The 72089-nt window shown below is 34.7% G+C and overlaps 1 long non-coding RNA gene across 3 annotated transcripts; it reads left to right on the plus strand.

Moving 5' to 3' along the window:
• Positions 1–15642: 15642 nt before the first annotated feature.
• On the plus strand, positions 15643–47528 carry LOC116184572 (uncharacterized). 3 transcript variants are annotated; one of them, XR_004149327.2, is made up of 5 exons: positions 16377–16432; positions 21273–21357; positions 21941–21999; positions 28460–28600; positions 47315–47528. It is a non-coding gene; the product is annotated as an uncharacterized LOC116184572 (long non-coding RNA). The 3 variants fall into 3 exon arrangements; XR_013341687.1 differs by lacking the exons at positions 16377–16432; positions 47315–47528 and adding an exon at positions 15643–15656 and having other exon boundaries at positions 28460–28853; XR_013341686.1 differs by lacking the exon at positions 47315–47528 and having other exon boundaries at positions 28460–28853.
• The last annotated feature ends 24561 nt before the right edge of the window (positions 47529–72089 follow it).

Consider the following 72089-nt stretch of genomic DNA (forward strand, 5'->3'; position numbering starts at 1 on the left):
TAGGATTAAATTCTTCTCTGTGTGGGTGGTGAGGCAGTGAAATAAGCTACCCAGAGAAGCTGTGGCTGCCCTGGCTGGAAGTGTTCAAGATCAGTCAGGATAGGGTTTTGAGCAACCTGATGTGGTGGAGTGTGTTATGCCCATAGCAGTAGGGTTGGATTAGATGACCTTTAAACATCCCTTACAACCCAAAATTCTCTGATTCTTTGGTTCTAAAAGAACTCTTTAAAACCAAGAAGAAATACCAAAGTAAAAAGTGTTCCCTTTTCAGTGAATACTTGTATTTTATTGGTTTGGGGGCTTCAGAGAAACCCAAGAACTAGAATAACATAAGACAATCCTTAGGAAAATCCCTAGATATTTTTGAATTTTTACAGGGTTATAGGGTCTTTGGAAGAGATTGGAAGATAGTGGCTTCTCCTCTTGTGAGAACCACTGTAAACAGAGAAGTTATTCAAGTCATTTTTTTGGCTCTACCTTAATAAAACTGAAAGGAGAATAGATATTTGTTTGAGATTTGTGTGTTGTAGTGTGTACTATGTAATTACGTTTAATTATTATTATTATATTTACCCTGGTATTATTATTATTTTTATTAGTAATAATCCTGGGGGTTGTTTGTATGATAAAAAGACAAAGATCACACGTAAAAAGCAATACATTGTATCTTTCCAGTGGCATCCTGAAGGATATGAAGGGGACAAGGTTTTATTTAACAGTGTGATGGAAGATGTCCCAGTAATCAGGATGTGAGGTGGTTTATGAGGATGAATAGAATACACACTATATTGGAGATTTTTCCTTAGGCAGGAAAAATCAGTACACTTAGCTAAAGTTTAGGATTGAAGCCTTAGGAAGAGGCCAAATGAAAAAATGATGCCAGAGTTATCAGTATGAATAGCAGGACTGGGATGATTTCAACAGTCACTGAGAAGAGAATGATAAATCCAAGGTCTGAATTCAGACACATATAATATTTGTGGACTGTTTTGTTTTATTTTGAATTAATAAATTGAGATTGAGACATGGATTGTGATTATAAACTTCAAGTATTTGAGAAGAAAGATAATTCCATTAATTCATACTTTGCAATAAAACATAAACAATAGCCATGAAAACCTGACTTTATTATTTTTTTTTTTAATTCCAATGATTTAGCAGGTTTGACTATGTATTGGTAAATGATGGCACACCGATGTGGACAGATTTTCTTCGGAGTTTTTTTGGACCATGATAATATTATGGCTGAGAACTGGATATCCAGAAGGATGCAAACCTAGTCTTATGCCCCTTGAAAATTTTTGGATTTTTTTTGTATTTGACAGTATCCTGAGCCAAAGATTGCATCTCTTTGTTTGCATAATGCACTTGGTTACTTTCACTTGTGCTAAAACTGGTTTTCTAAATGCCTACTAGTTCTCAGGATGAAATTAATAATTCTCAAAACATCTCAGTACACACTTAATGACTGCAGAGATTTTTGTTGTATGATCCCCCATCTTGTTACTTTTAGGTTCTTTCTTCCTGATATATTCCTAACCTACTATGGCTTTCCTTGTAGAAAATTTTCCCTGCATTGGATCTTTTCTTTCTCCACAGTCCTGACTTGCTTTTTGATGATCTTCTGAGTCACAGTGACTAGATTTGAAGTAATATTCAAGATACGAGTTTTTTCAGGACTTCATGAATATTTTACTGTTATGTGACCCATTTTCTACTCAACTCTCAGTCTAGTCTTAATTTTTAACACTTTTAACACCTTATAGCATTTTTAGAGAGCTTTTTCCCAAGAAGCACTAATGTAGAGCCAAGGAATAGAGATGTTTATGAGGATTAGTTTTTTCTGCATGTGGTGAGTCACAAAAATAATAGGGCCAAAGAGAATCTGTCATTGATGGCATTAAAGATATTTATTGTGTGAAAAGGAATATGGATGAAGAGGAAAAGGTAATTAAAGACTAGCAGAGCTCTTACCAAGGTGCAAGTATGATTGGGACTATCAAGGCTGGATCCAGATAAGATTAATTCCATTATACAATGAATGTAAAAACCTCATTAAATTTCCTTAGCACAGAAACAGAAAAGAGAGGTCATTGACTATGAGAAGTAAAAGGAATGGGATTTTGTTATTTGCTTAAATGCAGAAACAAAACCAATTAAATTGTTTTACTCTCCTTATAAAAATATAATACTGTGAAATAGTACTGGTTTTCCATTGAACACAGATCCATTAAAACTCGTAATTTATGAGTCCTGGTGAGGGTCTAGTCCTCACACTAGCAGAAATCTTTACCAATCACAGCCTTCCTTTTCAGTGGTCATTTGAAACAAAAAATAATCCTGTCAATACATCAGCAGTGCCAGAACCAAAACCTTCAAAGGAGTCACATCCAAAGTGTCTGGAATCCAATAACAAGGGAGTGAGACTAAAAGAACCAGCAAGCCAAAAAAGCCAACCACTAAAACTTCTGCTATATTTGGACTGGATTTAAAACTTGCTTTATGCTGAAACATTCTGAAACTGTTCTTACTTCAACACTTTTTACCCTTGCAGCCAGTAATCTCATCCTTAAAAATAATTCTGAAAGACATATTGCTAGTAGAGAAGAATATCTGGTTGTCATTGTAATTTTTGTGAGAGCTTCAGGTTTAGCAATGAAAAATAATATATTTGTCTAAAGAGATAGGTTCATCATTATATTTCTATTATACTATATAGTGGGATTTCACCCTTTTGCTTCCTTCTCTCCAGAACTGTAGCTATATCAGAAATGCCAGAATACATTTAGTTAATTAACAAATTTATAGACTACTTTTTCCTCATTTCAGTTAGTGAAAACATTAGTTGCCTAATTAAGTAGAGCTAAGACACTGAATTTTTTCTAATATGACATGGATGCCCTGAAGAAAATCAGTATTTATTGCAGTAATTATCATTTTCTGCTTGGCTGTTTTAAAACAGATCTCAAACACTATAGTTCTAAAGTTAAGCAGTTTGTGTTAAGCAATAGCATCTGTATGTACAGCTACTGTGGATGTTGGATATGTAACATCCACATATGAAGACTTGCAGGTAAGGTATTTTACAGTATCACACTTAAACTACGTGGTTATAGTATTAGTATTAGTATTTTTGAAATTGTATGCCTTTTTAAAATAAAATGGATTATACTATTACTTGTCGTCTTTTAACAGATGTATTTAACTCTTTATGAAATATTTGATGGGAAAGCTCACTGGGGAGTTTCTGGGACTTGAAATTAAGTTCACTTGTAAGGTAGAGAAGGAATTTTCATAATTGCAGAAAAGGTAATTTAATACATTCTTAGCTTATGACAACATGCTTGCCACCACAAATCAGACTAAAGGCTCTATTTGTGAATTAATAATGTACCATATACCCTCAATTTTTATGTAGTGTAAGTTTAATGGAAATACTGTGCCATGTGTCTTTTGTGTAATGTTTTAACATTGCACTCAGTCCTTTCTGGCTTAAACATGTAACAATACCTTTTTTAAACTGTGGGAAATAAGAAATGACAAAAGTAAAGAGGTGTGAAGGATGAGTAAATTAGAGAGAAAAATTAAATGAATTTGTAAAACTTTTTTTTTTCTGAAAATGCTGATTTGCAAGTCTACTTTATGATTTTAAATTTCCAACGTTAATTTAGCCCTGGAAACTAAGAGAAGTTTGTCTGATGTTGGGCAACTGCAGAATCTGCACAGGCTGAAATAGATGGGGGAAGAAAGGAATATTTTTTTCCTTAGATATCTCAATCCCCTTCATATCTCATTTTTCTCATCTTCCTCCTTTATTCTAATATTATCAATCCTTGTTTTCATGGAATTTTTCATTAAGAATGGGTTGGGTATAGATATATCTACTGCATTAAGCCTGTTACTAAGTAAATGCATAAATTAGATTAGAATTTGGGATGGGATAAATAAACAAACCAAAAGACACGTTTGTCTAACTCCTGGTCATAATTCAGTTTTGGTCCCTTTTTAATATTTTATTCTAATTTTGAGTCTTTTTTTCTCCCACCAGAGAGTTTGCTTTCATACTTGTTAAACTAGTAATCTAGGATAATACCATTGTTTTAATCCGAAATATGTATAGAATGAAAAAAATTTCATGGCAGGAACACTGTGGGACTTTGTGAAACCACAGGTGAGGATCACATTATTTTATAGGCAGCAAGTCCACTCCACACGTGGTTTTATCCTCCCTATTTTCATATCAGCTGTTTTATCCTCTATGTTGTTTTTGTGCTCCTTCCAGACTGGACTCCTTCTGCCCCAGAGGGGTCCTCTAACTTACTATTTGCATCTGTACATAAATATTTCATATAGCCCACAGTGCTTTATGCATATTTTAACTGAACAATACCATTTTGTAAATTGTCTGTCAATATGATGTATGCCTGGTTACTGCCATGAAAAATGTGTTCAGTATTGTAATAATATTGAAATATCATTTGTCCCTCCAAATTCGGTCCATTTTCCTGTCAGTACTAAGGAAAGTAAAAATGGTCTGAAATTCTGAACTGGTTTCTGAGGACTAACTCTTTCAGTTTTCAGGAGTGTGCATAAAAACGCATAGCTCTTCTGTGTAGTCTTACTGCCAACCAGAATGGGTGGCTCTCATTAGCTCCGGCTTGGGAGGATAAAAGGTAAATGTCCAAAATGAACTTATATCTGTTTGCTGTGATGACAGGTTTAAAAGCTCAGACTGTGTCAAATATTTTCAAGCAATGCTTCAAAAACCAGCATGCACTCTGACACAAAAGAAATATCAATTCTTTCATAGCTATTTAGCAATTCATATGTCCATAGAACTGTTGCCTTTAAACTTCACTTTTTTTTTGTACAATTCTATGTTAAGGTCTTGAAAATCATGTTAAACAGGTTTATGTCACTGAAAATAAATGGCCTGCCAGTTTGAGGGGCATCAAGTATTGCTTAACATTTTTGTCATGCATTGGTAAACAGTTTTTTGTATGATCACTGACAGTGACCATACAATGCATGACCATTTCTGAAATAAGTAGTGGGTATGGCAGGACCTGAGGGCCTAAACTGTATCTTTCAGGAAGGAAACAAAAGACAAGGTCCTCAGTCGGGTTACACTGTGCATCCCAGCTTCTGGAGCCATACTGGTACAATAGTGTGCTTTTCCACTATATCATTCTGAGAATTACTTAAAGGGATGTTTTGACAAATAGGTGTTAGGATGTTATGGAAAACCCTACTCCTACTTAAAAAGATCTTCTAGAAGACATCTCTGATTGATTGGTAATAACTACTCTTTAAAATCTTCCTTTCACATGGTTAAAGAAAATAACTCCCTCTGCTACAAATTCCTCACAAAATGAACAAACCACAAAATCATTGTTCTGGTTTTTCATATAGATTGTTCTTCCCTCAGTCATGTGGATATGATCATGATTTTTTTTTTTTTGGAGCTATTAATGTGCTATCTTTAATTTTTATAAGCAGACCCTTGCAAAAAAACCCTCCTTATTCCTTTCAGAGTGGATTCACTCAATTTAAGGGAATTTCACTTAGTGCTGTGACTACACCAGTCTGTTGTTAGGGGCTTTTTATTGTAGTTATAAATCTCAAAAAAACCTTGTCAATTAGCTGGAAAACATTAACTTTCTCCTGACAAAATGCTAGATTCTTCTTATATTTCTGTTTTTAGAACATATATGATGGCAAAACAATTTTATATGCTTTACTTTTACTATACAACACATACTTGTGTTCTTCCGGTACTAAATTTGTGGTAAAGTCACTGGGTTGTTATGTGGGTGTTCATAGTGCATTTTTATGTGGATTGATTAATTTTACATTCTTTATACCATAAATCAAGGTAATAAGGAAAATTTTCAAATGTGCCACTTGAAATATATCTTTCACATTTCCTTTGTTCTATTTATAACCTTGTTTTTCTGTACATAAAGTGTTCTTATATATTGTAGAATAGCTGATATATAGTAATGGGTGCAGAGCTGTAAAAGTCTCTCTTGGCACTCTTAACATGGTCAGATTATTACTGTGTTCACCGATTCAGCTAGATGTGTTCAAGGATCTTCTCTGGTCTGAAAGGTCAGCTGCTTTTAGTTGTGCACTGGCAGAATACTAATACTGTCCTTATTCAAATTACCTGCTACAGTTCTTATTGAATTGATGGCCTTGTGCTCTAATTTAATACTGCCGTCGTTCTGAGGCAGGTCGCAGCTGCACTCTGAGCAGAATTAGGTGGTGCTGAGGCAAAGTTCAAGCAGAAACCATAGTTTTGGGCTGCATTTTCCCACTAAATTAGCAGTCAGATGCAGTATATAATTAATTAGTACAAACCAGGGAAAGCTTGTCATTTAATAAGCCTTTTTTATTTTCACATTACACAAACAGTGGGAATTGATCCATTAAGTGCCTAGCTATTAATGCTGTTAAATGTATGTCTGGTTGTTAAATTGAGATGTCTAGTTACATACATTCAGTATTTAAGAGGTTCTCACAGATCGTTCAGTGTTTGCTGAGATTTTAAGTCATGTTCCACAAATCAATAATGGCTTCATAAATGAATTTGAACATTGCTGGTTCAGATAAATAGATCTGAGATGCATAGTAAAGAAATGATGTCTTGCATTGTGGTAGTCAAGACAGCATGGTATTCATTTTGTTGCCCTAAATATCATATATTCTGCTTATATCATGCTGCTTATTCTCTACATTGCAGCCTTCTTTTTCCCTATAATCCTTGTTCATAATTGCCTAAGGCATTGTATAACTTAATCTCTTCAGAGTCCTATGTGGTATTAAACATGCAGAATAATACATTTCAACAACCACTTGAAGATGTCTGAGGGACCACAGAGGATTCTTGTCCTTAAGAAAAAAGTAAAAGGGCAGTATTTGAATCACTCTTATTTTTTTGACAACTGTATTTCTCTACTGGAAATAGCTGTGCTCATCTTAGTTTTATAATATTCTAGAATTTAAAGGTTTTAACATTCTATATATACTATAACCAATGTGTTTCTAGAAAAAATGTATATTGGCAATGAGTCATAAGACTAACTGCCAAATATAATAAGAAATCTTGTCTGTTTTGCTCCTGTATATTTATTTCATGTGGGAAGTGGGGAAGCATGGTATTTTGTATAGGGTTCCTGTAACCAGAACACAGTGATCTCACTTATTCAAAATAAATGTCTTAAAATGAACCTAAACTAAAGGCTCAAAAGCAGGGAATAATCTTCAACTTTTCTGCCTGATGAAGGCAACAAACCACAGTAGAGATAAATACTGTACTCTTTTCACTGTCTCTCTGCATCTTGGTTGATTCTGCAGTTTCTCCAACAGATCCTTCAGTCTCTTTTGTCTGGGTCTTTCATTATTATTTCAAATCTTCCCTTGTTATTGTAGCCCCTTTAACATGAAATCTCCAGTTCTATCAAGAAGAAGACTCCTAGGTAAAACTCAATGAGTGTTTTCTCATGAAAAGGGCACAATTCTGTTGTGAATGCAAGATCCATTTTACATGTGGTTTATAACACAGCTGCAAGAATTCAAAGTTCAACATGAGACTTGACAGAATCACCACCACATCTGCCCTTGTGTGTATCAACAGCCACTGAGGTCTATGGAGAGAGAGGAGAGCACAACATTGGATAAAAGAGCTGAAGGAGTGTGCCTAAAGTAAATTAAATCAGTTTAAATTTTGTATGCATTTATAAATGTTTTTTCAATACCCCAAAATTGAAATAAATTTGGGGCTTATACACACATTTTCTAAAAATCATTTTATTATAAATTCATTAATGTTAAATATACTTGTTTGCACAAATGAACTTACTGAAATTAGTGATGATGGCTTTTGGGAAGAGTTAGCTATAATTACCTAGTTATTGTAAACAATTTCTCATGCACTAAGTGCTAAGATGCTGACATCTTTTACTCACTTTTAAGGTGCTACACACACCATAATCAGATGTTTTCTGGATTGTGGGTTGACAGTGTGATCACAAGTGAGGAAGACTAGTGTATATCTGACAACCGATAAATGAACCCAGTACCCTCCAGACTGCTCATCATACCTCAGGATGTTAGACAAGCAGCTGCTTGTACACCCACCACTCTTGGATACCTCCTTGATAGGATAAATTAGGCCTGGTATATGAGATTAGATCACATCATCAGAAAATTTCAAGGCTTCCAAGCAAAGTAAAAACTGAGTAGGAATAACATTCTTCATGCCTGTGTATAATAAAAGGCTGAAACAAGATAAATCGAAGGAGCTGACAATGCTGTTGATGCTTTATTGTTTCCATTTGGCTACAAAACAAAAGAGACAGCAATACATTGATATGCAGGGTGAAGGCCTATATGCTGAGATAGATATTTTTTTTAAACAAAAAAAAGCCATATACATATTTCATACGTCCTGGTTTTTAAGCTTTTTGCAATGTTTATGATAAAATGTACTGCAGATTTGCATGTTCTAAAACATCCTTAACAGCTATGGAAATTGTGTAGCTTGACAACTCCTCATCTTTAACTAAGGCAAACAAACAGGACCAAGCTGACTGAAATTTAAAATCTTCCCTGATTCTGCGAACGTGATGGCAGCTTGTTTGCATTGGCATCCAAAAGCTACAGTATTGTCAGAAATTGTAGCAAAGCTAGGGTAACTTTGACTGGACTGACCTCAAATATGATGTGAACAACTGTGTAGGGAGAGGGATAGGAAGTTGTGGAAGGAGGCTGTCTACATGCTCATTTTATCTTCAGTCAGCATTATGAGCAAGCACAATATTTAGATGCCTGAGAAGATGATAAATCATCAGTTATGAAAGGAGTTAAGAACTTCTCTATTTTATACTGTCTGTTTGTTCTAGCTCTACATGAGGGTCTCACCATGGTGGACACTGTGCAATGGCAGAAAAAATAATGCACATGTAAAAATTAAAGGTTTCTTTATCCAAGTGAGACAAATCACACTGTCTTTGATTGACTCACAGAGAGTTCTGCTTCGTCTTGTCATCTAGTTTAAGTATGTGTTATTTGGTAATAACACTCAAGAAATGAAGTTGTGAGGCCTCACTCATAGGACATGTATGTATATTACAGGTAAAAAATGGTATTTAAAACTATGCATTTTGTACCAAAAAACCTGTGTGCATATGTCTCATTCTGAGGGGCAGTTGGGGGCTTTTTTGCAGAATGTGGTCAGGCAAGCCCAGGCTCCAGCAGAAATAAGAGATTTATCACAGCAGCTAGAAAATGTATTGTTTCAGTCTGGGGATGAATCATTGTTTTTGTACTTATTGATAGTTGCTGGAGACCTTATTTGGAGTATTTATGCTATGTAGCACCCAGAACAGTGTAACCCAGCTGGTATGCTGCAATGGCATGATTCTTTTAAGACAGAATGCTTACATTTACTTTCCTTGAGCAAAAACTACTGCCTCTGTAATTTGATCTCCCCACTACATCCCAGACTCAAGTTTCTGTTTAATGAGAGCATTTGCACTTATTCAGCTTTTATCATAAAGAATGACATATTTGTATAACATTTCAGTTCAAAAACTTCAGATATTAAAACCAGACCAAGGCTGCATGGTAAAAGAGATGCATGGGATGTATTTTCCCCCCTCTACTTCACAGGTGAGGAAAATTTGCAAGGCCGTTGAATATTCCTGATGTCAGGATTCAGGATGCTGCACTCTCCAGTAGGCCCTGTTATCTATAACAGAGAGGAGACAGCCACAGATACCATGCTTCGGGGGATGCTTTGTCAAGGCCAACAGGATGGAAGAAGGACAGCAACTGAAATTATAGGGAACTGAGCAAAGACTGGAGATATACAGTGTAGATAGTCCTGGGTACATCCTTGAGAGACATGATATTAAAACTATGAGTAAAGGAAGGGATTTGGCTTACAGGTCCATAAGTTCCTGTTTCAGACATTGTGGACAGTGAACATAGTGTAGAGAATTATAGCACTTTAAAAATGGTATAAGAGTTTTGAGACTAGATGGGAATTTTCATTAGACCTGAAAATAATGCAAAATTCTTTTCTACAGTCTCCTTCATGGTGATCTGCACTTCCCAAATAAATAAATGCTTGCAGAAATTATTGAAAAAAGGAAACTAAGAAAGTAAGCAATGTATACACTTTACTCTCATTTTTTTTGGTTAGGTTTGCTAATCTGTCTTGGTTTCAGTTCTCCTGACTGAACGAGCTATACCATGATATCACCTGAGTAATCTCTGAGAGCTTGCTTATCCCTTTCAGACTACTGTGGTGTCCATTGCAACTCACAGTGACATGCAAGCCACATTTACTCTACTGCTGTGCAGCTGGGAGCATAAACTGTCTTGTCTTTCCAAAGACACTAATGGGTTCAGCTAGGATGCCAGACTTGCATGTATGCTGGCATTAGCTGTTGAATCTTCTAGGTCACTAGAAGTCAACCTTAAGCAGTTAGAGACTTCAAATTGAAAATTTTAAGATATTAGAGATGCACATATGTGTTCTCAACAGGTTGCATCTGAGTGCATGAAATCCATTGCACACTTCAGTGAAAACACAACAACAATTCTAGAAGAAAAGGTTGCATGTCAAGGTTTGGTGATAACCTCTCTTAGAACAGATTTTTAGTTTCTTGCAAATCAGTGTTTCAGTCTTGCAGTGAAGCCTGTCTCATAAGAATTCTGATTCTTAACAGATTTCTTTTACTGTCTTGTACTTTACAGCTGCAGAGAAACACTAGTTGTTGGAAGAGAATTCAAATCACTTTGGTTTGGGCTGTTCTTGGTTTTGTTTTTGGATTTTTTTGGGTTTTGTTTTTTATTATGGATGTATTTAGTACCATTTCTTAAACAGAATCATCTATAATAATGTGTTTCTTTTAATAAAAATAAATAAGATTTACTTTTCCATTCTTTTGACTGTCTTTTTCAGGTGGCATAGTAATATGAAATCAGTACTTGTATTTTCTAATAATTACATTATTAAATAATTATTTTAACATTTTGTAATATTTGGAAAAAAATGTATTTGTAATATTTTAATTTACTTGTGCTCTGATAATGTTACATGACTAAACTTCAAGTGCCTGCCAAACCCCAAATTCATGCACAGATGAAGACTAAACAAAATGAAAATAGTTATGAAAATGGAAGCAAATAGAACAGAAGAGCATAAATCAAAACTAGCAATGGAATTGTAATAAACACCTTATCCATGATTGATTCATGTGTTCATTCATATCATATATAACTTGCACATGAATGGAGAACCAAAATCATTCTGTACCACTCAGTATAAAAGGCAGCTAAATCTGCTCGTATACATCTCACTGATGTTGCACTCTGTCACAAAGCAAGTATTTTGCATAATTAGCCTGGAAACTCAGCTACATTTTTCAAGAGCCAGCTAGTTCACTGTCCTCACTGCAATAGGAGGACGCCAACTGAAATAGGTGCTCCTGGCTGCTTAGCAGTCTTCATAATTAAGCTTTTTATTTAATTGCCTAAATATGGATTCAGAAGTCTAATTTTAGGCATGACTTTTTTTCTTATTTTTTATTTAATTCTTAGTCTCCTACTAGGTATTATAGGTATCTTGGTCTGAATGGCCATTCTCTTCTTTCTAAAACTTATTCTTTTTAAAAACTTAATTTACTAATGCCTGCTGTACTAGAATTCCAATGCAGTGCCCAAAAGGTAAAGGTTTTGCAGTCCTGTTGTTGGATTAAAGCTTAAATATTTGAGTCATTAGATCATACAGTAATGCTAAATTTTCTAGCAACAGTTTTTGGCCCATTTTTTCCAATTTTTTCATATTTCCCAGCCTGCTTATTTCACTAGTGATGCAAAAAGTCTGGTTCTTTATTATGATTTTGGGATATTGCAGATATATATATAGCTATTCCCATTCAGATCAAAACTCTATATTATGTATAATCTGGGCATGTATGTAGTCATGATAAATTTATTTAGGAATAAGACAGAACTTTGTACACTTCTGCATATAAAATTGCTCAGTGTTAACTTGTAAAGTTTTAGTGGCAAAAAATATCTAATACTAATTTGTGCAGAAAAAATATATTAGTAAAGTTCCTTCTTTAAGATGGAGACTCCCACTCAACAAGGTCAGTAAGAATATTTGTTTTTCCACAGATGCTTCTGTTGTCTGATAGACTGGGCACCCACTGGGCCTGCAGGCAAGATTCTGAACTTAACGGTGCAGTGGTCTGATTTAGTGTGACAAAGTCTTTGTTATCACAAACTGAGACAATCCAATGCATTCTTATTTTAAATAAATTTTTAAGAGCTTCTTGTTTGTGCAACAGAAAAGACAAACTTTCCTTGCTTACACAAAGAATCTTATTTTGTAATTTTTGTTATTTTTAAGTAGGCAGACTTATTTTTCCATTCCAGATATCTTTGGAATTGTTTTTTTTTTATATCTCTGAAGTACACTGCCATTGAAACTTCTGTACAAAATTTTAACTAGAAGGGTGGCAGGGGTTTATATTTCAGATTGTGACTGAAACCTTGTTGGGAGAGGAAAAACTCAACAGATGTCAGATATTATAAATCTGTTGACTAGAACTGTGAACAATTTAGAGCTTTTCAAATCTATAAAATAAAGCACAGGGTCTTGTGGGGAGAGGGACTGTTTTGGTCTTTAAGTATATTATTTCAGTATCATTCTTAGACCTCTATGATATTTTTGACATTTCCTATTCAGTACAGTCAAAGAGTGGAAAGAAATTTACGGACTAAACTTTTGATATTATCAGTAACAATTTATTCCACCAAAGAGAGAAAAGTGGTTGCCATGTAAGGTATTTTTTTTTTTTTTGTAAAAACTAGCCTATTTCAATAAATATAGCATATGGACATTTTATCTTTTTTTTTTTTTTTTTGCACTGATTAATCTTTTTGTAAGAAAACATGGGGACCTACAGATGTAAGAATGAAGGATTTTACCCCTTTATTTCACATTAAAATGTCTTTCTTCTATATCTGCCACAGTGTTATTGAAAACATGACACCATTATTTAAAACAAGTCTGAAAAAATTTCTAAATATCTGTAATTGGGGGGAGAGAAGGACATTTAAAATTCACATAAAGGATTTTTGCATACTTAGAATCTAAAATAAGGAGTAATTAACTGTTCCAAATATCCTCCCACTTATAATAATAGGATGTCTTCAGTCAAATTTGCAGAATTTATTTTATTTTGCTAATTGATTGGTATATTCATCATTCAATGATACATTAGATAGATTTGGATTCTAAACTACTTCTGTCTGATAAGCCTTCCAATTAATTCTTCTCACACTATTTTCCTAGTGACATCTGAACTTCTTTCATTATATAAAACACATCTTGAATAAGACATTGCTGAATAGTAAGCAGGGATCCTAACATGTTCAAAATTAGAACCCCTGACAAAGTCAAATGCTTTCTCATTTAGACAATGACCTCACTTAATGTCACTTTCAGTGTATCATATTGAGGGGGAGTTTATTGTCTTCCCTTTTTTGCCTATCTACCCTTAAGTTAGAAATTTTAGAGGAAGAAAAATACAAGGAATTTTGCATACTATTGTTTATGAGGTCACACATGCTAAAGCCCAATTAGAATATCTGTGATTATTATATTTTTATTCTACATTGTCTTAAAATTTTCTCCTTTTTCATCTTATTAATCAGTCTTCTTAGAAGAGTAATTTTTTATTTGTGCAGGTAGACATTTAACATACATTAAAATGTATGTTCAATGAGGTACAGTATTAGATTTGCTTGCAATTTGCATTTTTCTTAATGCATCAGCCAGATTCCTTTTGCATAGATAGCATTTCATAAACCAGAGAACACTGATAATAGGTGCTTTAACTGACTTGCTAATACAAGGAGCATATAATTTTAAATGGACCTTACATCTTTATCGGATGTTAGAGATGAAGACATTACTTCAAAATGTAGGTAATTATAGCCTCTTTTTTTATCAGTGCTATTTTCTGAGGTATTATCATAAGATAGCACTTTAGTATTAAGCAGGACCTTAGAGTGGCAATAAATCAGTCCAACTGAGTCATCATTGTCCAAGGCATCTGAACTACTGAAATGTTGTGGATCCTACAGAGAGTGTGAAATCACTTGACCCTTAGCATTAACCTTTACTGAATGAATAGACACTGCTTTCCACATCGTGGAACAAAAGCAGAATAGTATTGATTAAACACCGCATTCACTTGATATTAAATACTGGCTGAACTCACTTTTTGCTTTCCAGCTCCAGTGGGAAAAACCCAGAGAGTTGCTGTGTCTCAGGAGAATGCATGTTTGTAATTCAGAGCAATGTTTTTTCCTGCAAAGTTTTCTTTTTTTCCCCTCTTTGGATCAATAACTGGCAGCCATGATCAGCCATGAGTATGTATTGTCAATTCTGACCTGTGTACTTTATCACTTGGGGTGAGAGGTCACAGTGCTGTGACTAATAATGCAATCGTCCCAGGCATGAATACTTTCCTGGCTGTAATGCAAGTGCATATATTGCATATATTTATACATATATATATATATATATATATATATATATATGTGTATATATTTATATATATATATATATATATCTGTATATATATATATATATATATATATGTGTGTGTGTGTGTGTGGGTATATGCACATACATATCTATGTGCATATATATATATATGTATGTATGTGTGTGTGTGTGTGTATATCTCAACAGTCTCTATCAGAAATCTTGTTTACCAAACCTCTCAGCTATTTGCTTTGAATGTCTGATTAATCTGCTGTGTGGCCTCCTATTTACAAAAGCTCTTAGAGATTTACTAAATGGTTTTGCTCTTGGCAGGAATGTGAGTTCCCAGGAACTTGGAAGTATCAAAGTGGGAATCTTGGGAATTAACTTGCTACGGAAGTTATGGAAGAAAGCTATTGCTTTATTTGATAAGTGAGGAAACAGAAAAAATGAAATCAGGAGAGGGATAAATAGAGGAATTCTTTCAGTAAATTCTCCTGTGTTTCATTAGGACAGATTCTGCCCTCACATGCATAGCTGTAAGCCCAGAGTAGCTCAGAAATGTTCTTCTGTAGTGCATAAGTCCTTCCCTAACATGGCTCATTCACTGTATAAAATGTTGACAGTGAAGAAAACATGAAATACAGTATAATGAATAGAAGCAGCTGCAGCAGCATCACTGTCTATCTACAACTAAGTGACCATTCTGGTTAGAAACTCCATTCCAAAAAGATGCCTGAATTTAATTCATTTTCGAAACCAAACAAGTTCTGAATTTAGTTCCATAATTACATATTTGTAAAACAAGATTTATGAAATCCTGCTTTTTCCTGTTTTGGGAAAGCTCAACACAAATAAGGGTTTACAGAACTAGTTTAAGATTCTGACTTTTTGAGCTTCAAAAGATTTTATCGTATTAAAAGCCAGCGGAATTGCATCACTTCACACAATTGTTTTCATCTTGATGTGTTTGTGTTCTGCCTTGTTCTGCCTGCAGATTCCCAACTGTGTAAATTGTGACTGTAATCCACGTACCTTTTTCCCTGGATATCAGCATTCTCCATGGAGTATGCTTTAGGTATGTAAAATTCCATGCATATGAATAAGATTTTTTAAAAATTATATTGAAAGACTGAAGAAAATAGTCCATAGTATCATGTAAATAACTAAATTTTCATCTACAAAATCCCCTCAAAACAAAACAAAACAAAACAAAACAAAAAGCTCAAAAAGGAAAATCCACAGTATGTTTTAGCCCATACAAAAATGTAAAATTTCTCATAAAATAGAGACATTGAAATATAGTAATAATAATACTAGTAGAAATAAGAGTAACAGCAACAACAGCAATAGAATTTGTGAGAAGCTTTAGAAGCAGAAAAGATAGAAAATTTTTGGAGAAGTGTACCCATCAGTTCTAACTCAGCAGTGTGCTACTTAGGACTTTATAGAGATCTTGTATATGTAGATTCATTGTCGACTGTGGAACTGTTGTTTGCCACCAGCAGGAACGACTTCAGCTTATCTGTGGAATTACAGCACAAACTTTTCATTTTGATTTGGGTCTCTGTTATTTTTTGTCTTTCAGGTTTTTTTCTTGTTGGCCCAAATCACATTTGGAAACCAAAAAAGGCCTGAATCCAACTTATTCCTTGTTGTAAGACCATTTTAGGTTCATGCAAATGGTGAAAAAAAATAAATACATCCAAAGCTATTTAGTGGCCTTCAACTAGTTTAACCTACATGTGAACCCAGACTATACAAAGCTCTTCTTTATGTACCCAAAGGGAGTTTCACAGTGTGGACCTGCCTTTTATTTTTAAGCTTGTGTGTGAAGGCTATTCCTCATCTGAGGTAATCTCCAGCTATGCAGCAAATATTTTGCATGTAACTATATGAATATGCTGTCAGCCAAACTTTCTAACTTTCTAAAACAGCTTCTTTTTTTATTTTTTTTTCCACTTGCCGTATTAATCATACATAAAGAACTAATAAACAGAAGTGCTATGTTTATTTAATATATCTCTAGGCACACATAACAAGAGTATACTCCCATAACATAAATGCAGAGGATGCTCTTTTTCATGTACTACAGGAGCTCATACCATGTGGCTGATAATGATGAAAAAGATAAAAGGATAAAGCCTCTTTAATCCTTGCTTCACTGTAAAGCCATTAATGTTTGTACATACATGCAAATTTCTACAGAGTAACAAGTATTAAAGACTGCATAAAGTAATCTGAAATCTTACTACAGTCAGTAGAAATACAGCTAAAGATTGTGTTCATGCCAGTCAGAGCTCTACTTTTTATATACAAATTAATATAAATCTACAAATACAGCAGTAAAATAATTTCTTAATTCACCAGATGCAAAAATAACCCTTTAAAAGTACTGAATCAGTCATTTTTCTGGAAAATAAAACTATCTTTGATTTTCAGACATTATTTTTGTCATCAGGAGGGGTGATGATTGTGGTATACCCTCAGATGTTAAACTGATAATCAGGAATGCTGTCTATTCACAAAGAAGCAATGTTAAATTTTGAGGCTATTAGCCAACCCCAGTGAATGGATGCAAACAGAGGGAGTAGTTTTCTTACAAATACATCCATGTAGGCATCTACCTTTTCAAATGCTTTGTGCTGTAAATGAATTTGTTCATTATTAGTAGTCAGACACTACTGTTGTGACCTAGCTGTCCTTAGGCAGGCACGGAAAGGACACACTTCTACAAATATTCACCTTATTAGGTTAGCTTATGAGGTGTGCTGCAAATGTGAAATATACCACTCATATAAACAACTTCAGTAAGATGCATCTCTTTAAGCATAACAATTTTATGTTATAGTCAGTGCAAAGTGTTTTACAGTGTAAAAAACCAATCTAAAAATCTTTAATTAACCAATACTGTCCTTCTCTGATCATCATATTCAGTTAGTTTACTGTCTTAAACTTCTGTCTCACTATTGCCCACATAACAGGAAAACCCTGCATTCTATGATATTAATGAAAAGTCATTAATTCATGCTAATGTTATTATTTAATCAAAATTGTTTTGGCAAGTTGTCTCACAATCAGGGAAATATGGTGATCTGGGGGTACAAAAGTCTTTCGTTATCTCACATAAAAGTGTTCATAGTGTAGGTGAATGTCTTCACATCCAGCCAAATATGATTAATGCAGATCCTTTCTGGGTGTAAATACCATTTCATTTCATGCCAAAGCAACTAGCTATGAGGCCAATTCTTTCTTGAACTGATAGGAAATAAGAAGCAGGGCAGATCCCTATAGAAAAATCCTGGTCCCACAGATGCCAAGGAGAACTTTTTGTCATAGCTGTCAATCAAGACAGATTTCATTTATTTTGTCAGGAAGAATATCTTTCTTGAACAATGGATTCATAGCATATTCATAGACAGGTCTAAAGTAGGTTTGAAAAGCATTTAAGTAACTTTCCAGACTTCACCATCACACTCATCCTTTGAATTACTCTTCCCACCCCAAAACCTACTAGAATTGTGTAAATGGCTTTTTGATACTATGTTTTATTTTTCCCAGGGATTAGTCTCTGGAATCTCACCTATCTTGAACTTTTATATATTAACTATTTTGATTTATTTTTGAATGGGAGAGAATTGTCACAAAAGCTGAAAAATTCCACATTTAAAAATTCATTTTAGAAGAATGGACCTCTAAATGCAGCTAATAAATGAAAGCAAATTTCGATCTGCCATTTATTAACACAGCAAAAATACTGCTCTAATTTTGAAATAAAATATTGCTCAGGAATAAGAGTGACTGAAGTGGTTTTTTTGGACAATAGACAAAATGCATCCTATTATTTATTAGCAGCAGGGTAGTGTTCTGTAATCTTTTTGGGAACAATATATATTTTTTTCAAAGTACAAAGAACCAAAAGTGCAACAAAAACCCCTTCATGCACTGTTTCCACCTTCATTCTCTCTCTACCCAGAAGCAAAGAGTTTTCTTTAATTTAGAGGGGTATCTCCATTTTTGTGGAAAAAAAGATACTGACTACTACTACTACTATTAATACGACGACTACTACTACTACTACTACTACTACTACTACTACTACTACTACTACTACTGCAATTTTACAGAAGCAACATATTTTAAACAATTCTATGCATCAGAAGAGAAAAAAATACAAATAAATCTTCAATATATGATTGACAATCTATACCATGATTGAGGGCCACTGTGATACAAAGCATCACAGAAAGAAACATGGAGTGCAATTCAATTTTTGGTTACCTTACAAGCACTTTTAGAATTTAATTAGATTAATAAAGACCTATAAAGACTTTGAGTCTCTATGGCAATTAGAATTTTTCATGGTAGTTATTTTACAACCAAGCAAAGCATAAAGAACTTAGTAAAATAGGTTATGTGCTGGAGTGAATTGCTTTTGAGAAAAATTGATAGGGGAAACACTGAATTGAAGTGAATGAATATGAATTTTGTATTTATATTAATTTTTGATCAATCAGCTTTTCCATTTTTCATCAGTAATTAATCAGAAAGTCTTGTTAAGTAGGTTCTGGCCTATTTGGCCTATTTTCTGTTTCTGATCAGCAATTCTTACAAAAAGGTTTGTCCTTAATCATCTCATGTGCATGATGGTAAATTAAGTTCCGTTGTTTGGTGCACACTTAAGATATATGATGTTGGCTTTGGAATAAAATCAATATTCCTGGATTTCTAAATCCTTTCTTTTGTTGAAAGTGGGAAGTTGCATTGTGCAGACTGGAAGAAAAACAGTTGGAAACAGTGGGAAATTGATCTATGATAGATCATCTTTACCAGTAAAACATAAGTGAAGGAAAAGAAAATAATTCCAGTAATGTATTGTTTTTGGGAAATAGTTCCAATAGGCATTGTAAAAAAATTCTGATAATTTAAAGGGGTTTTTTTTCTTGTGGTTTTTTGGGTTTTTTTTGGGTTTTGTTTATTTGTTTGTTTTTTGTTTTATTTTTTATTAGACTTTCTTAATTGAATTTCTTATAAATCCTCTATAACAGGAAAATTACATTATTTTTTGCAATTTGCACAAAGGATTGAGTAAAATGACAGATTTTGCATGTATGTTTGGTGTTGCCTGTACTGCTTAAGTAGTAATTCCTAGAATACTGGCCCACTAAAGCATCCTGGTAGGATGAATCCATCTTCTTGAAGTCTGCTCTAAAGTTAATTAGTCTCCTAGTTTGAGTTTAGGAATTAATATCCTAAAACTTGTTCACACACTAGATAGCTGGGGGTCATGTTAAACTATTTGAAGTGCATTTGACTTCCGTGGGCAAAACTGGCTTTACAATCTCACATTTTCATTTTCCTGTGCTGCTTCAGTGAAGGAAAGTATATATACCACAACAAACAAGGTTATATGGGAAAAAAAACCATAATGGAGACGTGATTTCCGATATGGAAAAAAATTCCCACTGTTTAACTTTGTGTTTAAAATATAATTTATTCAGCCAGTAAGCTTATTCATTTTCTTTTGGAAGTTTTCAAAGAATGGAGTAGTCAGGTACAGCTGAATGTAAAAAATGATAGTTTGTAACTGACACCCAAAACTCAAGACTGATCCTAATTGGCCTGTTTATGATTTAGTTTAGTGTGTACCACTTATCACATAGGTAGTAAAACCACCTTACTTTCCAGAAAAAGAAGAGTAATGTAAATCCAGGGCTTTTTTAAGGTCAAGGCAAATGCTATGACTCCCTGTATCTTTGGAAAAGCTAATGATAGATGTGTCTTCATCTGAAGGTAGAAGTTTTGTGTCTCTGTGTACAATGATAAGTTCAATACTATACAAAAAATCATAATGCTGTTGATGCTGACAAGAATAATTGCTGAGTGCTGTCAATGGTGTGAGACAAACAGAGAAACCTTACTTTTTGTAAGGATTCTTTAGAAAAAGGCTCACTTTCTTATCTTGTTCTTAGGACTGTTACTGATAACTGATGTAGAAACATTTTTCTGAATAAAATTTAAGTGGCTGCTGACATTTTGATTGTGATGTTGCACAAGTGAATTTTAGAACAAATAAGGAATTTAAAAGCACTGGCCTTAATTGTGCAGGTAAAAGATATGGCAATGATATATAGGGCAATGATAACAGACATGGCCTTCTTTCACTAGCTGGCCTACCTAAAGAAAAAGATTATAAAATTCATGTGCTTGTGAGATAAGAATAGCTTAAAGTGCCAGAACTCACTCTCCCTTCAGACTCCCTCTTTGAATGGTGTCCCAGGTAGTGATTTAAAACAGGTATTGCTTCTTCACAGCTGTAAATCAATTCTGCAATCTGAAATGCCCTTAAAGTATTAGGGTGAAAAGCACAAGTTTTGATTCTGCAGTGTGTCCGCCTCTTCTACAAAGTACAATTGCTGGTACCCTATTAGAACTTTTCCCATTTCCATATCTAGTAATTAAATGAGAATGCTGAGTTGTGTTATGTGTGTTTATATGTGTGTTCATGCTAGCATGCTCTGTGTCTAGCCTATGGATGGAAGAAAATTGAAAAAGTGTTAAGTGTTGCTCAGTGCACATGAAAATTGTGAATACTTCAGAATTGTGTTAATTATTTGGAAGTTCTTATGCAATCTATCAATTTAATTAACTGGAAAAACTGTGTTTAAATTCTGAACTTTAAATTCTGAACCAGGCATTGGTGGCTCTGTCCTAAGCCCTCTGACTGCAGATAAGAAAGGAAGGTAGAACTGTGTGAGCTGCTAGAGACACATAAGGAGGTATGGAAAAATACATAATAGGTATCTATAGTTTTATTTGTGAATATCCATATGAAGAGTGCTAGTATGGATTTTAAATCCTCATTTTTGGAAATTCTTATCCTGTAAAATAAATTCCAAGGTGATTTGTTTATCCTTCCCTTCCCTTCCCTTCCCTTCCCTTCCCTTCCCTTCCCTTCCCTTCCCTTCCCTTCCCTTCCCTTCCCGGGAAGGAGTTTCCCTTTGTGAAACTCTAGTAGCCCATATTTGTGCACCTCTGTGTATTTGTGTATGTAGTAATGCTCTGCAAAATGCCTGCACTTGTATTGCAAGAATAGCAACTTTTGTTAAAATTCATGAGATTTCTAAGCTTATCTATTTGGCAGTTTTCAGGAAAAGCCTGTGTTTTGGGTTATCCAGTACTTACGATCATTTAACTTAAATAGTTCATTTTAATGCACTTTCATTTTGTTGTTTTTATACCCTTCACCTTTTAATTAAGCAATGAATAATGAAAGAAAATCTTGTAAAATTATTTGTACCCAGACACAAGAAAACCTATTGAACTTTTCTTTTATTTTCTTTTTTCTTTTTTTTCCCCTAGGGATGCTTAAATCTGAGAAAAAGGCTTCCTTCTGACTATATGATTTGCAAGCCAAAGAGGTATGAATAGAATTTGAAGCATATTTTAATTTTAGAATATTTATTAAAGCATCACAAAATTTGAAGTCATCCAAATTAAAATTGTCTTTTTCAGCTGTTTTGCAGGGTGTGAGTCACTTTCACATTTGTTTTCTTGTCAGGTTTAAACTTTGAAATTTAAATAATGTACTGAATTCTGTTAAAAGAAGAAAAAATTACTTCCTGTGTAACTGTTATACTATTTTGCATGTTTAATCAGTGTTTAAAGGAAACATGAGATATAAAGAGAGGTTTCAAAATAACGTTTTCTCTATTATAACAATTTATTCACTTAGAACAATATAATTCAGTTGAAACTGGAGCAAAGACATGGTTAGACAGGCACTATTCCTATACAATCTACTTTTTTGACAAGAGTCATAGAATTACCCTTAAACAATGTTTTATTACAATTTTTTTTTAATTTTTTTTTTTTATTAATACAACAGTGGATGCATCAAGTGTTGTGAACTTGATTTGAGCATTTTATGGTACTGGAGTCAGCTGCCTATTAAAAGTGTGATCAGGTAGTTTAGAGTGTGACTAGCTGTGTCAACAGAAGGAAAGTGGAGGATTAGTATCTATGGCAACAACAAAGCATCCCTGTTTGCAGACAGACAAATTCTGCTACATCTGAAAAAGATTGACAGGTCTATTCCTTTGCAACTGACCCATAGAAATTAGCAAGTAAAAGTTATTATACTGGGTTGTATTGAAGGGTTCTCAATATCTTAAAGTGCTCTTGTAAGTTTTTCTGCATCATTTGCATGAGAAACCTGGCAGGGATTGTTCTGAGGTTTATATCTGTGGTTTGATAGATTCTTTGTGGGGGAGTATTGCTGGTGAGAATAACTTAATTTTCAGTTCTCTGTATGACAGAATTGTTGGAGCATGGATTGAGGGAAAAACACACATCAAAGGGCTACAGCTGAATAATATGCCACATTTCAAAACCAAGAGACAGTGCAGGAATATTATAGATTCACCATCTCAAATATGGAGTTTAAAAAATATTTTCTTATCCAATTAGCTAAAAATAATTATAATCTAGGTTTTCTTAATAATTAAAATTTTCATTGGAATGATTTAATACCTTTCTAGAGATTCTGTAATTTAACTGAATAGCATTTCACTTAATGCACTGGACTTGGAGTGCAAGAAGTTGTGCAATTGAAATAGTCTATATCGGAAGTAATAATACCACTTTTTGTTTTTCTTTTAAGGAAAAAAAAAGTTAAAAACTTATTTACCTATTTAATTATTTATATGTTGTGTATTTAATACTCGATGTAGAAAGGAAATTTCATGTATAGGAGAGTTATTGTAGAAATATCTTGGAATGTCTTTTAGTCCTGTATTTTAATCTACTTGTATTTTGGCAAAAATCCAGCTGACTGAGAAAAGGTCAGGATTGTGGCTATTTTTCACAAAAAATATATTTAGTTTTGTATGAATGATCATTTTTCTTAAATTCAGTCACTCTCTGCAATATCTATATTTGGAAGCAAAATTTTAAACATCTTTAAAAATTGTAGTAAGGAAATAATATGTGTGTTGCATTTCCCAGAGATACATGGAAAATCACAAAAATGTATCCAGTGTGGTTTCTTGACATTTTAAAATTTTGTTTGTGTCAGGATAGTAGTAGTTCAACTGCTTGTCCTGATTCAATGCAGAAGGCATCAAGTCTCCTAAATGGTATGGTTCTTGAATTAATTTATGTTCCTTTTTGATCAAAAAGTACCATTTGATCAGCTATTATTATCTGTGTTGCATTTCTATTTCTTTTTTATGTGAAAACAGAAATGGCAAATGCTTCTGTTTCCCAGAAAAGATAGCTCTTATTTCAGCTCTGTAGAAACAAAGTTTTTAACCATTCTTGAAGTGATTGGATATAATCAAAGCAACACCCTGTGTGCATGTGTTTCTGTGTATAGCTGGGCCTGTGGCCTTTTAAATTCTGTACATCATCGTGAGTGCTGTACATAAAGTAGATTAGAGTAAGACAGTCAGCTGCTGGTGGAGGGTTATTGCTATTATGATTGCTCCCATCATTCACACCCCTGCAAAGAAAGCCAGGAACCAACTTTTCTTTCTCTAATATTACAGTCAAGTTGTTTTCTTCCCCCTAAAAAGCAGAAATGACAGGGTGGTAGGCACTGCTAGTAGACGTTGCTCTTTGAGGGTTCGTTTCCCAAAGAAAGAATATTGATGATGATTTTCTAGCAGCTGGGGATACACTGATTTATACATCAGATTTTATTTGTGGATGTCGGTGTGTTTGTGGATGCATAGAGGCTGTAGGAAGATAGCAGGACAGTTATTTTCTGCAATCCCCCTTAGCATGTTCCCATTCTGGTTTTATTTTCCAAATATTTCTTGTATTGTACTGGCTATGGTTAGCCCTAACCCAGGAGGTTAGGTCTCTGGCGTGCTGAGCATGCTATAAAAATACAGCTAACTATGAACCCTGCACAAAGAGCTTCTAGTCTTTAGCCAGCCATTTTACAAATGTACAGCTTCCACTGGAAACTGGCTGACTAGGAAAAATATGCTTTTCTTCAAAAGACACAAACAAAAAATGAAGTTTTGACCTTCAACCCGAGTGAATATGCAGTCTCTCTACAGGGTATTTTTAGCAAAGGTGACAAACTTTCAGTGGCAGATACTGTGACTTTCTTGATTTGTAAATCACCAAAAAAGTCTGCCAGTAAATAAAAATAATATAAAGAGTTGCAGGAATATCCTTTTTTTCTTCCTCTATTAGTAACTTAAAGGAAAATTTATTTTGCATAGTTACTAATTTATTTTATGTTGAAAGGGAAAGAGATCAGTTTACAAAGATTTTTGTCCTGCTTTTTCTCCTTTTCTTTTGCTCATGAATTTTTTTAATGTGCATTTTTTTTATTCTTTCAGAAACGCGAAAGGCAAGGTTTAGCTAAGGCATAATTCTTAGAACTATAACTCTGTTTAAGTTCTCGGATATATTTTTACTTTTTCAAATTTGACAATCATCTCTTTTTTTTCACTGCCTAAAACTGACATAGTACAAACATGCTGATCCCTATCACTGCTTCTCCTTCATTTCAGAACAGGTCTTTGCATATCTTATCAATGAGCTGATCAAACTGGTGACACTGGGATTTCAGTGCCTTTTGACAGCTAAAACTGCTGTGCTTTTCTCAAGCTAATTATTTTTTTCAAGGGGCAGTCACTATCAGATTCTCCAAGCTTCTTTTTCCACCCCCACATCAAGCTAGAAAATGCTTAAAAGGTTTGCTTCTCTCTCCCTCCCTCCACCTACTAAGATTACTTTGAGAATAAAAGAAATGGTAGTTAGTATGAAATGTTGAGGGTTTACTTCATCTTTAAATTATTGTACAGGAACTAAAAAAAACCCCACTACTTCTGAATCATTCTATAGAGATTTTATAATTTTAAACAAAATACTGTCTTGGACAGGTTTTTTGCATCTCTGCGACTGTAATCCACAGCCAACCTTTAATGGTACTAATGTAAAAAGAGTCTTGCCTCATACTACCCTAAAATTTTTGCAAGAAATATTTTTTGCCTTTCCTCAGTTCTTTAGTAAGCCACAACAATTATGGATATTGTACATGTGCTCATCAAGGGTCAAATAAAGAAAGAAGCACAGAATCTTACTTTTTGTTATTGGGTAGCTTTACTGGAATTCTGTGGTGGCTCCATCTTCTTGTTAATTACCTGCTGAACAGTGACACTGAGGCAGTTTTATATACCTTTCCTTTTCAGTGTTTGGGGTGGCAAGAAGTTTAGGGATGGAAAGGTTGTGAATAGTCAACCTGCATCATTAATACCACATTTCCCCTCCTAACAACAACACTATAAGGTGGATTAATTTTTGCTGGTGTGGTGAAAATAATTTTAAATCCAATTAAAACTGTAGTAATAAAGATCTTGACTGTTGTCTTACAGTTTATGTTTATATACAGATGTTCTCAGTGACACATTTTATTGTGTAAAGACTGCAGCCTTGTGTTATATTCATGCCTAGTCTAGATGGGATTTCTGAGCCAATGTCCAAGCTGAAAAAATTCACCCAAAACAAGAGCTTTGTCCAGAGTTACTCAAAGAATTAGAGTCTTTTTAGAGAATTAGCTCTTCTGCAGCTTCAGTTTTGAACACTCGATGAGTTACTGTTAAGTAATTGCTTTGTACAATGGTAGAAATTGTAAATTAAGCTCTTATAAAGTGTTATGAATTACAGACTTTACTGCATGGTGAGAGAAGGAAATTCTGACAGATTTGAGTGGCTGCAGACAGAAAGGCCCTATATTTTAGTCTATATTTATTTACAGATTTTAGAAAATAAACTGGGAGACTTATCACATTATCCAATGGCTAGGAACACTAAAACAAATAAATTAATGAAAAGAACAACTGCTCTTTATTGAAAGATGTCCCTTTCCAGACTGCTTTACAGAAAAAAATCCAGAAGGGAGTCAGAGAAGAGAAAGAATACAGACTACAGAAGCATAATCTGCTGTGATTTACAGACTGTATAGCACGATCTTAATTTAATAGACTTGGGGGAAGCATTGTGTAGTATTATCAGTTTCATTCTGCAAAATCAGTATTTGTTCATTAAGGAAATAGCATACACTCCACTTTCAGGATTTAAGGGTGCAACTCTGTTTTGTAGAATGGTTAGTGGGCATGAAAAATAGAAGGAGCTAGCAAAACTGATTATAGTTTTAGCTTTACTTTCCTCAAAAATGTAGGAAAAAAGACACAATTTTGAAAATGGCATGTAAGTTAAAGCTGTCACTGGCCAGCTTTAAATTATGTGATTCTCACTTAGCCAAGATGTTGCTAGAGGAATTCCTTGGCTCTCATTAACATGGAATAATCTCTCTAGACTTCACACACAGCAGACATACACAGACACATACAAATTTCTACTGTCAGTTGTGCATTTCCAACTGCAAAACAATGCACAGACTGCAACAGTTCTTCAAGCTAAAGATTTTGAGTTCCCAATATCTTTTCAGGCAATCGTCTCTTTTGTTTTGGGAACAGTGTTGCTAAAATTTGTCTGGTATAAGGAAGAGTTATTATCTTCTGTGCAGCATCTTGAGTGCTTTTCATTTTTCCTGTTCACTAGGCACAGAGTGAGAACTTCAAAAGCTATACTGAGCTTTTGCTTCCGCTGTAACATTGTGGTCTGTCATAAAGGTGAGGAAGTTTAAAGATCGTAAGAAGTGGGGAAAACTCCAGTAATGCCCAGTGAAATTCTAAAGGGCCATATAGGAATCTGCATCTTAGTTTTCCTTATAAAATCTTAAATTCCACCTGAAAAGTCATAGCCAGGTACAGCATCTTCCTGTGTACAACCACTGACCGTGAGAATGCATAGCTTGAATTACAGATACCAAAATCAGGTAAGTGACTGCCATTTTTATGTGAACTACTGCAATTATAATTTGCAAAAGTCTCTTAGCATTGGTGTGTGTGGGGCTGTCCCCTGGCATCTGGGATCTTCTGTGAAGGAGCTCTATTTGCAGAAAGTATATGGTTCAGAGCTAGAATAATTTGAGCTTGAAGCTTGCTCAAAGCAACACAAGGGGGTCTTTCTCCCCCTAACAAATTAGTTGTTGCTTTTCTTTCCTTATGTTACTAATTTCCTAGCTTGCTAACCCAACCTTTTCATCCTTTCCCATTTTTTTTTTTTGGGCATACAACCCTTTGCACAGGGAGATATGAGAAATCTGAGGCCATTGTGTGAAAAAATCCAAAAACTATTCAACTTTGAAAAAAGATGGTAGGAGAGGATGGAGCCATGTTGTCAGACATTGGCTGATAAGCAGAAAGAAGTCAATTCTGACTCCTCTGAATATTCTATTGGTGCCAGCCAAAGCAAATCTGTACTCTCACTTGGAGGCGTTGCACACAGACTGACTGTCATGGCATAGATTGTGTAGACCAGGCACAGCACAATAAGGACAGAATAATATAAACTCTGATTCATTTGCATTAGCTTCCCTGACCTATGAGTTTTGGGGAATTTTTTGCCTTAGCTTTCTCTCATTTTGGGACCAGTTTCTTCCAGCTGGATAAATACTGGTGGATAAAATCTCTGTTGCCTAAGGTGAGCTGCTGCTGCTGCACATGTGATACATGGAAAGGATGAATTAGAATGGAAGGGCCTGGATAAAGTTTAGATGGTAGAGAAAGTCCTGCTACTTGTTGGTTTTATGAAACTCTACCTCAAAGAAATCTGCCTTTTTTTTTTTCCACCTTTTTGGTTTACCAAGATGAACCACACATTGCACAAACCATTACAAGTAAGCATTTTCTATAGAAAGTAGATCAGGCAAGATTCACTAAAAATGTTCATGCTGAACATAAGGTGCAAATCAAATTTTAGGCATGTGTTGATTGTGATCTTAATCTCTCCTTGCAGCATGGACACTGCCAAAGCAGTGATGATGGCCATGTAAAACCAGAAGTGAGCCTGCCATGTGCTGAACACCCATGTCCATGGACTCTCAGCTCCCCAGCAGTCAAGTATCTATGAATTACAAAGCTGAAATTTATGTTGTCTGTGAGTGCTGAGCTCTATCAGATGTGTTGTAGTCCCAGTGTGTGATGCACATGCCGATATGGCACTCTATTTTGTGCTATCTTTTATTTTTCCTGCTACCGTCTTATTCCTACATAAAAAGTCATTTGCTGTCTCATACCTCAAAGCCCTTTTGATGAGTTTGTGAAGAGCCATTTCTGAATGATTTTTCTGTTTGGTTTATGATTCTTTATCTTTTCCTTAAGATGTTATTGCTTGGACTCTTGTTTTTTCCCAGAGGAAACAAAATTTAATCATGGTTATAAATAGAGACACTTAGGTTATGTAAGTTTGCCATGCTATTGTTTTAATTAAAAAAAAAAAAGATTAATTGGTTATCATATGGTCTCTCACATTAGTCTGTGCTGATCACTGATCCTTGCAATAATGTATTATCATCTTGTTTTATCCACTGCAACTGTATTTTCATTTATTCTTGGCAAATTGCTACAATCACTGTTAGAAGTTTTTTTTCAACCAGTTTTAAAATTAGTCTTAAAAATTGCAGTGCTACACACTAGAAAGTTCAGCCAAGACGGAGAACATAAAGTGATATTTTTAAGAAATAAGCAACATTTAGAGTATTTCTCTGTAATTGTATACAGCTACAAAAAAATCTGCTTTGGAAAAACCTCTTTTGCACAATTTCATCTAAACTCTTTTCTTGAATTCATCCTAGGCTTTTTAAAAAAATACTTATTTTCCTAAGCCACAGCATTTTTCCAGTATAACAGATTTTTAGGTGAATGGTAAACATATATCTGATTTACAGCCCTGTGCCTCATGCAAGACTGGAAGGACAGTATGTCTCTGAAACAGAAAACTCACAATATATTGTTACACTCCTCTCTGCATTGCTTCCCCTGCATCTTTTCTAAAAAACTGTAAAAAACTGATTCCCTTTAGTGTTCATACTTCATGACAATTCAAAGGTCAGGCTCAGCTGACAAGCTCAGACAGCTTGGTCACCTGTTGCCTGTTAATATGATCTTTTCTGTCTTGAAATGGTATCTCCCCAACAGCATCCTCTTTTCTGGAGTAATGGAAGTGATGTACTTAGCTAAGTACAAAAATATCCAATCTCCAAAATGTGTCAGTCATGTAGTCTTAAAAATGTTGGAGTTGATTTAGAAATGTAACTGGGAATGCTCATGACAAAGAGGAAGCAAGCCAGTTTCTGAATGCAATTGTTTTTTGCAGAGAAAATTTCCAAACTGGAATTTGTTATTTAAAATACATTTTTTTTTTAACTTTTGCATTTTCTGTAATTGCAATATAATGACAAATAAGGATACATAGCCAATAAATAAAAATAGTGAATTTGAGGAATGCATGTACAACATATGTATTTCATATTTTTGATTTACCTGAAAAAATGTGATTTATCAGAGAATTTGCATGCTTTAGAATATAGTTATGGTAAAATTTCTGATTGAAGAAGGCAAGATTTTGATAAATAACTAACACTTAGTTCTGATTTCTGTCAAAAAATGCACAAACTTTTATCTGCAGTTGTCGGTGAAATCTATAGCTTCTACTTTTGCCATATTTTGTGAAATCAGCCTCTTAAAATTTGTGACATGAAGCACAGATCCAAATATATTTAGTGCAAGAGTTAGCAGAAGCCAGTGTGCTATGTCAGAAAACTGAATCTCTTGATATTTGTGTGTGAAATGATCATGGTGAGAGGGAATATGTTCAGACCCAGATGCAGAATGAGGAAAATCAAATTAAAAGACAGCATTATCTCTCCAAAGAATTACTATGAAAATATTTGAGAGAGGCACTTCACAGCCAAAACATATGCTTAGACTCAATAAATACTATCTTTCAAGCATATTAAGATCCTGTTTTTAAGTCAACACTTCTGATTGCAGCAGTTAATTTCTTCATAGTGTAAGCTCAAGGACTGTGGACCAGCTTTGCACAAAAAACTCCCAAAGAAGCACCACGATCCTCTTTGTGTCCCTGAAATCTGCTCTTGATTTGTTTGTGGTATTTTTACAGAAGGTCCTTTAACTTTAATATAGGGTATAATTATATATAAATAATAGTAATCAATAGAAAGAGGCCAGATCAAGATATTAAAAAATTTTAAAAATGCTTTTTTTAATGTCTTAATGAGAAAATAAATGTTTTTTTTCCAAATTAGGAAGAAACTTTTTTTCATCATTTTTATAAAAGGACATAATTTCCTTAGTATTGTTATAAATGAATTAATACCTCTCTTTGGTAATTACTTGGAAATAATCATAATCCAAAAGAATTAGTAAGTAATATTAAATAATGCAAGGAAAGAATGTACACCTTGCAAACAAAACAGCATCGAGGTGCAGCTACAAAAAAAGCATCAATGTAGTGCAATCAATGCTGCAGACAATATCTTTAAAATCTGTCATCCTGCCTTTTGCCCTTTATATTAAGTCAAAGAGAAGGGGCTATAATGAATGAGCGTGTCTTCATTCTCCTCGGCACTGGTTCTGTACAAACCTGGCAATATGACATTCAACATGATTAATTCTGGATTGTAGCTCCACTTTATTTTTTCCTATGTATACATATAAAGTGTTTCCATTATTTTAAAAAACCCAAACCAAATATAACTTTAGACTAATTCCAAAAGTTATACTACAAGATGACAGACCCAAAAATGCAAGGTTATTGATATATTTTTAGTGGTACATTACCTAATTTTTCATGGTTATCTTTTTTTCTCCCTTTTACAATATAGTTTAGCAATGTGAAAATGCTTAACATTGTGAATGCAAGGCTGGTCAGTTTATAATTAGTATCTTAATAGGTTTTCTGCATTAAAAAATAACACTGAACTGGAAGAAATCTTTCGGTATTAGCACATAACATGAAGTTTATTGTGCAAAACTTTGCTATTTCGTCTTACTTTATATCAGAAGGGGGCACTAGTGATCCATTATAAATAGACAATGCAATTGCTTTTGTTGTGCCATATTTAATAATTATAACAGTGATAATATAATCTTGAGGGCATTTGTGTGCAAATTAAGATTCTAAATATATAGTGATAACTCAAAAATTTAAAATAATTAATAGACTGTGTGTAAATACTATCAGTTGCCTTTCATAATCTTTTAATATTATTATTGATATATAATTCTTACAGTTCACGTATTGTTTGTAAGGATGAACTATTTCTGATTGTCTAATATCTAATTCTGATAATTAGTAATCATAAGGAAGTGAACTTGAATTGTAAAGCATCTTGGTAATGTCAATTAATATATTTATGAAAATGTCAGAAAATAGGATCCTACTGTTATATAAGATATATATGTGTTTTGAAATTTAAAGTAACTTATAGGTAACACAAAGAAAATATGTTATCTAATGGTATAGATTTGTCTTGTTTCATATTGGATTAAATGGAGAAAAAATAGTCTTTACCATGTTGTTTACTTTTTCTTATTGGGTTATCTAATACTGTATTTTTTAACAGATATCTTACTATTGCTTTGGCCTATAAACTCATGATGAGGTGTCTTTAATGTTTCATGGAATCAGCTTTGGTACACGAGCTCTGTGTTCAAGAAAAAGCAGTGAACAACAATATAGTTTCTATTCTTTATCCTCATTTCCTCATTGTTAACAGGATAAAAACTGGAAAAGTACATAAAACTGCCAAAAAATATTGGTCAGTGACAGCAGAAAAAACGTCTGTTTTTGATTTGGAGGTTATGATATTTTATTGTAATATAATATGTACTTATTGGATATGTAGATGGAAGCATTTGTTAAACAATACCTATCCACAGATGATTAGATGCTCTCTTGAATTTTCCACTATTATTTTCATATACAGAAATGCAGGCCAATGGAAAGCTGAATTTAGTACTCAATAACTGAGTCAAGCTCCACCAAAAAATGCAGTGGTTTATGACATTAAAATAGGGGCAATATGAACTTTTCCAAATTTCAGACTTTGTTTAAGGCCAAAACATTTTTCATTAAAATTATTTGCAAGTTATCAGCCTATTGTTCTTTTCAAAATGCAATTAAATCTTAAAATCTCAGTCAAAAGAAAGTTTTATCATGCTTTAAATGCAACTCCAAGGTGTATGTATGTTAATAAATATAGATAAGTTCTTTGTGTGTGCATTTAACGAGGCATTTGTCAAACAAAAGTGCACTTTTTCATGCAGGAAATTCTAGTTGTTCCAGATCTGCTATTAAATCCAAGCAAGCACATATCTGACCTCATACCCTTGAATCTTAGGTTCTTTCATTTCAATTTTCCTAACACCAGTAGTCCTTTCCAGATAATTATCAGTGAAAGTTACTGCCAGAATAACTGAAAGCTCATTGTTTTATAATGAGAGAACCTATTGGAAGACCTGTCTCTCCTGCCATTCTTTAGTGTAGCCTCTTTTTTTTCTTTATTCTTTTATTCTTTTTTTTTTTTTTTTTCTTGTAATGACAAAAACCTAGGTATCAAACACGAAGTTTTCAAAAACAGGAAACAAGTCAAGTTACTACAATTGGTATAGACAAAAAGTGCCTACTTTGCCTTATCTTCAGTCATTGAATTGATTGCATTTTACCCTCCTTAGTTATAATATATTGATAGTTATAGTACTGTAGAAATATGAAACTTGGTAAAGATTTTGGAAAGATTTTTGGAAGCTGAATAAATAGTTATATAGATTAACATGAATAAGACTCATGAATTATCTAGTCATCCCTGTTACTGGTACTGCCTGTACTAAGTCTTTTTTCTTTTACTGCCAGCAATACCTGAATTTGAAGCTTTACATTGTAATCCAGAAACCAGAAAGAGCCTTAAAACTGTCTCATTTCAGTAGTTAATAATTTTGAGTCTTATTTGGTGTCACTTCATATGTCACCATTCATAACTGGTTTTTATTTTCAACCATTTCAGCTGATATATTCATTACTTGGTACATGCTAGGTGGTAAATGCTAGGACTGTATTGAAATTGACTTAATGAGTGCAACTTGACCTTCAAACATAGAAAAACACACTTTTGGTACTTATCTAAAGTCTAACACTTTTTTATGTAACCAATCAGATATTTTTCATGAGAGGTTGTTGAGTTTTTACATTTGTTATTATGTCTAATTTTACTCTATTTAATTATTCCTGAACAAACTCATTTGTATCTATTAATGCGTAAAGTCAAAAATACTTAGCTGTATAAAACAATAAAAAATGCACTGCCTACTATTTTGTATATTTTCTGCTGATATGAAAACAGCATGCTTAAAATTGTACTTTTTGTATAAAAGAGGCAGAGATTGTTAAGAGGTGCAAAGGCATGTCTGTGTCTTTCTTCCTCCTCATCTTTCTCCTCCTCCCTTCAATTGAACTATTTCTCAAGTTCCATATTGATTTAAAAATTACCATTTTGATTCCCCCTTTCCTCAAATTCTTTCCCCATCATTTCTTCATAGAGGAAATTTTACAAAGAATTCCTTTCCCATCCAGGACAAAACCTGGAGATCACACTTATATGTGTATATATCAATATACATCTCTGGCATTCTAATTCCTTCTATTAATAAGAAGCTTTAGTATACTAAAGAAGAGGTAAAAAAAGCTTTGGTATACTAAAGAGAGGGCATTATTCAGGTGTTCAAAATTACATTTGGCTTATATTTAAAATTAAAAATTAAAATACTATACAGTCACAATATATGAAATTTGGTACATATATTTATTATATTAGTGAATTTCAAATCTAATATAATAACAAGCATAATTTTTTTTGATTGATTGTTATTATTGATGCCTTGTGAAGGCTGACCTAGAAAAAAGCTAAAGAAGGCTTCAATGTACACACCTTGGGCAGTACAAGAGCCCAGCCAGGGCTACACCCAAGATGAACCCAAAATGGTCATAAATTGGACAACTGGTCACATGTCTCACACTTTTATAAGTTCTGGTCCATTGGCATATTGGAGTTAATTGTCCAATTACAGCTTTAGGTTATGAAGTCCCATCTCTCTTATTTTTTTCTCTTCAGTCCACGTTGTTTATGCTGTTGGGCCCGAGATTTGGATCAGTTGTCCTTCGTCCCCAGCTAGAGAAGGAATTGTTTTGTCTGGCTACTCTGTGAAAAGAGCTTACTATCCCCTAATACGAAGCTCAGAACTACACACTAAAGCAGCACAGAATCTGAAAAATATAAAAGCTAAAACCTGAGCCATCATTACTGCATCTGCATTTACTGCAAAACCCAGAAATAGATAACCCCAGTACACAAAGATTTTCACTTTAGTCTTCACTCCAGAATTTAGGATGAAATTGTTGCATGGTACACAGGATTTTGTTGAAAGTGAAAACTAGATATGAATCACTTTTTCAGTGGTGTAAATTTAAAAATACACCACAGAAATTTCTGGAGTTATCCCACACTGAAATATATGTAGTATATTAATATCAATACTTAGTCAGTTACATCCGCTCCTAAACTGGTAAGAAAAAAAGAAGTCAGTGAAGATAACCAATGAAGAAAGGCTTTTGAAACTGTCTCTCATAACAACCTTATAGGGAAATTCAAGAAGAATGGGTTGGATGAATGGATCCTTATAGGGAAAATGAAGAAGAATGGCTTGGAGAACTGGCTGAGTAGCAAATTCCAGAAGGTTGTGATCAGTGGTACAGATAGTTGGAGGCCTGTCACTACAGGTGTTCCACAGGGTTCTCTACTGGGTTCAGTGCTGTTTAACTTGTCAGTGACTTGGATGAAGGGGCAAATGCCTCCTCAGTAAGTTTGTAGACGATACCAAGCTGAGGGGAGTGGCCAAAGCCTCAAAGAGTTGTGCAGCCCTCCAGAAGGACCTTTACAGACTGGGCAGATAGGCAAAGAGCTTTCTGAAATGCAAAAAGGGTAAATGCATTTACCTGCATCTGAGGATGGATAACCCCAGGCACCAGCACAGGCTGACCTGCTGGGAAGCAGCTCTGAGGAGAAGAACCCAAGGATCCTGTCAGAGAGCTGTAAGTTAACCAGCAGTGTGCCCTTGTGGCCAAGAAGGCCAAAGGAATTCTGGAATGTATTAGGAGGAACATTGCCAGCAGGTTGAGGGGGGTTATCCTTCTCCTCTGTTTAGCCCTGGTGCCACTGCATTTGGAGTACTGTGAGCAGTTCTGGGCCCCTGAGTACAAGAGAGGCATGGAGCTGCTGGAGCACGTCCTGGGGAAGGCTGTGAGGATGACTGGGTGACAGAAACGTCCCTCTTGGAGGGAAAAGCTGAGGGAGGTGGGCCTGTTTAGCCTTGAGACAACTGAGAGGAGACCTCATTAATAAGTATAAAAATCTAAAAGGATGGTGCCAAGAAGATGGAACAAGGCTCTTCACAGTGGAGCATACCATTAGGTAGTGGGCAGAACCTGGTGCATGGAAGTTCCACCCGTATGAAGAATTTCATATGCAGGTGACCATGCACTGGAACAGATTGCGCAGAGAGGGTGTGAGTCTCCCTCACTGGAAATACTCAAGAACCATCTGGACACAATTCTATGTCATGTGCTCTAGAATGACTTTACTTGAGCAGGGAGGTTGGACCAGATGATCCACTGTGGTCCTTTCTAACCTGATCAGTTCTGTGATTCTGTAATACCTTATGTGCACTTGAATAGGCAGAACTAACAGACTATTTGTGGTTTCCCAATCTCAAAGCTGCAATGCACTTACACTTTAAAGGACTTGATAAAAATATCTACCTGATTCAGGGGAACACTAACAAGATGAGAAAAAGATATGTAGTTGTATCTTTCTGCTTCTTTTCTGAAGGTAAATAAGCAGACAACCTTAGAAGATAAGTTTAGTTAATTCAAACACAGAATTGAAGCAAGAATATAACTTCAGAGAACTATGATTCTCTTCTAGTTTTTGTGTTCGTACTGATCAATCAGTATGGAGAAAATCTAAATGCTCATATTGAGATCATCTTCTCAGGGAAGGAAAAGTACAGTTTGCCTTCCCAAGTCATCCTTCAATTTTACACTAAATATGCAATAGACTATGATCTATCAGTACTTTTAAGAGTGTCAGTTGTAAACACAAAGAATACTATTCTATCCTTTTGTGCAGTGGCATTCATTAATCACAAAATGACTTATTATTTTCATGTATTATAGAACTCTATTTTTTGCTTAACAGAGCAAAATAAGTGTACAGAGTAGTTTAACCTTTTATCCAAAGTCACATTGACAGCTTATAACAAGTCTTTTGTTGTTCCTTGATGATGTTTATATCTCTGCAGTCCTTGTGGTTACTCTAAATTTTTTCCTCTTGGAGAATTTGTCTAGTCATGAAACACTTCACTGCCATGAACAGTATTGCACTGAAAACTTACAAGTTTTCTTTTTTTCTGATTCTGATCACTTTCCTACTCCCAAAGCTCAATGACCTGAAGAAGCTTACATGTCTGTTCAACAGAAAAATGGAATCAGAAGACTTGGTGGAACATGATTCTGATGATAATTTCCTGTTAAGGATAAAAAAACCCAAGCAACCAAGCAACAAAAGAAAATTAATATTTTTAAACACATTACATGCACAAAGAAATATGATTTTAATTTTTTCTCTAGTTTCAGAAAATAACTGATTTAAATTCAGTAAAACATCAGAAAAAGTTTAATTGAATGTATTCCTTAATATTTTGTTCTTAAAGGGTTTGTTGCTTTTGTGAAGACACTATTCTTAATATGAACTCACTCTGTTTCTTTAGTTGGCAGCTTACATGCCAACTTACATTGTCAGCACTTTAATTTTTACAAGAATACTGTTGATACTAGTTTTGGCTTTGTGATATATTGTTTTTATATTACAGTATCTCTTGCACTCTTATTTCTATGCACAAGGCTTGGGGTCCTTTTCTTTTTTTTGAACACCTGTGACTGGTATCTTGTTCAGAGGTAGAATACAGACTTGCTCAAGAGAAACTGAAATTTTTGAGCTGGCTATGTTTCAAGAATATTAGTGCTGACCAATGTTTGCTGGAATCCTTCCTTAAATTTCATTAAACAAAGTTGATTTCTGGTTGCTTTGACAAAAGCACATTCTCTTTTTTACAAGACCCAAATGGATCTTTATGTCTGCTTTGAAAATCCAGTAAAATATAAGCAAAGCCATACTGAAGTGTTATGAAACTGCTTTCTCTGTTAATTGCATTTTGTTACTACTTTGGTTGCTTTTTCTCTATTAGCACCCAGAAACAGCTTCAGGACAAGACAAGATGTAAGTGTGATAAGGTAAAGAATAACTAAGAGTCAGAAAGCACTAGGAAGAGGATTTGCTAGTTTTCATCAGCTTACCATGAAAAGGAAGAAGAGTATTCATAGGTTGCAGAAATGGGAGGAAGGTGCTAGATGATGAAATAAGAGTTATGTGGTATTATTTCATTGTGAGTAAGTGGCCCTCAGAGTCAAAATCTTGACATGACTACATTCAATATGCATGGCTTGGCATGCATGAAATCTTAAACATGGATCACAAGTTTTACTTAAGATGCATAAAAAAACCTTCAGACAACAAATATAAAAAAATAATAAAAGTTTGAAGTAAAAAACCTTATTACTTTTCTAGCCACAGAAATTTTTTTCAGGGGTTTCTTTTTGAACCTCCAACTTAGCCCTTTAGAGGTGGGAATAAGTCTCCTTAATAAGTAAAACATTGTTCAGATGGGCTGAGGTTGCTTATATTATTATTGCTCTCTGACTATTAACTTGAAACAAAATCAGATGCATATAAAAAATGAAAAACACTGCAAGAAGAGAAGACACAGTTTTGGTTTTACATGTGTTTTTTTTCTCCAACCATTTTCCTTTGGAAAGGAAACGGAAGTATATAATTTTTTTTATGCCTTCAAGAGATGCTGCAATTTGGATCAGCTGGAAGCTTTCAACTACCTTTTCAGTTTCAGAATTACTGTAAGTGTTGCAGAAGAACAGCTGAAGTTGATTTTAATTACAAAGCAAAAAGTAAAGAAGTGATATGGGAAAAGTGAAATGACAGACAATGTGACAGCACAGACACAATTCTGGCTGTTCAAGTGAACTTCAGTATATAGTCATGGCCTGTGGAGTCAATGGTTACCTGCAGTCTTCTTTCTGACTCATCACAGGTAAGTTTTCAAGACCTCACTGTTGAATGGAAAGAGATGCTATGGTAGTTCCCATGTGATAACTATTATTTCAGTTATTTCAGGCTCCTCTTTGTAGTTTCCTGTCTCTTTAGCTCTAATTGCATTTAAGTACTCTCATACTAGAACATTTTTAGGTTTTGGCAAACCTGTATTGGTTTTTCTTTTTCCTTGTACCTATTCCACTCATGACTTCTTGATGTTTGTGGATAGTTTTACATTTTATAATTTTATTTACTTTTAATAAAGATTTCTATTTTGGTTTTCATTTAGAATTTGTGAATAATTTTATAGTTATGAGAACAGGATGGATTGGACTACTATTGTATCTAGGGAAGCTCAAAATAGTGGTATACATTGGTGCTCTCATTGGATCCCATACTGTGGAATTGCTCATGACATGCGGCTGGATTACAAGTTTACATGCAGTCTGCTGCAAATGCAACAAATCTGATGCTTTTACAGACAAAGCCTCTCAAAACTGAGTGGAAGCCAGGCTGCACCTTCAGAGAAATTGTACTGATTCACATTCCATTTCTCTTTACTTCAGTGCTCTGCCATCTCCATCCCACCATATAATTAGCTGAAAACTCACCAAATGAAACAAAAGGAGGACCTTGTAAAGGGTAAAAAGGAGCTCTGTTGGAGCAGTTCATTCAGCCTGTTTATTGTAGCTCAGGGTCAAATGGGAGAGGGTGTAACAAGGACAAGTTGATGACTAGATAACCCATGGGAAGGAGAAAAGTTTGACTTCCAGCACCTTATGCATAAAGCATGAGTACCACAGCTCCTGAGGAAATGAGAGTAGGCCACAAGAGATGATAAGAGTACTGATGATTTAATTTGTATTTCCTCAGTTGAGCAGGAAGAAACAAATTTCAGCTATTTGAATGATGATTTTCTTTGGGAAAATACTTCAAGGAGGCATTTCAATGTTATTTACCCCTTGATTAGCTCTACAGTCTTATCCACTCTGTGTTTTCATGTCTAATGACTAGTTTGTATTAATATGAAAAGGGTTGAACCCTCCTCTTTCCAGAGTAACTTAGGAGAAGAAAAGGTTCATATACAGACTTAGTGGAACACATCTGGGTGGAAAGGAAGAGAAATACATAGCACAGCATGAACACTTTATTCATCAAAGGAAACTGATTTCATTTGTAACTGGTGACCTGGGTATTGTCTAACAGCACAGTATTTATTCCTAATATATTTAAATATTGTTACACTCCTCTGAGCTACGTACTGCATTTTATCCCTTTTCCTTTATTGTTGCTGCCTCTTAATAGTTGGTCTAACCACTACTGGAAACTATCTCTGTGGTATGGCTCAACACCAGCTGTACATATATGCATGTTGGCATTTCATTTCTAGTAAGCAACAAAAAGTAATAGATTAATTGAATTCAGTTATTCAGGGATTGTATTCTGCTCAACCTACTTAGTATATAAGCAAAGAAATGAAGTAATTTTCAAAGCACTAAAGGATTACTTGTTCTTTTTTCCTTTAGCTGCATAAATATTGTCAAAAAAATTTGATAACATGATCTCTGTAACAAAAACTAGCACAAACACCTATTATTTTCTGCACAACTAATACCAAATAATCTTCCTGTTTGTCTAGATTTGGAAAAACAAATGTATGCTAAGGAAGACAGGAGCCTCCCCTGGAATGGAAAAATGTAGACCCCTTCCCTCCAAATTGTTATAAATTTGAAATTAAGGGGGGCCCTCAGGCAAAAATATGGGACCAGGAATAACAGTTCTTTATTAGGGAAGAAAAACAACAAGATAAAATAAACAATGCAGTGAACCAAAACAACAGTGACAGAGTCAGAATACAACCTGACACCCTGTTAGTTAGGGTGTTGGTAGCAGTCCAACTGAAATTATGGCTGCAGTCCTCCTGGAATGTCAGATGTGATTCTGTTGGAGTAGTGATCCTGTAGAAAAATGGGTGTAGTCTTCCTCGGAAGAGGCAGCTGTTCCTCTGCGAAAATCCAGCGCAGAAAAGGCTGTGCTGGTGGGCCAGAATCTCAAGTCCATATATCCAGGTAGGAATGCTTGGCTCCTCCCTCAGGGCGGAGCATCTCACAATGGGATGTTATAGCTCTTATCAGTCATGCAGTGACATTCGATAGACCATTATCAACAGATGACTCCCCAGAGGGAGGATGTGTTGTGGAAGAGATAATGAAAAACTGCCCACTTAAGAAAAGACAACTCCTACACAGATGCAAATAGAATACATCTTGCTTTTCAATCTGGGACAATGTTAAACATTTTAAAGATGAATATGAAAATATTTTTTGGCAGAAAAAATAAGGAGGGTGTTGTGCAGCAGAAAGTGATAAATTTATCATTAAGAGTGTTATTATGGCAGAGAATTCATGAAAACTTAACTATGTCTATTAAGCTACATACACAGTAGTGTTCAGGAGAGAAAAGAAAAATATAATGTTGGGATAGTTATTATTTACTTGAAAGGTTACAGATCATCAAATTTCAGGAGCAGAAATCAAGGAGATAAGAAGAGGCATACAGGAACAGCAAGTAGAGTGGAAGGGGATCCTGGACTTACACTTCTGGCTGCTGCAGAAAGATTCGAATTGCAGTAATGCCACAAAAGCAATTAAAAATAAATATTAAGATGTAACTAACCTTTGAACTAAACCTGAGTTCTCTTATGTGAAATTAAAGCAGGAGATGCTCTTCAAGAACTGCAAAAGACTTGGCTTTAACTCCAAAGCTTGTAGAAAGAGACGAACAAACAGTTAAAAACACAACAAATTTACATCAGAAAGGCTAGTAGATTTAAAAACACTAGTGGCAATTTACCTGAGGATGGGGAGACTGTCTTCTTTATACATGCTTCCTTGTTAATTTTATTCAGAGACATAGAATAATCTCAGGTACAATTGCACATGTAATGTAGGTTTTAAAAGCAGGAACACTTTTTGGAGTCATTAGCTAATTCACATCTAAGTCTGAACTCTCTGAGTGTCTGTTTTCTACTTCTTAATAACAGCCCAAAATTCGTCCATGGATGAGACTGGGCTTAAGTATGTATGTTTACGTATATGCCTATATAAGCAATTTAGCTACACCAAGAAGCAGGGAAAAGTATCTGATTCAACAATAAGTATAAAAGTTCCCATTCCTGATCTGTGGCAGCACATACAACAATTCTGTATTTTCTTTACTGCAATTTTTTTACTGAAATAAGCTGAGACCTGTCTTAGAAAATAAAGTTAACACTTGACAAGTCAATGGTAACTTGACTGTCTCTGCTATGTGGACTGGTGTTTCTCTGACACAGCTGGGATCCAATCCACACATTGTGGATACTGTCACTCATCCTATCCCAATTAAGTACATCAGGTTTAGTTTATCCTTCCTTTGTTTTCTTTTTTTTTCTTTTTTTAATGTAGACTCAGAGAGATAAATGGTATGTAACTTTTGCTATAAAGAAAAAAAAATATAACTTTACCAGTGGCTGGAGAAATTACATTGTCAAGTAACAAATGCATACATCAAAATAAAAAATGTAGTGTTTTGCTCATTATCTGGTGTGTAGCATGTATGCTTCTTTGTTAACCTTCCTCACACTACAATGTGCAGGGCAACTTCTCAGCACCCTGGTGAGCACAAACAATCCTGTTTAAACCAAAAAGCATGGTCAGGACCTGTTACCCTTCACCCCATCCAAGCTGATTTATGATTTATACCAAAGAAAGAAACAGGAAAATATGTTCAATTAGTGACTTGGGAAAACAAAGATGAATCCAGTCTACATATGACTAACAGCATCAGGTTAAGTGTAATTCACAGAAAGAAAAGATTCTCAAGAGTTTCAATCTTAACCTATTAATAATATGTGCAAGTTGACTAGAAACACAATTGTTTCTAAACCCATCTTCTTACCTTCATTACTAGATATATCAATCTTTCCATTAAATTGGTAATGTTTAATCTCAAGGGTTGGAGGTTTTCTTACCTAAATTCCTCTGAAATTCTTCAATAGCCTTTTTTTTTTTTTCTTGTTCTTTAATAACACCTACTTTTTGTCCTTTTTCAATGATTAGACAGTTGTCATAAATTATCCAATTTTCTGCGAGCTGGATGGCAAGAGATATATGAAGATTCCCATGATTACTCAGTTTATCACAAATTACCAGCTACACAAATGGATAAATAATTCATAGACCTCCTTCTTAGCCAAAGTAATAATGTGAAAACCTTATTGCAGTATAAAATAGATATAGCTGATAGGTACTAGCAGATGCATTTGTAAATAGCTCAATCAAACATTTACAAATGCATATTTGCCATAATTATTAGCCATCTACATCACAGGTTCCATCTCTATTTCCTCTAAGACTGATGAACAGGAGAGGGCTTGAAGGGTCGCTGACAAGATCATTGTTAACAAAGCTAAACTTTAACCCTCTAGAAACAGAACAAGTTTTTAATTGTTTTATTGTTTGCTCCTTTTTTTTCTTCTGTTTTAAACAAAGTGAGGTTAACATTTTTTTAAAATTTGTTTTTTACTTTCTTTTATTGTACATATAGCCCTAAAAATAGAAATTTTAGTGAACAAAATAGGCAGCAGGACTCAACTGACATGGCCCCAACAAGAACCTGTGGGAGAAGACTGCATGTCCTGGTACTCACCTTCCCTAACATGACTGGAGAGTTTGCAGTGGAGAGGCCTTTCACTCCATATCAGATTGTACTCAAAATTTATCTTTGCACTGTCTCTGTGGACAAGAGAAGTCAAAGATTTAGAACATGATGGGGATGATCTTCCTGCTGCATGCAGTTGTGCTGATTGACATCATCCCTATACTGCTTCAGCCTCAGAGAGATAGTGTGAGGACATTTGGTCCTCAACATCCTGTAATGATCATGGAGTGATTATATATGACACTACTGTAAAGGTATTACCTTCTAGAAACACAGGAGACCTCCTCTGCCCCAGGAATCCTGTGAGCTCTCTTCCTTTGTGAGGTCCAAGCCCTTCACTGAGGAAGACTGATATCATGGTAAATCTGAAGACATCAGCAGACCCTTAAGGCAAACAGATGTAAAAATCCAGGAGAAAAGATCACTTGACATCTGTACCACTCTTCTTTATTTGGTACCTCCTTTGTATGCCTTGCCAGCTGAGGTGTAAAGTATTAAAGAATTTTGTGATCTCGTTTTCCATATCTCCAGCCATCACTGCCTGTTTTTACTTTGGTATCCAATGTACAATACTGTGAGCAGTCACTAGCGTCTGTCCTAATTGTCAGTCTTTCTTCTTTCCTTCTCCTTCAAAAGAGTGAGCACTTTGAGAGCATGGGCAGATGTTAAGATGCAGCAGGTATTGTAATAAATGTCCTCAGGAATATAGTAATTGAAAATGCAGGTATTATGCTCATCCTGCATGCTACCAAATGTGGATGGAGAGCAACATGTATCAACGAGCTGGTAAAAGGCCTCTTTCATTTTCTCCACTGTTTTGAACTCACATCTGGACTGAACAGGCTGCTAGGGAGGGAAGAGCCAGTCTATTTAAGCTGTACATAAATGTTTCCAGCACCTCTCCTCACCACTTTCTTTCTGTACCTAGAGAAAAAATTCAATGAGTGGTTTCAAATTCCTCTTGGCGTTTTGAAGCCAAAGTTAGGTTGAATAGTATAGAGCTAGGGATTTTTTATTTAATTTTTGAATTTTGGACTGTTTTGCAGTGGGTGGATGTAAGCCAACTTTCTGCAAATAATGAGATCCAGGGAATTTTATGGGAGGGGGAAGTATCAATGTCCTTATAGATTGAGGTTGTGCCTGATGGGTTTCTTCACTCACTGTATGTATTTCAAAAATGAATCCTAAGAAAATTCCAAGAAAGATTACTATGAATTGCTCTCAGCCCTGTACATAATTAAATAACCTACTGTACAGACCTGGAGGTGTAGGGTTGAGAATTCTTTCTAGTGCTAATAGTGAGGTATGTTGCTTAAATCAATTTGATATAACTCCTTATTTTCTCTATCCTAATAAAATATTTTTAGACTGATTTGCCTATTAAAGAAAATAATCTGAGAAAGACAAAAGCCCTAAACAATCTGTAAGCAGCATTTTCTCATCAGTCTAAATTGATGACCATACAGCTGTCCTGTACAGTGAGAACTGCCATCTAATTCTGTGATTTGAGGTCTTCCTTAGTGATTCTACCATGTTTTTTTCCTGCTTTTTGTCACATATTTTCTTTCTTTTTCTTTTTTTTAATAAACATGACATTTTCAAAACTGTAGAGAGCACATAAATTATCTGAGATAGCACATAATAATATAATTTCTCATTTTTGAGAGAAATTTCAGGAGAAAGTTCTAGTGAGAAATAGTTTTTACACGTAGAAGAACATATATTTTCTTCCACTTTTCATGTTTTGTCTTCTGCTGTGCTTAGCTTACACTTTAATGGCATTCCCTTTTAGTCCCCACTGATATAACTGCTGCCCAGGCTGAAGGGCTATGCAGTCTCTAATTTCTCTCCCTGGTGCTCCTATCAGCAGCATTGGAATATCTCAAAAATTTAAATCACATTTGGTCATTTGGTCTTCACATGCCTTTACACCTGGTCTGTTATATCTGCTTGAAAAGAAAAATCTTTTGTTCAATAAAGTATAACTTCTGTAATGAGAAATACATTTCCTGTTATCCATGAGCAGTGAAACAAATGTGCTATTGTCTATAGGTGTTTGCTACTGAAGTAGAAGTATTATACGCTTTGCTTTTTTTTTTCTTTTTTAATTTGTATAGGTGAGAACACCAAAACCAGCAAAAACTTTTACCTTAGTAACTCACAAGACTCTTGTTAGGATATACCCTTGATCAATATCCTAAGAGATAGCTATAGTAGGTACAAGAAGTTTTGAATTATTAGAGCTATAAATCATTCACATAAAATTCACCCTCATCATGTTTTTCTGTTTTTCTGTATTCACTGTAAAATAAAACCAAATTATATTGCTTTTACAAGACAGATAAAGACATTCTACTTTGTAGACATTTTGGCCTACTTCTGCCTGATAATGTTTTCCTTTTCTATTTCATTCTCATTGCTCTAGTGACTAATCCTATAAAATCAGTATCTTCTTTTGAATAAAATATAAACAACACAAAGCTATTCCAAGGTATTTCTTATATATGAGTAGATTCATGGAGTTGGGAAAAGATTAAGGAAAAAGACTGTATGGGGTAAATAGGAAATGCTTTCCCAACCTAATTTTCTCTTATTCTTTGTTCCTGTCCTGTAATAAAAATATAACTTTCCTTTAAAATTTTAAGTATGTGATTGTGAGAATTGATATTTGATTATTTTGACAATTAGTAACTATCCACTGGACTATTTATGCTGAAGAACTTGCACAATCATTCTATGCTTTTTGAGCCATGCTTCCTGGATGGTATCTTGAAATGAGCCAAATATATGGTATTTCATGTTATGCTCTTCATCACTGCTATGTTTGCATTACTGAAATTCTTTGCACAGATGGGCAGAGGCAGTACTGTCAGAAAATGTTCTGTTGCAAATTCTTTGCTAAATCCAAGCTTTTTCTTCCTCCAATTGTTTAAAAATAAAACAAAACAAAATGCATACTATGCCTAGTTCTCGTTATCTTTTATGCTAACTTACTGCAATAATGTAGTGCTGAAATTTTGGTTTCTTTTTACTTATACAGAAGAGAAACTTTTACAAAGAATGGAGATTACTTGGTTTATTTCATCTTAATGTTTTTATGTTTTCAACAATTATTTTTTTCATTCTTTTCCTCACCCCTCCATCTTATATTTATCTATTATGGTTTTATATTAATTACCAGATAAACTAAATGTTAGCAAATAAGATCAAAGCCCTTCATTCTTTGTCTAAATTACAATCTGAATGTACCTTGAATTTTGAACTAACTCTTCACTTACTATCCCTCATGAGTAAAATTGGATGCTTCTCATGCTGGCAAAAAAAAAAAAAAAAAAAAAAAAAAAAAAAAAAAAGGGAAACCCACAGTCTGCTGAATTGTAAAAGAACAGTCCTAGATTATTTCTCAATAATGCATGTGTATGGAGCAAGATTCCCTCCTTTTTCACTTCTCTTTCATTTGTATTAAGACTGTAATAGTGCAAATGATATAATATATGGAAACAAAAATGCAGATTTTTTTTTTTCTTATTACGAAATATTTTGCAGTCTATGAAAATATTAAAATCCAATTTTCTTGACAATTTCAAATAGTTGTATAACAAAAATTCTGTAGGATGAAATATGGTTCTGGCCATTATTCACTACATACTATGTGCAATTCCCCTGTTTAAACAGGCTCATCCATCCAATAAGGAGAAGTAATAGATTGATAACATTGATGATTTGTGATCATCTAGTAAGTCAGAATAACTAGCTCATATGCATGCTATAATATGAAATATGTTTGAATAAAATTAATTAAAACCCAGTTTGGTTTTCCTGAATGAGAAATATATCAATAGAAATGGATCTTATCCCCGGTTTTTCAGGTTGTTGAGTGTTTGTCTCTACTTGATCTCTACCTGTTCCTGAAGGAAAGCCCTGAACTTCTGTCCCTTGAATAGCTCTCTGCTTCAAGTTCAACAAACTCACCTTGTTATTGTAGATCAACCAGAAGATTTAACTAAGTGGATTTTGTATGAATAATGCTATTCAAAATAAAGACATGTTCAAGATTCTCATTGCAATAAAAGAGTACGCTCATCTCTGCTTTGAGACTTTCCTCAGAAAAAAAAAAAAAAAAAAAAAGCCAGCAGGTAAATAAGGTATCAGCTGAAATCAGCTTAAAGGTTCTTGGGATATTTCTGTCCCTGGAGTTGTTCAGATTCAGGAGATGAAAAACAAATTTCATCAAACTTTGCATTTTTACTCTCTGGGAATAAAATCTCTGGGCATGCTTTTCTCGTAGCAATCTCATGTCAATATTTTGAGGTTTTTTTTTTTTTTTTTGCTCATTGCTACTTAGGCTACTAATTTTGTCTGCATCTTAATCTGCAACAAACTATATGTTATATATACATATTTATGTATGCAAACATAGAGAAGCACACACATATATATACAGATATACATACACATAATCATGAATCTATTTTGCAAACACATTATGCATCATTAGGTATTTGTAGCTAAAAACAACATTAGTATGTATAAATATATACACATGTATAAATATGTGTTAACTCTCATTAAATTTGATCATGATTTCTTACTTTTAGAAAGTGTATGAATGTAATAGTTTGTATGCATGTAATTGTTTTTTGAAGTCTTGATGCTAATATATTGGTATTTGTTACTCACATATTTTATTGTGCTGCATGCCTGAATGACAGATGATTATCTGACAAAGGAAATCTGGTGTTAAACAAAATAAGCTAGTACCACATTTAAAAATTACAATTCTAACACAACAACAGTTGAATATGTGTATCGTATTTTAAAAATTTAATATCTGTCTATTGCCGGTATTGTCTTTGTCCATGTTGACAACAAAAGGATAAATACAGTGCATATAGTAGGTCCCTCTGGTTATAGCATGAACATGACACATGTCATCCTATGATAAATTGGCTCTGTGTCTATTCAATTTCAAATCCAAAGCTCTGGAGGCAGAGGTGTTAGGAAGCAGGCATAATTCTGGCGAGCAGAGGCCTCAGATGCACAAAATTAGTGTGCATGGAACAGATAACAAAAAGCAAGAGGGAGACTGAGAAGAAGTTTGCACAGGTTTGTCAACTTCCTGTGGTTTAGGTAGTATTGGCAGATGTTGGGTATAAGAAAAAAATCTGTAAGCATGATAATGAATGTTACCAGAATTAGAAGTGACAACTGTATCAAACACAAATGCTGTCTGTTTTTTGATTTGCATACCAATTAAATGAAAAGACCCAAATATTAGGTTCCAGAATTTGTTTGACAAATAATCTGCTGGGCTCACTATGTACATCTGGGTCAGACATGCTGGCTGTATGACAGATGCAGTGTCAAAAGAAGATTTTAACATAGAAAAAATGTATTCAGATTGTTACTAAGTACTGTACTTAAAGCAAAGATTAGAAAAGGGTCTAGTTCAGAAATTGCTTTAAACAAAGTGGTATCTACCTCTCTCTAGGCATTTTATTATGCATTACTGTCAGGTCTGGTATGTGAGACATCTTCCTCACTAACAGCTAAAGAAAGGAGTAGGCAAAAATAGTTCTGTTCTGTACCATTATATTGTGCAGCTATCTTATTCCCTGGGTAAATACATATGTTTTATGGGACTACTCAAAGAGTAAGAGACTATTTGATGTGAGCAATGATGGCAGAATCAAGCAATACATGCTTAAGCATTTCTGCAGAATTTTACATTTTTCATGCTCCTCTGAAATATTTACAAAGTAGTTCATGTCTGGTGAAGGTTCAGGTCAGTTCTCGTTTTAGTAAGACAAGTTCACTTGACCCTGATTTTAAAGAAAACTTGAGTCAAAGCAGGAGACTGTTCTTAGACAAATGCTACTCCAATTTCTGAACCTATGTGCCTTGCTGATATACCTTTTTAACAACTTCTGGGGTTTGCCACCCATATGGCATTTCATTTTGCACTCTTTCATGCTGAATTTCTTAGCAGTGAACACTGGATTTGACTTTCTACTGAGCCAAAGTCATGTCCTGTAATTTTTAATGAAACCTGCTTCTCATCAATATTTCCCTGTTTCTAGATATTTGAGGGTCCAAATATGCTACACCTTAAATAATATTAAACAACGAGGCAAGGAGCATCTATGTTAGTGTTTGGAAAGATATGTGATTTATACATTTATAGGCATGGACTGTAGCAAATACCCAATGAAACACCAGCTGTGAGTTCGCTGTGTTCAGAGAAGCCCTCAAAACAGAAAAAAATTCTTTCTAGTTTCTGTGATTGTATGATGATATAGTGCAACACTTGATATTCTCAGGAATAGAATCGTGGTATGTGTGGCACTATATGGGTAATCATACAATAATGCAGTAGTAAAATAAAAAAAACCCCGAATTTGTAGCATTTTGCTCAACATTAAGAAATAATATCTGCAATTTTTTCTCCTTCTTTTCCTTGTTTTTTATTTTTTTTATCAAGGAAATGAATTTACACGGGGTAAATGTAGTATTTAAATATTTAAAATTTAAATGAAGAAGCTCTTCTTAAATGCACCTGTATGTACTAGATATGTCTGAGTCCATTTGGTATAAGAAAGTAGGCCATGAAATTATGTGTTTAAAGAAGTCAAACTACTCACTCACAGAGGATGAAAGTTTTTTAAACTCTTCTGCATATGTTGAACTGCTTTTGAAAATCCAAGCAGACAGAACCCATGCCATTAACAATGCATAAGGTGCAGATTTCTAGAGTCCAGAAAACAGAGAAGTGGAATTCCCTCATGTAAAAAAATAAGAATAGGAAAAATGTGTTTTATGTACTAAAATGGCGAGTTTTACATATAAAATCTTTAAAAATAAAGTGAATAAAACCAGAACACTCTAGGTTATGCTGTTATATGGAAGCAAAAAGAGACATGGTTAGCTTTGAACCAGCAAGTGTTTCATACTACAACCAAGGGATGCATTTTTCAGCGATGAAATTGAGCAAAGGAAAATTTAGTTTTATTACCAGAAAAATGTATCTAATAGTGAGATGTATTAGAATTGTGGAATAGTCTCTTGAGAGAAGTGATGGAAGCCCCATAGTTTGAGTCTTTGAAATACAGTCTAGAGAAAATTTTCTTGCTGGGAAACAGCTTTGCGTTTCTATAGGAGGGACAGTGTCACCTAATGGAATATTTCTGCATGCAATATCCTCTGTACTCTGATTTACTATTACCATGTTTGTGTAAGATTTCATAGAAGTCTGAAAAAGAAGACAAGATTCCATCTGAATTATTTTTCATAACACAATGAAACCAAAGTTCTAGAATATTCTACTCTGTCTCAGTATCATTGCTTAATGATTGCTTAATGTTTTGTCATATTCAAGAATATGACATGAAGTTTCAATAGGCCAAGGTTTGTTCATGCCTTCATTGATTTTCAATTTTGTTTTATTTTGGCTTTTTTAAAATATGGGTTTTGAGAAGATAAGAGATAAGAGATAAGAGAAATACTTCCATGGAGGAGGTACACTTTCATTAATAGAGCATATAAATACATACTTTAAAATATATTAATAGAACATATTAATATGTATTAATAGAACGTTAGTATTCTATTAAGATATTTCTAAGCTTTGAAAGAAAGTTTCTCATTCAGTAATTTGTGATGGTTTTTCACCTGTTAGGAAAATGCACATAACATAATTTGCTCATTTAAATGCTAAACATAGATGTGTCTTTGTCTATTAGCAAAAGCACTAAAAGGTAACTTTGAATGCTTTCATATTCACAGCACAAAGTATAAATTTCTTCACAGCATAAAGTATAGATAAAACCTCAACTTCCTCCTGAATAAATAATAATAAAATGTAATATCCCTCTAGCTCTTCAAGTTATTCCTGTGACATAACTTTCTAACTGCTTATCCATTTCCTTAATGTCTCCTGACCATCACAGAGGGCTAACAAGGAAGAACAGATCTGAATTACCAAGGGAAAGCAAGGCTCCTTGTACATATTCCCCTCAAGAACTTTTATCATATTGCCCATCTTTGGACACTCTCTAATAGCTTTGTATCTTTGTTATATTGTGTTGCCCAGAACTGCACCCAATGTTCAAGGTGAGGCCACAGCAGCGCAGAGTGGAGAGGGAAAGGTGAGTTTCAATTTATTTTTACACATTTTAATATTGCCAAAAATAAAGCTAATAATGATCATGTTCCAATAATCAAAGGTGATCTGACAACAAATAGGTTATAATATGAAATGTTAAGTACATGAACCTAGTGCTTGTCCAGATATTTCTAGATCCAAATAGGCTCAGAATTTATCTTAAAAATATGAGAATGTATAACTAGTGATGGTGGAGCACAGAAGAGTAGAGGCTTGACCGACACCACCTTTGTATTTACTTACTTTCACCATCAATATGAAGATGAAATTGATTTTTCACTGAGACCTGTTCATCAAAAATGAACCAAGTATTTACTTTTCAGTCATAAATAATGCCTGGGTTTCAGCAGGATGTTTGTAGAAATAGGCTTGAAACATGTCCCTTTAACGGAAAATATTTTTACATTTGCTTTAACTTTACTGATCATTATTCTAGTGTAAAAATTTAGAGATTGTCCAAGAAAAAAATCTATTGTCAATAGTTTTGTTCTTTTGCATGTTTCATGATTGCTGCTATATCAAAACCTTCTCACTTGAAGGTCTTACAGGAATTTGTATTGCCGAAATCATAGTGGTGGCAATCATCAGCTGTTCTTCATTTTATCTTCAGATTTGCTGGATAAGTTCATTTAGATATTTACACAGAATGAATTCTCTGGAGTCTGAACCGATTTTAAAACTATGTTCTAGCACAAGTTTATCTTCTTTCTTGCATTGCTTTTTATTTTCTTGTTTTAACTTACCTTTTCAAAATGAATTGCGCAATGAATTTCAGCACGGATCAGAGTTTAGAAATTATTTTGATGGTTAAGCAATATGGATTTCTTGATCCTGATATGAAAGTAAACCACAAAATTATTATATTGTAGAAGTTATCAGTGCACTAAAACCAGTCCACAATTATGAATTAATTTTATTTCATTTTTAAACTTAATATGAGTTTGCTTTTATGAATAATACCAAATCTAAAATTATTTTGTTCTCCAATACTGTTTATATTACATCCTAAGAAACTAATTGATTAACTGCTGAAATACAAATGTGTCTAAACAGGTTCTATAAAGTTTGACTTTCCATTCAGAACCATGTCAGTCTCCCTCCAGTCAAAGAGAAAGGGAAAGACAGCACATTTAATCTCTGGAACTAAAAATCTGATAATACTTATGGTATGATTATATTTATTGAGATTGTTTTTTTAAATGCCTGCTATGTGAGTGCATATGTAAATTTTTGGAACAAAATTTACTTTTTAAAGTAATTTTTGAAGTACTTAGAGAAATTACAAAATATGAAGATGCCTGGTGTGTTTGAAAACAATTAGAAAAGTCCACTTCTGGCAAAAGGCTTTTAGGCTGCTTTCACTAAATTGCTAGAAACTGCACCAGTTTTGGTAAAAGAACGGCTCTCAAACTTGAGCTGCATTTCAGGACATAAGTAGGAATTTATTGCACAGGAAATTTGGATGATTATGGAATGATGGCTTCATTTTATCCTGTCTTAGCTATCTAGAAAATGTAAGAAAATTGTTATTTCTATATTTTATCAGTTAACTCCTGCTGTGCTGAGTCAGAAGACTGTGCTATGCAGCATATGTGTGGGATTCTCTCTTCAATCTGTTCACTTTTTGAGCTGAATTGCACTATAATAATCCCCAAACTGTGTAACAGTTTATCATAGAAAAAAACCAATGACCAACACAGCTAATGGGGTGACAAAACTGAGACTGAAGAAGATGTGACTTAGATGCCAAAAGATCTTTCAAGGAAACTCAATGTTCATGGAGAGCTGCTGGCAAAAGATCTTGTAAGATTCTCAGACACTGCAAAGTGTGAACAATACAGAGCCTGATTTGGCAATGTGCTTCACAAAGTCTGTTCTTTCACAGGCAGGAACTTCCCTGGCATGGCTGAATTAAATGCTGTTAGACTTGCACATCTTGTGGATATCTGTGCAGTATAGCATCAAGTTGTCAGTGTGGCTGCATTGAGGTTATGATGTAGAATATATTACTTTCTGTAACAGGAAGAAACTTGTCCACTTGAAATGTTTCCAGCACCTCATTTAGTTCTGCAGTTACAAAAACTCTTTACAGCATGTTTTTATCTTTTAGCAATTAAGTTTTCATTCTTTAACTATGGTCTCATAGATATCCTGATGAAACTCTGATGATGGCATCATCGAAAAGATTTCTTTTAGCCTCAGGCAGTGTAAACTCGGACTCAAAAACACCAGGCTTCATCTTTGTATACACCAATAAAATTCAACACTTTACTAATTATTATTTATTTTCATAAGAGACCTGTATTGATGTAACTGTTTTCACCATGAAAGGCCACTTTGCATTGCTAAAACATCAGATATTCACCTCAGTGTAAATAAGAATGATTCTTGAATTTTTATTTTTTTTTCTACTAAAATGATTGTACTTAATTCTTTTATCAATAATGAGGATATGTAAATTGTAATCTGGTTTTGATTTGTTTCTAAGGTTTCTAAGAGCTTTTTTTGCCCTTATGCATTTATCTTTGTGGCATGTGTTGAAATTCGGGTATTATGATGGCATTCACTACGATTATAAATCTCTTCTTGGTCATGACCTGAAGTGTTCAGACACCAGTCTTGACTTTTAATATGATGAACATTCCACTCAAAGCAACTATATTACAAGTCTCTGAAACCTATGAACTCTGAAATGTCTGGAACTCTTAAATCTTTAATTAAAGACAACCAATAGCTGCTTGGTTTTGCAAAAATGGGTCCAACTCAAATACTAAGAAGAAAAGTGGAAATGAATGTTGAGATGAACTCTACTCATAAATGTCATGGACAGGTTTTCTTTTGTTTCAAATTCTTGCAATCATTGTGTAATACTGCAAATAAACAATACATATAATAGAATTTCTAAAAAGTATATCCTACAAATATTGTCTTTCCAGGAAGAGATAATTTCTCCTGAATATTTTAGAATCTCATAATCCCAAATTGAAAGGATTAGCAATAATCCATCTGTGTACACTACATTCCAGAATCACAGAATATTCTAAATTGGAAGGGACATAAAAGGATCATGTAGTCCAATTCCTCTGTGAAGGACAGCCCCAGTAATCACACCATATGCCCAAGAGTGTTGTCTAAATACTTATTGAATCTTCAGGTTTGGTGCTGTGACCACTTCTCTGGGGACCCTGTTCTAGTGCCCAGACCCCATCTGGGCAAAAAACCTTTTCCTGATATCCAACCTAAGCCTGCACACAACTTCACACCTGAGCACAACTTCAGGCCATTTCCTCAGTTTCTGGTCACCACAAAGGAGAGATCAGTGTCTGCCCCTCCTCCTCTCCTCTGAAGAAAGTTCCAGACTGCAATGAGGTGTCCCCTCAGTCTCCTCCAGGCCGAACAGACCAACTTACCTCAGCCACTTTCCCCTCAAAGCCCTTCACCATCTTCATGGCCCTTCCTTGGACATTCTCTAATAGCTTTATATCTTTTTTACAGTGGGCCCAAACCTGCCCCCAGCACTCAAGGTGAGGCTGCCCCAGTGCAGAGCAGAGCAGGACAATCCCCTCCCTTGCCTGCTTGGCAATGTTGGGTTTGATGCCCCCCAGGACACGCTTGGGCCCCTGGCTGCCAGGGCACTGCTGGCTCATGTTCAGCTTGCCACTGACCAGGACTCCCAGCTCCCTTTCCATGGTGCTGCTTCCCAGCATCTCATTCTCCCATATGACCATACATCCAGAGCTGCCCCATCCCTGGTGCAATTCTGGCACTTTTCCCTTGGCGGTGGTTGTCGTTTCAGCTTTGTTGCTGATTGCTCCATGTCCTGATCTGCTGAGGTCTCTCTGCAGGGCCTCCCTGCCCTCAAGGGAGTCAACAGTTCCTCACAATTCTGCAGATTTGCTTAGTATCTCTTCAAGTTCTGTATCCGTGTCATTTATGAAGACGTTGAAAATCACAGGGATGCGGACAGAGCCCAGGCAGGTCACCAGTCTGATGTCACCCTATTTATTATCACTCTTTGTGCCTTACCCATGAGCCAGTTACTCCCCTATCCCGTGATGTGTTTACCCAGCTGTGTGCTGGACACTTTACCCATAAATGTATTATTAGAGAGAGCATTAAAAGCTTTACAGAAATCCAAAAACATTACACCAACTGGCTTCCTTTGATCAGTTAGGTGGGTTATTTTGTCATATAAGGAAATCTGGTTTGATAAGCAGGACTTTCCTCTGGTGAATCTCTGGTGAAGTTGTCTTCCAGGTGCTTCTCAACACCTCCCTGAGTAATCTTCTCCATAACTTAGCAGTCATTGAAGTGAGACTGACCAGCCTATAGTTTTCATGGTCTTCCTTCTTGCCCTTTTTGAATATCCAGACAGTGTTAGACAGCTCCCAGTGAGCTGGGTACTCCTCAAATTCCCAAGGACATTCAAAAACATCCAGAGATTTGCAGATATGCCAGAAATGGATCAAGAGGTATCTCTTATCCTTTCCAAAATTCATCTGCTGATAAAATATGAGTTGTGAGAAATACAGTTTTTAATTCTGCTGTGTTGAGCTCTATCATTTACAAAAAGCTTTAAAGCCATTTAGATTTTTTTCAGCTACAACCTACAAAAAAAGAACAAATAATGTAATCATGGATTTTGTGGTGATTTTACTATTTTAAAATTTGGTACTTTATTTTAACATTCAGAAATATTAACAAGCAACTGTGGTCCGTATAGCTGATCTTGGAACCATTTGATATTGAGGACTCATATTCTAACCTTGGCGAGAAGGATGAAATTATTACTTGTGGAAATTTCTGACCTTAACTAAAAGTACTGAAAAAAATAATACAGGAATTTGAATGTGAAGGAGTTAATGTGCGTTGAGACTAACTGGTGAAACTTCTGAAGAGATGTAGATTTATTGGATTTATGGATGTGTATCTGTGTGTGTGTGTGGATGTGCATGTAAATGACTCCTTCACTGTATATGCACTATATGAATGTGTGACTTGTGAATATCTGCCTTCAAATACCCTTCTATAATGTAGTCTTCTGTAACTCAAGCAAAGAAATTTACATGAGTAAATTGTGGAAAGCCCATGTAACTGTATGAATAAAGCTGATTAATTATGTTTAAATTTCTCTAATCTGTTAAAAGGGTCATCCCCCAAATTACAAGAGTTTTCTATATTCCTATTATAAAATGTAGACACCATGCCTGAGCTAAATTAAATTTTTAAGCAGCCTCAGGAAAGAAGAAAAGATTTAAATTGCTGCCACAGGGAAATTTAAACCTGACACATAAAATAGAAAAGTGATCATCAACCGCCTGTAAAACAGAGTGTCTGGTTCCATTTCCAATTTGCCACTTTCTTTTTCTCCGTAATTTTCTTTATTCTTTGTTTTGAACATAGAATTCTACTGAGAATGACAGTACTGTTTAGAAAATGCTCCTTTGGTACAAATGCAGTAGTGTAATCATGCTTTTTGGGGTTTTTAAACAATGTTTTAAAACAGAGAATATATCTCTCACTGTATTTTGCCACTTTTGAGTGGTGTGCTATCAGTCTATTATCAAGTAATGTGCAAATATCCATGCTATATTTCTAATTATTGGTGTGTACATTTATTTTGGTGAAAAGTAATAATGCTAGAACAATACAGCAATTTAAAATCTATATGTGCATATGCACTATTAATTTAATATCTGATCTGTCTGACCTGGAATATATTTCTTACAATTGACAGGCTATCAAAATAAACACTTTTTCTCAACAATTATTGTAAATCTATTTTGACTGAATAATGACTGAAATTCTAGTAACTTCAGTGCTTAATGTGGGCAGAAACATTATGAATCAATCTTCTGCTTTAATATACTCTGGTGAAGTCTTCTGACATGTAAAGGTAGCATTTAATACTTTTATTAAATGCAAAAGAGCATAGATTTGGATGACATTTCATTAGGCATTATAAACCTGCCTAAAAATCTAAACACATAAAAGGATTTTTTGTAACCCAAAGCATTTTCATTTACTTCAGGATATAGTTTAATCAAAGTCAACTTCATATGCAGCCAATGCTGTAGGACAACTATACCCTCCTGTGCTGTAGGGCAGTGTTGTGAGAGCCTGTTCACAATGCTGAGGAATATATTTAGTGCAGGTAGTTCAGTGTGCAGCTGCAGATTGAGCTCTGGATTGGGGAAGCGGTGGGAGCCCAAGGCAAGGGTCCTCATATCTTCTCACAACAAAAGGCCAAGGGGCCTGTGGCAAAGCCAGGTGACACATTCAGAGACATGGCAATAGCTGATGACCCCCAAACTCTTTGTGCTTGGACTGCAAAGATATAAACCCCCAGGGATTCCTTCGTTCAATATCCCTTCTGGAAGGCTCCAGCTCGAGCTGTTATTCTGTTATTGCACCAATATTAAATTATTTTAAGGATTGAGATGTCTCTGCCTCTGCTATGGGAAACTTAGGGTTGACCAGTAAGGAAGTCTGATCTATCTATGTGAATCTGGGGGTTGTAGCTGAAGAAGGTCCTTGATCCCCACCCAAGTAATTGTGGGTATGACTGTGAGAGTGTCTCCTGGACAATCAGACAAGGAAGTTCCTTAACAACAAGGAAAACTTGGAGTTTTCAGGAGAAAAGTATGTGAATGAGTACAGTCAACTTCAGAAATCTGGATAGACTGGGGATGGGGAAGTGTCAATGTGCTGAGGTGGTGTCCAGCTGGAGTTTTGTGATTTAACCAGTTGTTATGCTGCACCTGAGCAGTACAGATTAACATATTTGTTGACACAGGAACACTCAAGCCATGGAGATAAGGTTTCATGCTGCTTTTTGCCTATCAGTTTTAACACAGTTTGAAGACTATGGGGGAAAAGGGTTCTAGAGACTTATGGTTGTCGGGGAAGGATTCAATTTTCATAATACATTTTAGTTGTAGCATACTTCAAGAATAAAGAGATGGATGTATTTATGTATGAGAGGCTATAAGATGTTTGTTTCATATACTTTTGCAATTATATTTTAATTTTCAAACATTTAGATCAGAATTCTTCTCTTTTACATGACATTCCCATCAACTGCCTCTGGACAAACAATGATCGTGTCCAGTATGAAACAATGAGAAAGTGATTATGATTTCAATCAAACTGAAATATATCCTCCCATTATTATAGAAATATTTTTATGACAACACAGTATGCTTAAAAACTTTGTTTATCAATACAAATGTGAGTACCATTTTCTGTGAACTCACTCTTATATGGCTTTTGTCATTGTAGTATTTATATACAAGTGTTGATGACTGACATCAGTTTCTAATTAGGCAAGCATACAGTTTCTTGTCTTCCCTTTTGCACCAAAATCTCAGCATATGGTGACCCATGTTTCATTGATGTGTTCCTGGATTTTCATGATACCAATTATGGGCTGAAATCTGAGTTTGAATCCCTATATGGACCATTTTCAACTGAACCATTTGTTTATGGTTTTCATGGGATTGTGGAAAGTAACATGACTTAACTAACATGTCACTGAAGACAGCTTAATGAAAACTGCTATTAGATAAATCATGATTAAGAAAAGTTTGATGTCATCATAAATTATATCTAGTGAAGATGATGTGTGAAAGTTAAAGTAATAATCAATTACTAACTTTTCTCCTTTTTCTTTTTTTTCCATGACTTTGTCATGTGGCTGGGGGTACCTTGTGAAATCATCCAGGCAGCTCAGGTCTCAAGAGAGAGACATATGCCCTTGTAATTTCTGGTACAATCTTGTCTAAACTTTCTGTAAAGTCTTTGTAACTTCCTAATTTATCATAGTGTTTACCATGGTAAATGTACCCTGCCTGTACTACAAGCCTGTGACCTTTTGTCCTGTTTACTTAGAGAACAGTGTTCCTTTCCCTCCATGGAGATTTTTAATGATTTTGAAAATGTTTGTTGTGTGGCCCTTTGATTTCCTCCTCTTTAAATGTGTTAATTTCAATTTATTATATATTTCCTTATAGACTATATTATCTACACATCTTCTATTTTTAATTCATGTTTTCTGAACTTTATATAAGCAGTTAATTTCTTCTGGAAATACAGTTTAATCAACCAAAAATTAACATAGCAGAACAGAAAAAAAATATTATTTCACATCATTGAGATGTTTTCCTACTATTTATAAAGCACAATTCGGTATCATCCTTTTTTTCAAATGGAAAAGAGTGCTTTAATATGAATAATTATTATTTACCAAAAAGCTCTAATTTTCCTGCTGAATATTTTGTCTACCCATTGTTTCCCAGGTTTTATAGCTGATTGTTTTCTTTTCTAGGTTTTCCTCCTCTCTATAGCACCTTGCATTTGCTTTTTTGGAAAATGAAGATAATTTTCAGACTATGCCTCCAGATTTTCAGGATGTTTTTAAACTTCAAAATAATCTTAAAATATGATAGTAACCACTGCCACCCTAATGCAATCTGCAAATGTGTTACATACACCTTTGATTTCATTACACAGATATTCCCAGTATCACTACATCTGTGAAGAGCTTCCTTCTTGACAGTTAACTACCAATAATTCTTCACAAACACTTCTTGATTTAGCTTTATATACACACTGTGGTATTTGGATCTATATATTTATAAAAGTTTATTTCCTTCTGAGATCAATCTCTGATGAAATAGTGTTTATACTTTACGTATCCTTCATATATCTTTTCCAAAGGTTTTTTTAAGTGTTCTTCGACACTCAGAAGATGACCTTTGTCCTTCATTCCTTAGCAAAAAGCTTTTATTTGCTTTAAAAAATACTCTGTATAATACAGAGAATTCCCAAACAAGCAGAAAAAACACTTTGTGATTGTCTATTGATACATTTAATTGTTTTCTACAAGGTTTCATCACCAGCAGTGTGTTTGGCAGTCACAGTTCACATAATTTTCTTGAAACGGATCATTTTTTTAAAAAGCTATTTTAATAGGTACAGCTGTTAAACAGATTATCTGGATATTAACCACACTCTGGTAAATATTCTGGAGTGTATTTAGAAATATCATATGTCTCTCAGAATTGTATCCTATTTCCAGCTGAAAGATTTAAAGATTATGAAAGCTCTTTCTTATTCCTGTGTTAAAGTTCTTTCAGCAATCACAACCTGTAACTGGTGTTCCTTTTAATCTCACATAGACATACCAAATGTCTATGTGGGTCTCATGCTGCACCTTTATACTCTAGCTTCCACCTATTTTATTTTAAATGGGTTAACAACTAACTTGTTTTGCATTTGGTGATTAACAGGTTTATATAATTGTGAGAAGATAGCACTCTATACCTTCTTTGTTAGCCATCTGTGGAAATCTGGTTAAATGTGTACTCTCATTGTACCTAACACTCAGCATCTTTAATGTCTTCCATTTCCCCTCATTATAAATATTTGCATCTCACAGCTTTTGGTGTGGCCAAGTGCCTACACTCCCAGTGTCATTACCAGTCCAAGTGGCTAGAATAAGCACTTAGACATAATCTTGGCATAAATTATTAGCCTAAAAAATGTTGTGCTTTATCTCTATTTGATAAGGCAAATGTTAAGTATGGCTACAAATTACTGAAATCCATATGTATACTTCGTTGTAAATTCCCCTCACCTTTGATTTTTTTTCTCTTTGTCATGCAGCAATTTAAAATATAAACTACTATTTGTTTTCCTCTGGGGTAAAAATATTGCTTTCCATGGTGTTAAAAAAAAATTTTGAATTTTTTTTTTTTCATGGTAGAATCTCATCTAAACCTTTGTGTTTCTCATGCTACTCAGAAGTTAATGTATTTACTTGTGAATTACCTTGAGTGTTGAACAGAAGCCAGAAAACAATCTCCAGTTTAACTTAGAAGAGTACAGGTTGAAATGAATGTGAATGCTTATTTTTGTAAAACCTGTGAAAACTAGGCTGATATATCAAATATAGCAAATGTAGGAATACCTCACACATAAAAATTATGCACTTTTTAGGCAGAGTTAAATGTTTTGCCTATATAATAAGAGAGCTCTTTGCATGTCCTTTTTCTGTTAACAATATATCCAGTCAAGGATGTGTTATTTTTTATGTAGTTGGGTACATATGGCTGTTGATTAACCCCAAAGACTTTCTCCAAGCAACCTGTTCCAATATTTGATTTGGTAATGTTTTAATGCAGTTATCTATATTGTGTCCATTGTCTCTTAACCTTTTTCCAGAACAACTGAGAAGAGAAGAACTTAGGTCAGTCTTCTTCACTCCCCTTCAGGTATTTATACACATATGCAAGATACCTCAAGACCTCCCCTTCTCCAAGATGAACAGTCCCAGCACTCTCAGGCTCTGCTGATATGTCAGATGCTCCAACTGCATAGTCTTTGAGGGTTGGACTCTCCCCAGCATACCCATGTCCTTCCTGTATTGAGGAGCCCAGAAAGGAATACCAGTGGTGCATTCCAGTGTTAAGTAGACGGCAGGAACTACCATGTTCACTATGGTTCTTTTAGTTATTTCAATTTCCCTTCTTAGCACCCTTATATTGATAAACTTTTCTTTGTAGCCATGAGAATCAGTCACATTCAAATGTGTGTATTGTTCTGAGACACCTGTTCTTTTCTGAGAGTAGGGTGCTCCTTGTTCTCCTGTCTAACTCTTGAAGTTCACTTACTAAGAAAATATATTTTTGTCTTATTTTTGGAGATGTCTCACCTTTACCATACAATTTGGAGACTAAGTTAAAGCTTGGGATGAGTAGTAAATAATGTGAATAAGAACAATATTACACTTAGCTAGCAAAGTCTGCAGAGGATGTCACTGCCTTAGAAGGAAAACTGGAATATATTTCATTTTACTTCAGTGAACTCCATGTTCAATTCTTTCAGCAATAAATAAACAAAAATAGCTGGAAAGAAAAATTACATCATTTTTTATATTTTAGTCAATAAACTCACTGCTCCTATTAGATATGTAATGCTATGTTTGTATAATATACGTATATATAGACCAATTGTGGTCTTAATCATGTGCCACCAAAAAAAAGTCAACTCAACTCAACAAATGCAATTTCTGTGGAAAAATTAAGCTAAGTTAAAATTATACACAGATACAAAGGTCTATGATGTAAAAAAAGCTGAATTGTTTGTTCCATAACATAACAACCTGGAGACAGGACCTGTTTCAGAAATGGGCTCCTAATATCCTTTAAACACTTTTTGAGAAGGAGAAAAGTATTTCTATGAGATTAGAACCACATTGAATAAGAGCCATCAGCAAACAACCATCAGCATGTCCATTAAATATAAAATTTCTACTCTGAGCAGTAGATCACTGCAGCCTTTCAAGAATGTAACTGCCTGTGGCTTTCCAGGCAATTTTGATAGTGTATTGCAGTTTACTTTCCAGGATTTCATCCCATCTTCCTATATTTTAATTTTTAAATGTCCTATTAATGCTTCCATTTTTTTTTTTTTTTACTTTTTAGGGTTTTTAAATCAAAAAGAGAAATGTGCAAATTTTCCCTTTTGCCTTATTAGTTGGAGAGACTGCATAAGAAGAATTGATGAAGCTGTGTACTAATTTTCATAGACATCATTTTTTCTTAACTGAGACGTATTATCCAAGCCTTAGTGTTGAGGATATGCATGGCCCTGCCTTGTCTATTCAAGAATATGCTACAAAATTTTCCTCAACACACACCTATTGCATTCCCTGTCTGCTCAGGAAAGAATTTCTTTGTGGAGTGAAGCTAAATTTTGACAGTGACAGTGTACCAGGTGCTTCTAACATTCTTTTAATTGTCTTGGACAGGATGTCTATGAGGGTACCTGCAGGGCGGACACCACTGCACTAGGATTACAGCCAGTCCTTTGTTGCCCTGCTGCATGTTTTGTGCTGAATTCCTCTCGTTCTCTGAATTCTTCCCATCAGACGTACTTTTTGCCCACAGCAACTGCAAACTATCCCACAGAGACCTCCTTTCTCCTTTGCTTCATGGTTTGTATCGGTTTCAGTAGGACAGAGATATTTCAATACTGTGCCTAGAATACTGACAGTAAAGAAATGTTTTTCATATTGTTTATACTAGCATGAGATAAAACTGAGGTTAAACACTAGGCTTGTAAGAGTATAACAGATTCCTACTTACTTCGCTAAGGATAAAAACTGAGAAAAATAAATCAACTTCCCAATAGGTTTTGTAAAATATTTATTTCAGGAACCTTTTATGTTTAAATATGTATAACTCCTATAGAGAACTTTGAGAAGTAGCATAGTGACAAATTTTTCAACTCTCATTAATTTCACCATGTTGTACATTACTATTTTAAAAATATGTACAAAATCAGAGCTGTTTCTTAAGCCATGTGAAACAGTATGATGGTTTAACTCCTTAATTGAGGCAATTTGTTTATTTCGTAATACCAAGAGTTACAATAACTATTGTGTTTTGGTTTTTCTTTTTATTGGCAGCTTTTGCACAGATTTCAGAAAAAGTCTTATATTCCCATAGAAAATAGTACTATTTTCCTGCAGGATATTTCTTCAAATCCATGTGCAAAAGAGAGAAGCACTAATGGCTTTACTCTGTCTTTTTGTTAGGGTAAACATCAGGATCATGTGGTCTTTATAAATTCCAATTCTCAATACTTCCTAGGAGCTAAATATATTCAAAAATGAAAAAAAAAAAAAAAAGCCTTCCAAATATAGCTATTGGAAATTGATAAACGTTCTAGCATTATAAATTTCACAGAAAAGAGAGAAAAGAGTGAAACATATGTATTAATGGATTTTCTTTGTTCTGGGAATATGCACCCATGATTTTTATTGTAAAGTGTTAACAAAATTGAAGTCTTTTTAAAGACATTAGTCTCTGAATTTGTGCAACAGAATTGGTTTATTTCATCTAAATTTCTCCAGTAAATAGAATTCTGTTGCAAACCTCTAGTACCTGGGGTTTGGCTTCAGCTGCTTTAATAGAAAATACAATTGATTTATCAAATTCAGCCTTTACTTCTGTAATTTTTTTTTCTGTTGGCTTTTGAGTTTTGGTGGTATGGGAACAGTCTGGTTTAATTAGGTTCCTTAAAATGTTTTTAGGATATTACATTGCTGATTTTTTTCCTATGTCTTTATTTGACTTAGGCACGGAAAATACATTAACCAGTTAACTTGGCTTTTAATAATAAGGGGATACCCTGGATTGGTAACAATGGATGATATTATTAGGTGGACAGTTTTCTTCACCCATTGGATCGCACACTGTTTTCCTGAGTTGCTCTATTTTTTTCTTTTATCAGTTTCTTCTTGGGCAAAAAGTAATAGAATTTCTTTACTTCTGATAATCTGTTGTTATGTAGGGTCATATAACACAGAAAAAAATAGCAGCATGCAAGACAATGTACAGTTTAAAAGGGATTATCTGTGAAACCTTGTACCTCTAATCTCTGCTGTCATCTCTTGGTATATGTGACTGGTCTCATGTTGCAGTCTGTCATTTTACCAAATAAATGCAAACCAGCATTACTACTAGCAAGAATAAAAAATGCTGTTTTCTTCCATCAGTACCTTGATGATATTTCATAGAGCTTTTATGTTATGCTATACGTTACTATAAGTGATATGTGAGAAAAGTTATTTATCAAATCTTTATTTATTACTTATAAATGTCCAGAGAAATAAATTTAAAAAAAAATTATCATTTTTTTTCTACAGATTTAATTTTGCATGGTGCTAAAAATGTTCAGTTAGAAATTAATTAACTAATATTTACTTGCATAATTTTAGTATATATAGCATGCATTATTTGCAATACACAGTTTGGCACAATCTGACCAATCTGACCTATTTTTATGCCTTGTGTTCACCTGACAAGCTTTGTCTTGTGTATGGCTATTATAACAAAAATTCTCATGTAGAATATCTGCACTAGAATTTGATACTGTATTAACCATCTTGTGTGGAAGTGAACACTGCTTGAGTGAACAAGTATAAATAGGAACATGTGTCAACTCAAAGCTTCATGACAGATGCATTTAGATATAACACATGATACATCACACAGTAACATCTTAGCCAGAAAACTTGAAGAGACCTGGTTTTCTAAAGAATGCAAAGATGAAAGATAAAGTTTTCCAGGGAGGAATGCCTTTATATTTTTTTCTGAAAGCTCCAGGTCTTCAGAAACTGTTTTAATAGGTGTTTGTTATTTGAATCTGTATGGATAATTACCGGGTCAAACTTCCTTTGTAAATTTCTTCTCTTTGTTCTGTCTATGCTTCAGAGCTTGTACTATGCTTACTTTTCCATCCTTGGATGCTCTGAATGATGAGACAGATTATGCCGGATGACAGAAGGATCTGTAGTCAGATACTTAGGTTGGAAATGCAGTTTATTCTTGCATATGCTTTTCAGAACTAAGCACCGTACTAAACTGTTATTGTTTTCCTGGCTCACACCACCACCAATGCATTCCTTTTCATCACATCCAAGCAGCATGCAGCACAAGCCATGAAAAACAAACTTTTTTATTTTGGAGACTAAAAAGTATTTTTACTTGTTTTCTGTTAAGTATTCAGGAAGTACTAGTCCCTTGGGAAGAGAAACTTTTTAAGCAGGAACTGAGACTAGGTCAGCAATTACTAAATCTCAACTTAAAAAACATTCTTTTTTTTTTTTGTTTTGACACAAGCTGTGTTTCCCATAGTTTAGCTTAGGGAATTGAAATTGACCCAGTTGTGTTGATCTCAGTCTGCTAAACTGGGACATGAAAGCTACAGCTAGAGCTGAGGGAAAGGATTGGATTACTTAACATGTTAACTAAGGTCAATATGAACTTGATTTCCTCTTATGCAGATAAAGTGTGAACAAATACATTTATTCAAGGAATTTTATTTCATAAGAAAGTTGAAGTAGTTTATGCAATTTTTATGATTCTTATGTTGTTGTAATCAGAATGTCACTGCAGCATGGACAGCCATTAAAAATAGAATCCTATAATTTTAGGCCATAGAATTTTAGAATCATTTAAGCTTGAAAAGAAATCTAAAATATCAAATCAAGCCATAAATCCAGCACTGCCAAATCCATCACTAAACTGTGTCCCAAGTGTCACATCTACAGGTCTTTTAAATTCCTCCAGGGATGGTGACTCAACCACTGCTCCAGGTAGCCTGTTCCACTGCCTGATCACCCTGCCTAGGAAGAAATATTTCCTAATACCCAATCTAAACCTCCCTCGGTATCCTTTAATCTTGTCCTATACCATGTTACTTCAGAGAAAACTCTGACCCCCACCTGGCTGTAACCTTCTTTCATGTAGTTGTGGAGAGCAATAAGGTCTTTTATCCAGGTTAAAATGCTCAGCTTCTCATCAAACTTGTGCTCCAGACCCTCAGCTCTGTTGCCCATCTCTGGATACATCTGGAGTGAGGTGCTCAACATGCTATGAAATGCCCAAAACTGAACATAGTAAATATTGAAAACAAAAAACTCATTTTGAGAAGAAAAGTCATGCAAGATTGAGCTAAGGCTTTGAAGACTGTAAGATTCCATCATCCAAATGTAACCTAAAAACCAGCTTTGTCCAGTAAATAAACTTATTAATAGACGAGGACTGGGGGGACCAAGAAGCCACTCTGACCCCTGGGGTCATGGAAGGCAAGGCAGCCTAAGTGTGTGAAATTTAAATTCTCTCAGTCTAATGTGGTTGTCCATCTCCTATGGGAGCAATTGCTAGGTTCAGGCTGTACAGATCTTTTTTTGGTCATCCTTGGAATATTAGCCTGAAACTGAGCAATAATGCCAAAAGAGCAGAGAACTATTGTTAGCGGAAACTGCATAGTTACCAGAAAGTGGTTTAAGGAAATGTTACACTTAAATATGAAGAAAAAGGTCAAACAAAAAAGATAGCATATCCTGTATAATGTACATCATGTTGCTCTGATCCCTAAGCTGAGATTGGCATAAATCCATGGGGAGTCTGTAAGTATGTGTATGTGACTTATTACTCTGACATGACACTATTATGTTTCAGTTTTTAGCATTTTTAAAGGGTAGGTAATAGTTATAAGAGATGAAGAACTTGGAATTAAGTACTGCAGTTATACACAGAAGGATAATTTGGTTTTGATAAATTGTTCTGAGTCTGTTAACTAATAATACAATTTTTTAAAGTGGCATCTTACCAGTACAAGAAAGAGGTGGTATCATTATTAATGTCTAAACTATAGTGTGTTTCACACAGGATTATGGTAAAGGTCAAATCATGTTTCGCTGAATTAAAAGCTATTCTGAGCTATAGCATTCCTAATCAACTCAGACCTAAAGGTGCATAGCTCAATTATAATGAGACACAATGAATTTAAATAAACTTTGGAACACAGTATAGTGATTTATAAATGCACTGTGATATCCTTTTAACTCATTAGCCATGAATGATACTACTATATGTATTCTTCAGTATTTTCTGCTATGCAATTATTTTTACTCACAATGCTGCTTAGTGAAAACACTTTTTTATTTTGTTCCTTTATAGCATGCAGGATGCAAAATGAGCAGTTACTATCTTAATATAAACAGAAATATAAAAGCTAACTAAACCAAATCCTCAGTAGTCAGTAGAGCTAAATATTAACAGCTTTTAATTTGAAAACATGTAGCCACATGTCTGTACTTTTTAGAATACAGCTACTGCAAGGATCAAAAATACTTCCTAGGATTTGTCAAGGGAGTGTAAGCATTTTACCTAAGAAGAGGATATGAGGGTGTCCTAGTTTTGGCTGAGGACAAAGTTATTTTTCTTGCAGTTATCATGAGGGGGGTAGAGCCTGGACCCATATGGGTACCCCGGGTTTTTATTCCATACCACACATGTAATTGCTAGGGGCTGAAGGAAGGGACTCTCACTTTTGAATCATGACTTCCAGTGGAAGAAGGCCTCACATGGAGAAGCAGTGGCCATTTTCCTCCTTTCCTTGGAGGAGCAGGTGGTGAACAGAGTGGTGGGGTATTTCCACAGATGCAGCACACATATTTTGTATGTGATACCCTCTTTTATATACTGTTGTTCTTAGTATTGCTGCTGTTACTGTTAGTTTTCTTCTCTCATTGCTGTTTTCCAGTAAATGGTTCTTATTATCTCAACTAAGAATCTCTGCCTTTCTCTCCTTCACACCAAAGGGAATGGGTGGAAAGGGAGCAGCTGCATGGGGCTTAATTTCCAGCTGGCTTTAAACTATGACAAAGGAATAATTAAGGGGAAAAATCTTCCTGCATCTGGAACAGAGCCACTAGAAACAAAAGGGGTTGAAATAATATGCAACATATGACATTTGTGGTATAGGAGAAAATGGACATTGCAGTTTGGGAACATCAGTTTGTAGAAAGGGTGACATAATTTGTGAAGTAATGTTCTAAAAACTTTTTAATGTTATACAACTGGTTGAAAAACTTTAGAAGAAGGTGTTAAATAATTATTTATTATTACATTAACTTAACTGTTGTAATTTTATTCTTATTTGCCAGTAATGAGAACATTAAGAAATAAATGTCTGCAGGTTCTGGGCTCTTAATCTTAAATTTTCAAAAGAGTTGTGTCTCTTAAGTCTTTAGAAGGTACTAGCAACTAGCATGAAATACTAAGCCTGAAATACTGAAATACTGAGCCTGCATTAACTCCTGATTATGGGTCTTTTATTAGCATAGAATATGGATGTAAGATGAATAATAGTGGCATATAACTACTTGAAGCCAATGAAGTGGTTGATTTTCCTCCCTTAGTCTCAGCAATTTCAAAAATAAGTTTGACTCTCTGTGTAAGAATAAAATCTTTGTGAGCCATTGCTTGAGTAGGATGGCTGTTGAATTTTATCTATGCAGGTAGTAGACTCATAATACATACATGTCATCTATAAACAACTTTTGTTCCTGGAAGTCTTTCCTTGGGCATTCTTAGTTATAGAGAAGTGTGTATATAAATTTATATGTGTGAGTTTTAGAATCCTGATTTTTTCATTCCAGCCACCCACACGTACACACACATGCACACTTTTTTGTACTCTTGATGCATCTCAACCAAGACTTGACAAGCACATGCTACAGTTTTAACAATGGTGTATGTGACATCAGATTCTTGGTTGACCTCATGTTGAGCAGATGAAATCTCACAATTGAGTGAGATCAGATCACTGGGCTTTCATGCTTCCTCACACCTTTTAAAAAGAAAGAATAGGGGAAAAAAAAAAGAAAATGTGCCTTTTTTAACCATCATCAGAAATATTTCTTCACAAATAGAGGTAATGCACGTTAACAATTTTGTCAACAACCTGGTCCCCTCTAAAAGGAATAACCTGACACATTAACTGAGGATTTAAAATCCTCTGAAATAACTTGTGTACTTTTCTTCTAAGAGCTGAGAGACAAAGATACTTCTGGTTCCAACTCAAGCCAGCAGGGCTAAAAATTGATAGAAATTATGGCCAAATATTGCATGAAAATGTAGAAAATTAGATTTGCTAATGAGTTACTTCAATCTTCTAAGAGCTAAAGAAGCTTGTTTCCGATACAGCAATTTTCTTTTTTGGCCATGATGCCACCTACATGCATAAATATCCATAAAAAAACTTTACAAAAAACATTTTATTTGTTGATTAGGAAAGCATATTAGCACTCTGATCTGACTTTATTTACAGAGAGACGGCTAGCAGTATTTCAAATGTAAAGCTTTCTGTGGTGAAAATCAAAACCTGTTATTCTAATAAACTAATTGAAGCTAGTGAACCTTTCTTACAAGTCTTAGATTTTTTGGGTTTTTTTAATCTACTTTACTTTTAAGTTGATGCCTCATGTGGTATTAGTACACTATTATCATCAAATTTAAACTATGGTGACAAAGAATCCAAAAGCTTCACTTGTTCCCTTTTTCCATCTTCTTTTTTATTTTTTAAGGAGAGGAGCAGGGATAAATCTACCTTAGCTGCATGGCAATAATTCCATCTACCCACTCTTGCATTAAGTGATTATCCCACTGAAAGTCAGTGATCTGCTTTGAAGTACTCAGCTTCAAAAGAGTCACCACATGAACTCTATTCATATAAGCAATGGTTCCTCTAAATAGAAAAATGTCCTCTGCATCTCACTCTTAATTTTTGTAGTTGATGAAATGCCTTTCATCATCAACAGGATTTTAAGATTACCATAATTTCTTCTCAGATAAACTAGAGGGGCAAGGGCTGGGAGGTCTGACTTTGGAGGTTGGATTCCCTTTGATAATCAAGATGACACAACTGGAAATGATTTATATTACCTGCTGTCAAAGTATTCCCCAGATTTTTTTGATGAAGGAGTACTCCTGTTATCAAGCCCATACATTTTTCCAGACAATAAAGTACCAAAGAATATTTTTTTCTCATTTCAGAGATAGATTACAAACCTGGAGAGTGAAGGCAGAACAGGAAGAATGAAGATTTCATAAGTATAGATATCTTATCAACTACTACCAAAAGGCCTGCTCTGCACCCTTGTAGGTCCTGTGCGTAAACTAGAAAGATTACACAAGACTTTTATAGATATAGTTAGGCATTCTGCAGCATAACCTTAAAAAGATACTTGAGATTACTTAAAAATTAACTCAGAGTAATGTCCATGACTAAAACAAATGAAGGGTAAATACCTTTATTTGAAGGTAATATTTCAGATCCATCCATGTCCTTGTGTCCATAGGTGTCTATAAATTATATAACATATTTCTGCATGTAAGCAAGCAAACAGATATATGAAAGTGTGTCTTCACTGTGTTTTATCATCAGACTTCACCCAAACAGAACAAGAAGACACTAGAAAGGCCATTTCTGGTCATTGTACTGCGGGTTACCACACCATGAGGCTCTCCATTTAATCAAACTCTTACCTGTTTGTATTAAATTTTGTGTACTATAATGTGACACCCTGTGTTGATTTGGCACACCCTGATTTTTTTTGGTAGCTGTGGGGGTGTGGGTCAGGGGACACAGGTAGCTTCTGTGAGAAGCTGCTATAGGGTCCCACCATATCTCTGATGGCTCTGAAGATGGACATGCTGCTGGCATAATTAGAGAGGTTGGTAATGCCTCTGTAATTACATATTTAAGAAGTTTTGGGAAGACTTTGGCCATGGGAGGGAACCCATGGCATAGCAGAGGAAAGACTCTTCTCTCTGAGTGAGCTGAAGATCTCAAGTGATGAGATCAAAACCTCCATGCCCTGTCTCCCTGCACTGTCGGAGGGACTGGAGAAAAAAAAAAAGGTGTTTTAAAGGCCTTATTGTACTTTTCATTATATTCCTCTGACTCTCTTAATAATAAATTTACTTTTTACATTTAAATTTGAACCTCTTTTACCCTAAGAATGTTTTTTACCCAGTCCTCATCTCAGCTCATGAGCCGTTTTTTAGTTCTCTTTCCTCCTTCCTCTGCTCAGCAGTATCAAAAGAAGGTAAGCAAATGAT

Source organism: Lonchura striata, chromosome Z (assembly GCF_046129695.1).
Source record: "Lonchura striata isolate bLonStr1 chromosome Z, bLonStr1.mat, whole genome shotgun sequence".
Taxonomy (NCBI): Eukaryota; Metazoa; Chordata; class Aves; order Passeriformes; family Estrildidae; genus Lonchura; species Lonchura striata.